Raw genomic sequence first — 72,089 nt, 5'->3', positions numbered from 1 at the left:
GCTGGTACAACTTCATCTTCATTAAGTTAACCCATTAATTGTAAATGAAAAAATACACTGTGATGTTTTTATCAAATGCAGTCACTTGCTGGAACTGGACGATTGGTAAAGGATGAAGTATGGCACATTCAACTTTCTGTTTCGTTTGTTGGTACAACACATTGTTCTAGGGCCTAGGCTATATAGTGACAGGTTTCATTGGAATCGTTATATTGGAAGCTTCAGGACAATTTGGAAATGGGTTCTTCTATTGTTTTGAGCCGTGTATCTTCTGTATTTTACAGCTCTCCTTTTACTAATGGTTTATTAGGACAGTGAACGAATGTAATTAAGAATGAAAGTGGATATTCCATGAAGGAGATCTTAATGTCCAGTTAGCTGACTTCTGTCTTTAATTGGTTGAGGAAACTGTAGAAAAAAAAGTCTCTATATGATAACAAGGTCAATCAGGATTCGAATCTGTGAAAAATCATAGCAGTGATTTCCTTATTACTATGTAAGTGTGTAGCATTAACTTTTCAAAGTTTGAACAAGACATACTCGCAGAGTCAGAACGAATAATGGCAAGTTAAGGGCCCTGCTATGGGGTGGAAATATTTGTAAAATAGTGAAGAGTTTTATTATTCTCTTATTTAAAGTGTCTTCATTTTAGCTGTAATGCACACAAACAAGAAAGTAAGTAAATAATTAAAAAATGCTACTGTTTTTATTTTTGGCTGTTTGTCGCCAAGCAGTAGCCAGGGAAAATGGAAGACAGCATCTTCCACATTTCAATCTCGTTACTTGCTTATTGTTATTTTTGTCACTTTGTCTTAATTTCAATTGTGATATAGGTCTACTCGCCCTTTCAATTTCTATTTTGCACAAAATGTCTTAATGAAAAAAAGAATTGTTTAAAATGCTTTGTAGTGTACTTAATTTTTTATTCTTTCTTGTATGAAGCAGGAACCCAAAGACTTACACTGCAGCCTGAGGCGAAGGAGGAACCCAAAGGCTTACACTGCAGCCTGAGGCAAAGGAGAACCCAAAGGGTTACGCTGCAGCTTGAGGCGAAGGAAGGGACCCAAAGGCTTACATTGCAGCTTGAGGCAAAGGAAGGGACCCAAAGGCTTACACTGCAGCTTGAGGCAAAGGAAGGGACCCAAAGGCTTACACTGCAGCCTGAGGCAAAGGAGGAACCCAAAGGCTTACACTGCAGCTTGAGGCAAAGGAAGGGACCCAAAGGCTTACACTGCAGCTTGAGGTGAAGGAAGGGACCCAAAGGCTTACACTGCAGCTTGAGGTGAAGGAAGGGACCCAAAGGCTTACACTGCAGCTTGAGGCAAAGGAAGGGACCCAAAGGCTTACACTGCAGCCTGAGGCAAAGGAGGAACCCAAAGGCTTACACTGCAGCTTGAGGCAAAGGAAGGGACCCAAAGGCTTACACTGCAGCTTGAGGTGAAGGAAGGGACCCAAAGGCTTACACTGCAGCTTGAGGTGAAGGAAGGGACCCAAAGGCTTACACTGCAGCTTGAGGCAAAGGAAGGGACCCAAAGGCTTACACTGCAGCTTGAGGTGAAGGAAGGGACCCAAAGGCTTACACTGCAGCTTGAGGTGAAGGAAGGGACCCAAAGGCTTACACTGCAGCTTGAGGCAAAGGAAGGGACCCAAAGGCTTACACTGCAGCTTGAGGTGAAGGAAGGGACCCAAAGGCTTACACTGCAGCTTGAGGCAAAGGAAGGGACCCAAAGGCTTACACTGCAGCTTGAGGCAAAGGAAGGGACCCAAAGGCTTACACTGCAGCCTGAGGCAAAGGAGGAACCCAAAGGCTTACACTGCAGCTTGAGGCGAAGGAGGAACCCAAAGGTTTATACTGCAGCCTGAGGCTTATTGTGCTTACCATTCCTATTCTGTGAATGATTGGGTAGCCGAATGGTCGTCCATGTTCTTGTACAAGTACAGCACTCTGCACTGTGAATTTAACCCAGACTATGGTATGGATGATGATGATGATATGCGAATTAATGATGGCAAAATGAGTCCACGGTCCAGTGCCGAAACTTACCCAGCAATTCTGCCTTAATTATAGTTGAGGGAAAATGCCGGAAAAAATCTCAACCAGGATTTGAAACCAGACCCACCCATTTTATGGTCAGACGTGCAAACCATTACTGCACAGCGGTGGACATCGTACTTAATTTACTATTTGGTTAAAAAAATCACTTAGTGACAAAAGGAGCAAAGACGATATGCAATGTTCCAGACCTCACCGTGTGTACCTCTTTTCCTTCATAGCCAAAGCTATCGAATTATTACTGTGCATACTCAAGGAATAGATTGTGTTCACAGCAGTGATTGTACAGTGTAGCCAAAAAAAAATGTATGCACTAACATTAAAATTATTATGAAGGATGGATAGAACAGAGAAAAATTCTCTCCAGTACCGGGACTCGACTGTTCTATCCTTCATCCTTCATCATATGGCAATGCAGAATTCCTGCACGGAAATATCATATGTACTTCGGTACATCATAATAAAATAATACTAAAATTATTATTCTAAAATCGTAACTACCAGTACTGTATTTATATGAAAAGCAAACTTGACATCAGAGTTGTCTTTAAATTTTGGAATCAATGATTGGTGTTCGAAGTGGCCACCATTATATTACAAACACTGTCAAAGCCGCCAAACTGCAGGAACTTTCAACAGCACGAGGTTTATAATACATTATTATGTATCAGTATGATAAATAAATAATGTTGTTCATATAGTGTTCTGTATTTCATTAAGATTAATAAATGATAAATGCAACTTGATAAAGATTATGTATAGTAAGTAGTATCCTGCTGAAGCTATTGATATTTTGTGTTGCAGTACTTTAAACATTGCTCGAAAGTGAAATAAGATCTTCAGCGACTACCTCTGTGGTGTAGAGGTCAGCATGTTGGTCTCTTACGCAGAGGGCCCGTGTTCGATTCCCGGTCGGGTTGAATTTCCTAGTTGAGGTTTTTTCAGGGTTTTCCCTCAACCATACGGCAAATGCCAGGCAATTCGGGCCACAACATCCCTGAATATCACTGGCCTCATTCATCACCGAAATCATATTCATAGCAAATTAGTAATACATATACAGTCGCCATCTAGTTCACAACAATAGAACAAGTCTCAATAATAGTACACAGGCCTTCGGATTTCACACAGAAGATTAACTCACAATATGACCAGATGTTAAAGCAAGTATAAATAACAGTGAGAAGAAAAAAGATCTTCAGCAGCAATAAGTTTCTTCAGTGAAGCTGTGATCTCAATGGATATGGTAATATGAAATAAAGTACAAGTCAAAGTTTCAATGCACCTGTAATCATAATATGTTTCGAAGTGTTTTCACCAACCCCAGGCCATAAGCTTGAAACAGTGGAACCAAAAAGGTGTACTAGTATGGCCATCAAATTACTCATTGTTCATCTCTTTTTCCGGTGTGTTTATCAGCTGTCTGGTTTATATTATTACGATTACAAATTGTTTCGTGTTGTGAATATTTCAAAAGTGTAGCCAACTTCAGCAGGTGTTATTTTTTTTATAAATAAGCTAATATTCTGTTCGGCTCAACTGTAGAACATGTCCGTTGATGTGTCCCCCTATGCTTTAACATATGAAGGAATGCCAACATCCTTCTTGATAAGAGAAAGAATGTGGAAATGAAGTGTTCAGTCCATGTCACAACTGTAACACTTTTAATAAATACATAGTGAAACATACATTGATATAATAATCTGCTAGTAGTCTGTTACCTCCAGGTCCATTCTAATCTGTTTATGTATGACCAAAACCGATAGTAGCAATTTAATATTTGACAATTGGCGGTATTTCGCGGTGGATTATGGGGCATAAAAGGTATAGTTTGACGTCATATCCGTCGCATCGATTTCATGCATATTTGGCTTGAAGTACTCCCGCCTTTCTTTTTATCCTCTCAGGTTTTCACCTTCAAGTCGGATTATATAAATACTATAAATATTGTCTCAGAATTACTGCCTATATACTTGATGTACTGTAGGTAAGGAATAAAAGTAATACTGAACCAAAGTACAAAAGTATAAATAATCCTTTCCTTTTCCTGAAGGTACTAGGCTGTCGAGGCAGAACAATTAGAAGGATAGAAAAACTTCACAATACTCCAGCATGGTATGTCATATATATATTTTTTTTATAATTCTTACACAACAGATCTCTTCTAAAATGTTACATTTAATGTGTTATTACAAGAGGGAGGTTGTGAAGTACTATCCTAATTTATTTACAATAGGAATTTTTAAATTACAGAAGGAGAAAATAAATTTTACATTGCCTATAAATAATACATATGAAGTCACTTGCAAAGAGGAGCTGGTAATCAAGTAATGCCAGGTTAATCAGGAAACTAAAACTGTAGTTACATAAACGCTTGAGCACCACAATGCTTCCCAAACATTACTCAACAACAGGAAGACATGAAAGCTTAATTGATTTACTGTAGCTTCGAATGTGTGTTATTTGACATGATATAAAGCTGTAACTCACACGTTTCTGAAAACTTACACAGTGACATTGAACAAATACAAAAAATAACTATTCTTAAAGAGTGGTCTATTATCGCATTGGAGTCGTGTATTTGTTTTATAGGCTATTCCCTTCTATCCGTTTGTGGATTCTGAGTGTACACATTGAAAGAACAACTATCAGAGAATAAGGTTTCATCTTACTTTTATTAATTTAAGCTTTCTGTTCGCCCTGTTTATAATCCTGCATGTAAGTGACATGATATTCTCTTATACCTGGACATGTTTTCAAATCAAAGATGTCTAAAAATATAACTGATTTTATGACAACTTTGATACGGTACATTGCACTTGGACAATCCTTGATTCCAAGAAACATGACCCATAATGCAAGACAGCAACAGAATTTAAATGTTATTATTGTAATGTAATACAAACTAATAAAAAATAAGACAAGTTTCAAAATGAAATTTGTGCACGTTTGTAATTTTAAATGTTACGAATTATGTGTAGTACAAATATTACTGCATTACAAAAAAGAAATATAAAAAAATGTGTACACAATGGGATTGTTAGATTTATTATGTGTGTTTCTTTCTCTTATCCCAATAAAAGTCCAGGATATTACATAATTATCATTAATGACAAGAATATGAATTACAATGTAAGGAAACGATACATTCAACAGGGATGAGGAATAAGGAACACTGGGATAGGGTTTGGAAGGAGCTGAATAAGTAATTTAGCATTCTTTGCATACTAACCTTCAATACTGATGGTCTAGTGCCTCAATATAGCTACAGTTGCATTTACTTTCTGTGTTCTGTATTTCAAAGCAAGAAAGAAATATAACAAAGAAAAGGCACAAGCAATTACACATTACATACAGGACGATCACATGAATTTCCACAAGAAGAATTACAGTACGATCATGTATATGTATCGTGAAACCAATGTGTGCTATCAAGAAAATATGTTTTGGTTCCACAAAACTCCCATGCAGTACTGAAATTCTTAAAATTTGAAGTATGGAGGAATGTTATTTTAAAAATAAAATTGTGACAGTGATAGAAAATGTTGAGTATTGTAATAAAATTGTGCAGGACTATGCCTATACAAAAAATTATACATAATGAAGACTGCGTGTCATTCATACACATGCTGTATATTAATTAAATGACATGGCATTAAACCATCAGTAAAAGTGATGAGGAAAACTAACATTTTAAAACAGTTTTTACACACAACTTTCATATAATGATGTCATATTCATCTTGGCGATTCAAACTTTCTCAAAAGAATAGGAACGACTTTGGTATTCAACTGATTTAAAAGTATTTTTCATTAAACAGGAAAATTAATTAATTTCTTGTGCGATTTTTGTTCTAACTCAAAATAAAATATTGCTCCATCATAGAGGAGTAAGCATGTTTCTATAGTGCAAAGCAGAATGTAACTATTACACAAGGGAGATTAAAAATCAGTTTTAATGGACTATATATTTAGCCAAATGTTGTTGAACAACTCTAACTTTTCGTCCTTTATCAGAATACACTAATAAAAGAACGTCACTGACAGTGATGACTTCTGAGTCGAGACTCGTTAATTTATAGTACGTCAGAGTAATGAAATCAAACTTTTATAACTTGTAACCATTATTATAGAATCAATAAAATAATTTTCTTTTGTCAAGTTCTTGCTAAAGTTTAGTAGCGACAAATTTAAACTTCATACCGACAACAGTTAGTTCTGATTCAGATATCTCATAACTTATACATTTGAAGACACAACCCCCAGTGAAATTAATATGAATGCTATGTGTAAAAACAACAATTCCCTGTGCTTTAATGCACACATGTTTACTTACATGCATTCAATTGAGTTATTTCTGATAACAGATATAATTATATTCCATTTTGTCTTGTATATTATATGGACGAAAACAACACATTCACACTATACATACACACGTAACCATTTGTTTCTAGATGGCAGTTCATGGCATAGAGATATATGTATATATAATATACTGTACTTCTTTTTTTTTTTTTTTAGAAATATTAAACATTGGACGACAGTGTTTCTTTTTCATACTGAAATACATAACTTTTATTGAATTTTATTTAATTTAGTTTCTAGCAAATATTCCTTGCAATTCCATATTTCTGTGGTCAAAATATATGCAAAAATATATCGCAAATAAATCCATATACAGAAATCATTTACATATATAGTGTTTTAAATACCCATGTTGAATGATCAAATAATAATGCATATGAAACCAGACATAACTATAAATATCATATTTCTGTATGGTCGATTTTTAAAGCTGCATGTTCGAAAAAGAAGGGGAGGGGGCAGAAAGAAAGCAGTTGAGGAATGACAAAGTTATCAGATATTGCTCCGCAACACACACAAATTGGAACAGTCACACAACTTATTATGAACACTCGTCTGCAGTCACTCACTCTGTCATTCATTTCGTATCTTCATTTAATCGTTTTCATGCAAATATATTGTTCTATAATTTACAAGTTTGCTTTGCATCTGCTGTAATAGATAAAACAACAGATACTTAAGAAAAACAAGTCAAATAGCTACAAATAAACTGTATCTTCAAATATCTACAGTAGACCAGCGTCTTTAAAGTCATACATTTTTCTAGACTTCACTTTTAAGTCCTGTGCTTCTTAGATGACAGTTTCGTTCAATCCAATGATAGTTCTGAACGGTTCAAAATAACTACTGCACTCCACCAAATCTGAGAAGATTGCCAATTCAGGCCTCATATATTTTTCATAAATGTTGATTCCTTCCTTTAGTCTATTCGAATGTGACAAATGTAGCAACCAATAATGAAATACAATGCGATCGAGTATATATAACACACAATTTCAACCAATTAATATAAAAGATAATATAGCCACCTTATAACTAATGGTATTGTTTGTTTGCCTATGTGCTAAATCTTGTTTGAAAGTATTATAATGCTTAAATATTCTATAAAATTTACACTCGAATTTAATTCTTTATTCACTTCATAATCCCGATACCAAGAAAATGAAAGTTCAATATAAAATTATTTAGACTCCAAACATAGATTGCATTTTGTAACATAGCTTACAGAATCACTTCAATACCCTTTTTTTCGGCTCTACCCAGAAAATATTAACGTTTTAGCACTATGAGTTACGTAACCAATGCATTTTGCAAATGCTGGTACATATTTTGTTCAGTGATTTTATAAACTAACAATAATACAGCAAAATTATTTACATAAAAAACAAACACACACCTACATAATATCCCTCCTAGATGAATATTACATACCAAAAATAATGAGTCTCTGCTGTCTTAACATTGCCAATTCTTAATAATTCAAATCTATAAATTTAATTATTTACCGGTATTATTTCTATTATGAGCCAAGGCTAGAAATTCGCCTGTACTTTCACAAATAAAACACCTTTGAATGCATATACAGTGAGGTTAGTTGGGGACACTCGGGTTTTCGTCCGGAGCCGGCCCGGCTATCAATGTGTTGGTTACTGTGAGGAACACCTTGCGTCTCTGGCACTTTTAGGCCTACAATCCCACTGTTACAATGCTTAAAAGTTACAGTACTTACCAAGCTCACATTCGTTGCTCAAAATGTCTTCCATTTACTGCAACACATATTTGACATCTTTTTATGAAATTTGCAGTCACTTTGCAGGACCTTAATTTAAGTAATTTTGTTGCTATACGAGTGGAACTTTTACTTATTCCAGTTTCCTGCGCTAGACGTCTGAGGGATTTTTGAGGGATGTGTTCCAATCTTTCACCAATCTCGACTAATTTATCTTCCAACAGGACACAGCATTCTCTTTTCGCTTTTTCCATTGTTTACTAAACCTGTCTGCATGAACTTCTTATAAAGTCTTCTTATTTTACTGGCAGGTGGAACAGGTCTCTCTGTAAACTTTTCCCGAAATTTGCGTTCTGTCACTGCATAAGATTTTCGTTTCTGTATGTATGTATTGTATAGATTAAATACATTCACGTAATGAATAAGTCATTACAACAGTAGCCTAAATGAAGAACTTCAAACTTAACTTGAACTTTTAAGATTACAACCACGTCTAGTATATACAGTCACGAAGCTTGAGTTGTGAGGTTGCTAGGAACAATAGACTGTGCTGGTACTATTTCAAATTGTCTGTAATGAGGCGATATTAGCAATCCTAGTGGTTAGCAACTATCTATGGATGCACATTTACTACATATTGAGCTTCGTGACTGTATATACTAGACTTTGTTACAACTTTCACTACCAACTTACTTCTCACAATACAACACAAAACTCCAGAAAAACTGGAGCATTCCCAACTAACCGCACTGTAGTTTGGTCAGTAACAATTTCTGAAAATAATGTAGTATCAATTATTTCAATCTTCATCTTTATTATCATCATCATCATCATCATCATCATCATCATCATCATCATCATCATCATCTTTATCTTTAACATATTTCCAAGGTTTTTAGTGTGTTAGAATTCCCAAGAAACGTGTATGCCTACTCCTGAAGCACTGATTGTTCTGTGGCTAGCTGAATCCTTCATTTAAATTACAGTTTTTAAGATGGCAAGATATGGTCAATAATTTATCTCCTTCCTCAGTCAATCATTCGTCTACATGCCAAAAACGTTATGTTCATTTTGTACGCTATAAACTATTTCATAGATTGTAAAGATAGCTCTAGAAAATAGTATGTCTTTGTTTTCTTATCATGTTACAAAGTTTACGAAACAGATCAACAAATATTCAGCATAACAAAGTACAGTACCGGTATGCCAAAACAAAGTTATGTGTAAAATATAATTTTATACTGTAGCAATTTGCTACTGTGCTTTCTTTTAATTAACTGTACAAACTCAGAAGCAAAGTCTTCTAGGAAATTGAGCTACTCATATTCGTTTTACAATTTGTATAATATATTCGTTTTAAAATTTGAATGCCGGTAATGTATAATGTATTTTATGTCCATGTTTGCAAAAGGTGCAACTAGAGCCATTTGTAACATGATGTAAATCTGAAAGCAAATAAAATGGTACTGGTACCCATTTAATTATATAGAAATTGAAAGTCGTAGTTACAGTATTTTAGGAAACACTGATATCTCATTGAGAGTGTGTTAATCATTACAGATAGTCTTTTGGAACCAATATAAATTTGGACTTCAAAATTCTAGTCAATATCTTAACATTAGTTATAATAGCAAAACTGCTAATTTTCGAATACAATAATAGTCCAGATAAAACTATTCACAACAAATTATTCTTTTCCTATTTTTTGAAATCATGCCAGTCTAGCAAAATCGGATTGCATTAAGTCAATAGAATCGAATTTTATTTAAATAAAGCAGACTTACTCTAATGCTAAAATCTCAAGTAATCAATATATTAAGGTGTCAGGAGGAAATTAATGTTGAAAATGTGGGGTTAGAGTTGGGATGTGAACAAATAAGTGCTGATGAAACAATAAGCAATGCTGTCAGAGTGTGCGATTAAATTCTTACGTGTTCTGGTCATATTAGTTAAGTAAATGTACTCAATTTTCTTACACACTGCGCAGGTAAAAATGCGAATTTCTCAGCTGTTATAACCCTTTTCTCCTTTGAAAATAGAATGAATCCTTTGCCTAGGAAGACGAGTAAAACCACTGTAATATCAATTTGAAAGCATTAATTTTAGATTGATCAGCTGAAAAAATGAGCTCCTATAAAATTCTGTGTGTAGCACAACACAAATGATGTAGTCAATTAAAGAGTTATTAAAATTGAAAATATGAACTGCAGATTACTATATCTTAACTTTCTAAATATAATTAGAGCAAAGAAAGAAAATTACCCACCATATGAATATAAATGCATGGTAACTTGCTTGCATTAGCTATTTCCGCCCCTCACATTTAATCATAAAAACGATATTGTAATATGTATAACGAGACACTTATAAAGTATATGTGTAAAATACTCTCACTTAAAAGGGCAGAAATACAGAAGCATGGAAAGCAATTGCGTGGATTCTTAATCCTGCTATTAGATGGAGATGGCCAATCAATAATCTGTCTTGGCTCCAAAGAAGTACTAAGTAATAAGATACAGTATGAATCAATACAAGAACTTAAACTGTAAGAAATTATTGAATAACTGCATTTTCCTCACAAATAATAGTAAAAGTGTCCCTTTTAATTGCCATGAAGGCGCAATGGGAACATGGAGGTAGGTTCATGCTTGAATGACCTCAGCACTAGAATAAGTGGCGTGGTCAGCACCACACACTGCCTGCCTTTTTTTCCCCTGGGAAGACCTGGTACTCAATTTGACAGGAGGCTGAGTGGACTCAGAAGCAGGTCTGAAAGTTGGCAACAAGAAAAATCCTACCACCATCCGGATTAAATCTGAATCATCCAGTCTGTTACTAGTTGCTCTAAACTGAGCTAATCAGCCGCCAGTTTCCTTGCAAGTAAACCATACAATTACTTTCCAAAACAGAGTAATTCAGTAAACTTTTTATTCTTGGTATCAAGCATAAAATGACCAAGTAATATTCAAGAACAATGAGCAGAAATTCTACCTTAATTTTGCTTTGACATTTAATCCATATGTTTTATTTCCATATGTGCCTATGAACAAAAAGTAAATTAGATTATTAAATCATATGTGGAAATAAAAAAAATAACACACAAAAAAATATGGTATATTTGGAATAACCTTCCTTTTTCCATGCTGAAAAATAGAAAAAGACAACAAAATTAAGTATAAATATATGTATTTTTCTAACAACGAATTTGACTTTATCTGCAATAAGTATGAATGGTTCACTGAAAATATTAGATTAATACATATACCGGTACTGAATTTATATTACTATGTTGAAGATATACCTGGAAGAAAAGAGACTTCAGACCTTTTTTTGTTATCATGGATTCTGAAATCACATACATAATTTTTACATTAATTAGTGGAATCTATAAGATAGATTAATTGATAATAGTTTGGAGTCAGAATAATTCTGGTATAAACTGCAAAAGAAAGTAAATTTCGAAGGCATAAGAATAAAAAAAAGGACATTAAACCAGATTAAATAAATATTTACAAACCAAATCTCATGCTGTGCCAGATATATCATTTGGTTTTAAGAAGCTGAACTTATGAATTAAAAAAAAAAATTGTAATATTCTCTAGCCTTGAACAAAATTAATAAGATGTCATGTTTATTCTTTACATAGAGTCTATTCATTCTCATTTAAAATGGACAATTACTGTACAAACTTTAATTATTTTTTAGAATGATAATATTTATTAAAGCAGCTAAATGTTGCCTAGATGGCTAGATATAGCATATTACTGCAATTCCATTGAAAAGTAATTCACTGATTTTACAGATAACTCAAACATAATATACTTAGGTTACAGAGTGAGGAATGGCAATACTCCTTATCATTTTTCATGTAGAACTCTCGAAACTAACAACAGTTGCTAATTTGTTTAACATTCTGAAAAGTGCGAGTAGACTAAGTAGGCATAAAAATTTCAAAACCTAAACTTACTGGACGTAATTTCCTTAGTATGAAAGAGAAAGAGAAAATTTTCAATGTGTCCTTCCATGAACGTTCACGAATTAACGTTTTCGAGCACCCTAGTGGTTACTTTTTTACGCTGATATAAACAAATGCATCTCTCTTTATCGTGGAAAATATCTTGAAAACAAATGTAAAATCCTGACATTATTATTATTTTCATTCTTCTTTTGAATAACATTAAATTATGTAATTGCACCTAGTTTAGTCTCAATTTAATGCTTTCAGGCTTGAGACACTTGAAATTAAATGTCTGTTTTATAATTTCTGAAGACGACTGCAATGAATAAAAGTTAAATACCACAGAAATATGAATATCTGATTTTTTTTTCATGCGTACTTATATTATTAAAAGAAATATTATATACAATGTTTGACCTTAATTGTAAAATTTAATACAATATTGTTAAAAGTATGTAAATAGACGTGTTAAAAACATTTGGTCCATGCATCTCATCTGAGAAATACATCAAGATGTACCACTTCTCATGTACCACATGGCTCAAATCAAGCTTCACAAAGTCATGATTAAATAAAAAGTGCAGTATATGTAAAACATTTTAAAGAAACAACGATCAATGCTGTTAAGTAGTTTGCATTATACTGCAAGAGGTGGAACTTTACATTCGGTAGATTTGAAACAAGAGACAAGTTGACACTTTTATCTTTATTTGTATCAATATACTCATTCAATCACAGATTATTTGTCCTTGCTGATATATTCAAGTATGAAAGATGAATCAAGAATCAAATTACCAAACTGTCCCCAATTCAAAACAGCAGTAACTGCTAACATCCTTCCTGACATAATTCAGCATAATGTTTCACTTCTCAGGTCATATAATAGTGCGGTATTTGATACTTTTTATTTTGCATGAATGATAAAACATGCCCTCTTTATGCAGTGTAGATCGGATTGGAGATGGAAATGAATTTACATGGATGAATTCAGGGAAAGAGAAAATGTATCACAATATTCGGCATCAGGGGTTTCCGACATAATATATATGAGGCTAATAATTCATCCTGAGAATGAATTTCAGACATCACTACCCAACAGAATACACATTATATAATTATCTGGTTACAAAACTCTGCTGAGGTCCACAGAGGTTTTGTTTAAAAATAACTCATTTCCACCATAAAGTATTTCCTCCTAAGGTGTCACAATATAATTATTTAGAAGTTAATTTTAGAGCCTGCCAGAAGAGCGGAAAACTATGAACTAGAAGGATCCAGGTTCAGCCTCAAATGGAAGCTGGTTTTCTCTACCTCATCTTAACTTCCAGATTGACTGTGGGGTTCATTGAGCCTTCTATAAAAATTGAGTACCGGTACTGAGTTTTTTTCTGGAAGTAAAAGGTGGTTAGATCTTAGTGCTGACCACATCACCTCCTTCTAGTACGGAGATCCAAAAAGCATGGGAGCTCTATCTCCATGTCTCATGTTCGTTTAAATGTCTTGGCTTCAGCTCTCAAGATTATTTACTTGTTTTGAGCGCCAATTATGTTGATGCTGATAACAAACGATATACTATAGCTTTTATTTCAGAGCTACTGAATATTATGACTGAACCAAAAAGGAATGGGATGATAACACAAATAAAAATTGCAATATATAATTTGATATCTCACGCTACACTGTATCTGTCACTAATTACTTGGTACAAAATAGGAAGGACAACGACTGAAATGATCCATGAATGGAGAAATGGTCGTTGAGATTGTGTAACCTCTCTGCTGAACTGTATTTTCTTCCCCCCCCCCCCCAGAATATACGATATCAATTATTTAATTAATCACATAGAATACATCGTACTACCATAATTTTTATTTTGAGCAAAATGTATTCTACATTATTTTAAACTCATAACAATAATTCATTGTAACACATGACATTTAAAAAAATTTAGTTCTTTGGTACGTTGTCTGTACTCTATATCCGATGAAATCCATGATTATTTACAGCCATTTGTTACATTCAATCAATCAGGAAATTCAGATTCATGAAGTAAAGTGAAATCTTCATACTAATCTTCAAACATTATGTTTTTCTACAAAAGTGAGAGATATTTCTTCGGAGATGGGAGCACACTGATATTTTGAAATAATATACTTATTAGATGACATTATTAAAACTAAATAAAAATATATACTACGTATATTACACTGATCCTAAAATATGAAAATAATTAGTGCTGCCATTTTAAATTTCATAGAAGCAAACCTAAAGTGAAGGGAGAAATGGCTTACACACGCCAGTGTTACAAAATAAAAATGTTTATTCATAAAATTTCTTTTCTTTACCTGCTTAAATTCATACGTTCATAATAACTGTAAAACTTAACATTCAGAACCATTTTAAGACCTAAGGGCTGGTATATTTATTTTGAAAAAACAAATTTGAGAAGTTCGGTTTCTGCAGCCATTTTTCTTTTTTTGCTAATAGAAAATCCATTATTTGGAATGCAGTGCAATCTATCCGGAAATGGAAGAATGCAAGCAAATATTTAATAATGTATACATATACAGACCTGGCTAAAATTGTACAAGAAACCATTCATCCTCCACTACCATTCATTCCAATCACCTAGACTGTTTTATGTTTCCTTTTTACATCTTGCAAGAAAATGAAAACTGTCACAGTCTGACACTTGTACATAATGCCTATTTTGTTTTAGGATACCATTTACATGTACAGAAAGAAAATTTTAAACTGTCCACTACATCAACACAGAAAAAGCTGTCAATGAAAGTAATATTAGCTTTCTAAGTGCTATTTTTTTTTTCACAGTAATGATAGCAACAATTTAAATCAGTTTACTTGGATAATAATTATTTAACTCTTCTGTTTTATTTCCTTTCTTACATAACCTTTAACAATCACGTGATTCAAGACAACCATCAACACATTTGGGAACAACCGACCATTCATACTTGTCACATCTGTATCAGACAAGAAGAAATTAAAAAAAAAAAAAAAAAAAAAACTACATAACTTACAATTATTATTTCATCAGTTACTGAAAAAAATCGTTCATCCTGCTTATCATTCATTTTATAATATATGGCCACATTCTAACGTTGAACTTATCCCATCATCCTATCCCTCCCTGATGCTTTGCCAGTGAAGTTTGTTCATTTATATACCGTAATTACACAAGTATCTACATAATTTCTATTATCCTCATATTATGGAGTAAAAGAAATATTTATAAAACACCACCTAACACTAAAAACACACAGGACTGTTAATTTCCATTTCAAATTTTCTCAACACCATATTATCACTACACTTTTCTTTCCTCACACAAATATTCCACCTTCCAGCCTTTCATCTCTGAAGACAGAAATAGTAAGAAGAATTTATCGATTGATTGACTGATTAAATGTAGTTTATCACTTCCTAATATCTGGTAGGAATTATAGACATTTAACCAACCATCAAAACTTACAAAGACTATGATAAAAAAATTACAAAAACTTTTAGTTTTGCTTGCAATTCATACTGAAAATTAAGCATTTCAATGATTTTTAAGAACACCAAAAATCATACTTATGTAAATACAATATATCACTTACACAAAATCTTTCATATCAGAGGGGAAAAATATCACTGGGCATAACAATAACAACAAAAAAAAAAACCTATCATTTTTCCCCTCCAACAATTCTGAACTAGGACACGGTCTTTCTTCGTATAAAAGCTTTGTGCATTTAAAATCTAATTTATATGAACTTCTCCATTTCAATGATGCTTCATCAGTGCTTCTAATTTGGCTGGAATCAGCTACAAAACACTTCAGATATTATTTCATCTTTGGACATACTTCTTGGGGAAAAAATTACTCATCTTCTAGATTCTCTTAGAGCCATCACATTGCTAGTCAGGAATAATTTATTTGTGTCAAGTTTTTTTAAGTTTGTACAACACATTTAAATTCATTTATGAGCAAGCAGAAGTTCCAGCACATACAAAACAATGATGAAACAATTCACTCATGCAGAAGAATCTACAAACAAGATTAGCACAGTTCAGATTATACCATAACTAAGGTGTTAAAGACAATATTAGAAAGCATGTGATGCCTTAGTACACAGCTCTAGACTGTTTCAATGTGGAAAAATTTACTATAATAGTGAGTAATACCAATTCGTTGAAGTGGTAATGCAGATGGTATTCATTACCAATAGTGAGGCTGTATTCAGCAAGTGTCAGGGGATGATCAGCAATATTGTTACAGCACAGATGATGGAGACTAAACAGCTGTGGAAGTCACAGTCCGAAGTCCACTTCAAATACAAACAGTCAATGTGTCTCTTGCCACTGGGATTTTATAAATAAAATTCACTGTATCATAGAGTTCTTCATTCCTTAAAACATACCAAATATTAAGTTTGACTCCAAGATCACTTTATCGATTTTACAATTTTGTATTTTCTGTTTAAAAACAAAGGCATTCAAGTTCCTACGGAAACCAATTTACTTCCCCAGGAAGATTGGAACTTGTTACATCTTCCTTTACTGTGTCATAGGTCCTTTCCTACATTAATATAAAATTCATTTAAATAAAAAAAAATCCTATTTGTAGTTCTCGGTCCCATTATACTTTCCTTCATCTTCTGGTAAACATCCTACACAATTTTCCTCTCCTATCATTGGTTCCTTTTCGCTTTGTAGTAGTTGCGACTTGCATTATTTTCAAAGAAAACTTTTTGTTTTGCTTTGCTATTCTATTTCATGATGTGCTTCATTTCTCCTGCCCTCTTCAGGCAAAGAATTCACGATTAGAATTTTTTGTGTACGAATTGACAGTTGGGGATCGTTTTGGTTCATCCAGAGCATATGAGCCTTCATCCTTCTTGCGCATTCGATATACAATGAACATCACAACCAAGATAGCACAGAGAAGACCAACCACTGCACCACCAATCACCGCTGCAACAAAAATACATGTAACATTACTCGATCAGCAGATGAATTATCAATTAAACTAGAGTGACATTTTCACTGATTAACTTTATAACTTCTTTACTGTGTTAACATTAGAAAATTACCTGGCTGACAAGCTTCGGACAATGAAGAATACCACTTCGAAACTAGTCAGCCAGGTAATTTTCTAACATTAACACAGTATATAAGTTATAAAGTTAGTCAACGATTATATAAGTGTTAAAAGTTTGTATCCAACAATGAAGATAACATTTTCAATTGTATATTTAAGTAAAAATTAATATACAGTAATTAATTTTCTAATGAGGAAATAGTCAACTGAAGAATATGAGAAATGTGTCACTCTCTTCTTAAGCATGCGTGAATATTTAAATATAAATACATTAGGAATAAGGAGTGTCACATTCTATGGAAGAAATCTTACAATTCTTATATTTCTTTCCATAAAACGAAATGTCATAAATTTTGTATGACCGGAGAAAGGGAACAGTGAGAGAGAAGACAAGGCTTCGAATAATATTGTATGTTATTATCTCCTTTCAGTTTAGTTGAGTCAAGCAACTGCAATATTCTTCCTTTAATATGATTCACAAAATATAAAGGTAGATACTGATACCAATATTAAGAAGAAAATTAACTGTTGTATATGATAAAATGAAAAGATAAAATTAACCAGTCACATTTTACATAACCTCTTCCAAGTACTTATGTCTTATATTTGCGAAATAGACTCACTTCTCTCTTTCAGCCCCATTTTCCTAAGTTAAAATGTCGGTAAATTATCATTAAGATATATGATATAACTACACTTCGGATACAGTATTACATATTTAATAAATAATATACCGGTACCAATGTGACTTCAAAATCTGTTAATGAAGAAGATAAGAGTGAATAAGGTCGTGTTACAGTACGATCTCTTCATGTCTACTGACAAGTAGTCTAAAAGATATAGTATTAAACAGCGAGTTAATGCATTATATCAGTACAGTGAAACCTCGTTTCATTTTGTCCACTGATAGATCTGGAGGGAAGGAAGGATACTGCAGCCTATATAAAATGAACAAAAATGATCACATACGCCTATAAATATGTATTTATTAAATAAAAGGTACACCAATAATGTCATTATTTCCATTGTCAAGTTCAATATGAATTTCTTCCTTTAAAAATTCATCTTAATTTATTTAGTGACACTTTTGTTAATTATGATCACTTCATCTCTTTCAGTGATGTCGTGAGCACATATGAATGCTTCCACTGTTTTCATGCTAAATGTTTAGAGCTTCTTAATGTTCTTAGTAACAACATTTTTATAAATTCTCCTCGGATTTTATTTATTAGTATATGCAATAGTCTCCCACAAATTTGTCTAATAATCATTCTTATATTTTGTTTTATCTGAATTCATCTCAAGTGTCGATAGTCTTATATGAAGTACTTGCTGTGTATTATAGGAGGTTGCTGATATAATTATGAAAGTAAAGGAAATGTGTAAAATTACTATAAATATCAGATATTTATCAACCTAAAACGAGCCCAAAAGCTTGTCCTTATTTTCTCATTTGGAGAGCGAATTGCAGAAGAATAATTTAATTTCTACAGTCTTTCTGTGAACTACAATGTCTTTTAGATTGCCATGGCAATTTATTATACTGTCAAATTTCCATCAACATTACATCAATTTGCCTAATATCACCTGATGTTATAAGAGCTTCCGTGAATCTCGACCTGGTTTGTGGTCGACTTAGTCATCACACCACATTGCAATGCCTCCATGCAACTTCCATTTCCCAACTCACCATGTATTTCTTCCACACAGAGCACACTACATGTCGCAAGCTTCTGATCTACAACACAGAGGTGTCAAGAGACTATGCTAGTGGTACCTAGAACCCAGTCTTCATCTTGTAAACCATTTTATCAATCCTTCTTCATTCTTCAAGTGGCCACACTTTCCTCTGCATAGGTGATTTCTGTACATTTGCTTGAAGCACTAGATCACACTCAAATCAAGAAGCTGTACGACATATTGTGGAGTTCGAGAGACATAAAACCAAATTTACATTTGTCAAGAAGAATATGTCTGGATAATGAGTTCACAATTGTCTTTAAAGAAAGGTTTTTTCCTACTTCATGCCAACAAACTGCCAGCCTCACACCCACTTACTTCAAGAAGTGGACTACCACTGGACCAGTATTGGGTAATGTGTGATCAGCAGATTGATGTCCCAACCTTCATTTTGGTTTAGTAGACAGGTTATGCTATTTTCTGAAGCTTCCCACTTTCCATACAATGCTGGGTGGGCACGCATCCCATACACTAGTCGAATTTTCATGAGAAAATCTCTTCTTCCATGAAGACTAGATCAAGTGTGCATTCTGTACCACCAGTCCAAAGTATGATGGCTTAGACCACAGAGCCATGATGCAGGACTTTACTCCATGGTAAATCTTTCCTTTCAATGCCATAGTTTGATCTGGCAGGCAGATGAGGAAAAAGCCTTGTACCCCTTGAGCAACCCCGGAAACCTTTGGAACCAGAGGTTCATGCCATTAGTAACTACAGAAGTACTCTCCCAGGACAATTTCTTAAATACTAGACCATGGCACTGATCCAGTCGTTTGAAGCTGATGGAGTTTGTTGTAGCTATTTTGAGGAATTTCTCCTGCAGAATTCTCCCGTCCATAGGGATGCCTGATGCTCAGGCATACTGCTTTGTTATAGTGTCGCTCCAGGGACACACATTGCCTCAGTCAGTACCAACTACCTATCACTGAATAAGCATTTGAACGGCTTTTGTCATTTCTTCTCTCAAGCACCATTGTCATGTTCCTGTTGGTCGTCCCCTTTCTTGGGCTCCTTGTGGGCATCCCTGCATAATTTTCCAGCATTCTTATGTGACATGTGTCCAAGACATCTCCATTTCCTCTCCCGAGATCCTTCAGACCCATAGATCGTTGGTGGCACCTTTGATGAAGTTGTGCATTATACATATCCAATTATTATGCCACCAAAAAGGCGGAATATTCCACAAACATTGGGTGGCAAAAGCCTGGAGCGTCCTCTTAATATCTGATGATAGCAACCATGTTTCACGCCTATAAAGCAGGCTGATTTAACATTAGTGGTGAAAATGAGTAATTTAATCTTAAAGCTCAGCTGATTGGGGCATCATAATGTAAAGACACACGCAAAGTTTCCTCTTGCCTTGTTATTCTTGTGGTCACATCTGTCTGGGACCCACCCTCAGGTGAAACTAGCCTGTCTGGGTACATAAAGGACTCTACTTCCTCGAGCTGCTCACTGACAATAGTAAAATCTGTTGGATACTCAATATTTATTCTCATAGTCTTGGTTTCACCAACACTGATAGCCAAATTAGGTGATTATGCATGTGCTCACAGGTCATCATGGGGGCATTTTCCAGTCCTTTGTAGGTCGACTCCTTGCTCATATTCTTCCTCTTGAGTGACATACCATACCTATTTACCTATTCTCTGATTTCTATTTTCTTCGTAATAACAGAATTTAGGGTTGATGGTTGCAGCTCTAGTTGCTTGGCTACAACAATATTCTTCTCTAATTGATTTCTCTCCACCTTTTCTACAATGTACAGTCATTTTCCTAAAGTCTAATCTAGTTTCACAGGAAATGTTACGTGGGACAAAATGTAATTAAAATCTACTGGTGAGGTCAACAATAATATGAATAACTATAAAGAATTGAAAACACGTGATGAACTAGGCAGACAGCAATTTTTCAAGCCTATTGTTTGGCAGATAAGATATGCACCTAACAATATAGTGTCGAAAATGCAACTTGCTATACCACATTCCAAAGACATCAACTCCTATAATTATTACTGGTTGTACTAAAGTTTATGGGTGTGGTGTTGCTCTTTTCCAAAGTCGATAAAACTGGAATTAATGTTCTTTGGAATAGAGCTAAAAATTCAGACAAACAGAAGGAGGAAATAAATTGAGGAACGACTGATGTTGGTTTTATTTCCATAGTTTAAATAGGCTTGTTCAGGAACCATAGAAAATTAACGATTAATGCGAGAAAATGATACATTTCGGAATGATGAATGCGGGAAAATGAAAGATTTGGGAATGAAAATCGAGGTTTCATTGTATAGGCCTACACTTTTGCACATTAAATGACGAAGGACGAAGTTTTTTCTTTGTCACTATTTCCAAACTAATCCAAGTTTTGGTAAGTGGTTGAAATTTAAGTACATTGAGAATTATTTTGTATCGAGGAATAATTGTTTTCCATACTCTTGACCTTTTTCACCATCTGGATAATCATCTAAACTAATATGCTATAACTGAACTAATTCATTCATTCATAGCGTTCTGCCCAAAGGGCAGGTCTTTCACTGCAAACATGACGGAAAATCCAAACCAAATCCATTATGTACAAAACTACAGAAATTACTAGTATATAAGGACAGGAAATAAAGGAATTAAACAAGCGTGACAGCTAAGACTCCTTACTCTTGAGATGGACTTTTGGTGGAACAGCGACAACCAAAATGAATCACATAAAAAAATTATGAAATTAAATTACGAAGCTCGAAAAAAATCGAAATGAAGCCGTATGATCATCTATTGAGGATAGAAGAATACAGATGGCTTTAGAGAATGTAAAGCAGGTATTAATAACAGTGAGGTATTTTTTCTTCTTTCTGAACATACAAAGTGTAAAAAGAAAGTATTGTGATGCTGTAAAAAATTCTGTTTCTTGTATTCATGTTTCCGCTATTGAAACAATCATTTACATTGCCAGCAACAATTTATTCAGAACTACCACACTAGGACAATTTTCTTTCAGAATCAATATTTATATATCAATTCAAACAGAAATAAAACAGAACAAAATTGGGAACGTCCTCAAAAAAAATTTTGAATTTCAAAGATACCCACACAAATTAATTTTCAAAAACTAACACAATCCAGGCCATTATGGAAAAAGATAAAAAAAATTAGAACTTCATGACACAAGAAGAAATCTGGAGTTCAAGAGATTGGCGAGAAGTACTATATATCGTATGTTAGCCATGTTAGTAGCTTAATAAGGCAGAGCGCTGATTTATGATGGCTGTAGACCAGGATTTAAATCCCAGTGACGGCATAGTGTATTCGTGGTGGACAAAGCCAAGGTTCCTGAGGGTATTTTTCGGAATTTTTCTGTTTCCCTCCATTATTCTAGTCTCGCTTTCCATTTTCAATATTCATTATTATCATTTTAATAGCATCTAACCAGAATGGTAGAGCTGTAAATTGTAATATTGTAACTGGCATACAGATGGTGTTAGTCTGAGAAGGCATAATACGCTCTCAGGGTGAAAGGATGCTCTACCTTTAGTAGGATTTCGCTGGACCTTGAGGCTAAGTGGCGAAATGGTACCATATAGCTGAGCAGGCCTGTTTTAGTAAGTATGCAGTGCATGCGTACATGCAGGTGGCCAATTTTCTAGGGCAGCCGAAAGAATAAATTTAATATATAATTTTAAAATAATTATTAATAATTTAGTGTTTTACGAATTTTACAAAGAAAAAACGTTAACTAATGTGCGCTAACTTGATATCAATTATTTCTGATTCCACTGTTGATGGAACAATAAATAAATGTTTATATTTAGCGCATTTGAATCACATTTTAGGGTTGCAAGGGATAGTGAAGTGCATTCTATAACCTCTTCTATCCAAATCCCATCCTCAACCTGCCCGTAGTGCAACCTGCTTTTACAGATGAGGTTCTGGGGACCGGGTATTGGCAATATAACCACATCATACATAGAGGAAATGCTGTATAGGTGGGAACCCCACCAATTCTAGGTTTTTGGGCAGCCAGCCCGTTGGGCAGTAATTTCATAATTGCTTTCAAATCTCACAATAAGAGAGATCTCTCGGTCGTCCAAAAAAGCGCTGGATTGAAAATTTAACTGTGAGATCGTAACAGGCCATATGGCTTAATACTTGAAGGGAAGAAGAAAAAGAAGAAGAAGAATCACATTTTAATTTGCTTTAAAACAGAAGTTGTGAAATGTGCACAGTTTGAATATTCACCCAACAACCAAATCTCTTGTCGTTCGTTTTCAACGTTTCAGCCATTACATAAAATTTGATAGTACCTCATAGTGAGTAGTGTGGAGAGAAACTTAACTGATTAAGAATAAAATATAACAGGTAAGTTATGTATTTAGTGTTTTCATTGATTTATAAATGTATTTATTTATTTTCATTTCATGTATGTTCATCGTAGATAACACTTCAAGTACAGAGAAATCCGCACAGAAAACCTTAAGATAAGTTTGTGTCATTACAAAATTTTATTTCATTCGAAAGGAGAAAAATATTTTGTGCAGTATAAGAAAATAATAATAATAATAATAATAATAATAATAATAATAATAATAATAATATATTATTATTATATATTATTATTATTATTAGTAATAAATATCAATAAATAAATAAATTATTATTATCATCATCATCATCATCATCATTATTATTATTATTATTATAGTTTTGAAGATGTCGGGCAGAAAAACTAATCGTCTCTCTGGTGCTTATTATCGAAAGAGGAAGAATTTTTTATTTATTTTAGTAGGTTATTTTATGACGCTTTCTCAACATCTTAGGTTATTTAGCATCTGTAGAGGATGAATGAAAGTGACAAGGAAAAGGAAAGTTTACGAGGTTCCATGCTGAAATTCGTAAAGTTAGATGCAGGTGATCCAACTGCATCAACATCAATTGGTTTGGAACTTTTTCCAGGCAGTAAGAACGAAATCGAAATGGAAGGTGAAAAATCAGATGGGAAGTTTGAAGTTTGTTTGAAATTGTGCCGGAAGGAAGGGTCAGTGTCGACATCAAGTTGTGAGAATAATTTACGAGTAATAGTAATAGTGCTGAATTGATGGCAGAATGTGATTTAGGGGATCCTAGCATCTGGCCACCTATTGTTAATAAACGTTTATTAGAACTCATAATTCAGAAGGGACCTGTAACACCTAAAAATATACTTTTCTAAAGATGACAATGAAAGATCATTTTCCATGTCTCAGTTTATGAGACTTTTACCTAATGGCGAAAAAGTTCAAAGAACTTGGTTAATCTATTCAGAAAAATTCAATAGTGTGTTTTGCTTTTGTTGCAAGCTGCTCACTTTGAAGAAAAACAAATTAACAGATAATCAGGGGTTTTCAGATTGGCGACATTTAGACACTCATTTGTCATGGCTTAAACAGATGCAGAACATATACAAAACTATAAAAAGTTGTATGAATTTTATTAAAAACACGCCTTGACAATAATTGTACAATTGATAAAGAATAACAACGCTATTTTGAATCTGAAAAAAGAAGATGGTGAGCCATCATTGAAAGAATCTTAGCACAGCAGTGTTTAACTTTCAGAGGTACAAATGTTAAATAATATGAAAAAAAAAATAATAATGGACATTTTTTAAAGGTTATAGAAATGTTGGCGAAATTTGATCACATTTTTTCACAGCATGTCATTGACATAGCTCATTCTCAAACTGCTAAAAGTCGTATGCCTAATTATTTAGGCCATGCTTTTCAAAATGAAATAATGTTTGTTTTAGCAAGTGGTATTAAATAAAAAATTAAGGAATGTTTAAGGAAAGTAAACTATTTTTCTGTAATCTCGACTGCATGCCAGATGCCAGTCACACTGAACAAATATCATTTGTAGTAAGAATTATAAATACTGGCACTTCTGATGTTGCAGTCTGAGAATTATTTCTTGGATTTTGTCCTGTTTCAGACACTTCAGGGTAAGGTTTATGCAACAATTATATCTTAAATGAACTCTTGCCAGATTTTGAGTTAGATATTTAAATTATGCCTGGACAAGGGTACGATAATGGGGCAAATATGCGTGGTAAGCACAATGGTCTGCAGAACAAAATTAAGAATATCAATCTAGATCACTTTTTGTGCCCTGTGTACCTCATACTTTGAATCTAGTTGTAAACGATGCTGCCAAAGCAACATTAGAAACAGTTCGTTTTTTCAACATTATCCAAGAATTGTATATATTTTTCTCTGCATCCCTCATAGGTGGGATATACTGTAAAGCAATATGACTAGGTTAACATTAAAGTCAGTAAGTGATACAAGATGGGAGAGCAGAATAAAAGCAGTGCGACCTCTCAGAATGCAATTAAATGAAATCTTGAAAAGTTTAAATGACTTAATAGTTCATAATTCCAGAGAAATGAAAACAAAGCACACAGCTCAGTGTTTATTAGATCAGGTTGCATCTTTCAAGTTCATTTGCTCAATTGTTATACGGAACAATATTCTGTCAAAAATTGATGTTGTAGACAAAATGTTAGTGTCCTAAATGAATCCCTTAAAGTTTTGAGCGAGCTTGTGAAGCCAGATTTAATGAAGCATTTAATACATATACGAGGTTCATCCAGGAAGTAAGTTCCAACCGTGCCCAGAGCTGGCATGACTAGTTGGATGGGAATGCACATGTGTAGCAGTAGAGAGAGGGTATGTGGGAATAATGCAGTGCAGTTTCAGTCTTGTGGTGGCAGTAGTTATTGCACAGTGCTAGGAGAATATGGCTGCACTGATATTGTCTCCCACTAACTGCGAGATTCGTGCAGTTATCTGATTTCTGCACACTCAGAAGCAATCTCCAGCAGAGATCCACCACCAATTGTGCAACGTGTATGGACCCGACATTATGAGTGACAGTATGGTCAGACGATGGTGCAGGAAATTCACTGAAGGCCAAACCAATGTGCACGACAAAGACCGTAGAGGCCGACCATCCCTGGTGATGTCAGAACTGATGGAAAGTGTGCGGCAAGCAGTTTTGCAGAACTGGCACTTAACAATTTCGGAACTCTCTGGTCAATTCTCCGAGATGTCTCGCTCACTGCTGCACAAAATCGTCTCCCAGTGACTTGGTTTTCGGAGTGTATGTGCAAGATGGGTGCCAAAGCAGCTGACAGATGAACACAAAATGAAATGCCTGGCCGCAGCATTGACATTCCTCCAGCGATACACAGAGAAAGGTGACGAGTTTCTCGACATTGTCACTGGGGATGAAACATGGGTGTCGCATGCCACACCAGAAACAAAACAACAATCCATGCATTGGCGGCATGGTGGTTCACCTGTGAGGATCAAATTCAAGCAGACAATCTCTGTCAAAAAATCATGTGCACTGTCTTCTGGGATCGACGTGTGTCCTCATGTGCGAGTTTTTACCGCGAGTGGAGACTGTTAATGCTGAGCGGTATTGTCAGACATTGCGAAATCTGAGGAGGGCGAACTAGAACAAGAGACGTGGAATGCTGACAAGAGGCATTACGCTTTTGCACGACAATGCACAACCCCATACAGCCAACACCACATGGAATCTGTTGCTTCAGTTTGGATGGGAGATCTTTGACCACCCACTCTACAGCCCTGATCGCGCATCAAGTGACCTTCATCTCTTCCATCTCATGAAGCACTTTCTGGCAGGAAAACGTTTCCACAACATTGCTGAGGTACAGACGGCAATGACTTCATGGCTCCAGATGTTGGCAGCAGACTCCTATGACACGGGCATACAAACATTGGTGCACCGGTACGATAAATGCCTCAATAATGGTGGTGACTATGTTGAGAAGTAGCCAGTGAATGTCTGTAAATAGTGCAATAAATATTTCTTCCTTATTGATGTTTTTGTTTTCTTTATCAGCCATTTGAACTTACTTCCTGGATGAACCTCGTATTAGTCATGCAGAAGTTTTAGCCAAAGAAGTTAATGTAGTATCCAAATTTCCAGTTGTAAAGAGCAGAACTGAAATTCATCATTTTGATTATGAAAGTCCTGATAAAGAAATAAAAAATCCAAAAGAATCGTTTAGAATACAATTTTATCTAATAACTGTTGACACTGCATTAAATTGCATCAAGAAAAGATTTGAAAATCTGAATGATTATAATAGTATATTAAAATTTCTTTGTGAATTAAGAGAAATGACAGAGGATGAAATTAAAAAATGTTATTCTGGTTTAGATGTTTCCCTTCAAATTAATAAAGAAGTGCAAATCTTAAAGATGTTGATGGTCCTGAGCTCTTCAATGAGTTGATAACATTCAGAACTCTGAGCAATGACAATGATGGCGTTTCAGAAACTGATCCATTAAAAAATTTGACCTACATTGCACAAAATAACTTGACATCATCATTTCCTAATCTGTTTATAGCTTTGAGAATTTGTCTCACATTACCTGCGATTGTAGCATCAGGTGAAAGAAGTTTTTCAAAACTCAAACTTATTAAAACATATTTAAGAACAACAATGACTCAAGAAAGATTTAATGATGTAGGATTGTTAGCTACAGAAAACGAATTGTGTGAAAAATTAGACTTATCGGATGTTACTGAAATCAATAAGAGCACTGTTTTAATATACTGATTACCAGTTGCTTCTGTTTGATACATTTTTATATTTCCTCTATGTTTATAAACTTCAAATAAATACTGTATGTAAAAATTTTTATGAATTTTTCTTTGTCAATTACATGGTTCTGTCACAAAAAACATACTAATAAGCTTCCATGGGTTGGGTTAAGCTGTAAATGTATTTACGATATGCACTGTTTAGGGTGGCCAATTATATCTAGCATGCAGGCATCTAATAACCCAGAACCGGCCCTGTAACTGAGTCACGGTATCTACAAGAAAAATGGTAATTTGGACTCAAAACAATGACTATTCTCCTACAAAGGAGTGGTAAGCACAACAAGTCTGTTTGAGGCTGTGGTGCTCATCTTCTGTAGAAAGGAAAAAGATCGAACTTTTGCATAGAATCTATAGCCTTAAGTAGCAAGAAATGGAGACAGAATTTCTTTCTCACCATAAATAATTTAAAAGCTAGGAAAAACTTGTTTGTAATTGCATTCTTTTCATACTCAGGCGTAAGGACCACATTTCAATTCGAATATAACTGTTCATAAATTATTTCCTCTTGAAAAGTTTCCTTTCACAATGATATTGGTCCCTTGCCAAATAAGAGAGTTCTAAACTCATAAACAACTAACACCTCTCCATATTTCTACAATTTCAAATACTGGTAAACTGCTTAGTAATCTGAGTACTGGTACTTGTTTTTACAACACATGTGGATACTAATTACACATACCCGTTTAAATTGTACGATTTATAACTGAAGTCAAGTATCTTAATCTCCCGCACCCCCCTTTTTTTTTATACAATGCAGTTTTTTCTCCTTAGTTGTAGTTACAATATACAGTGGCTCTATCTGGCTCTTGAACCATTTATGGCGAGAAAGTAATACGGATTATGATATATAATAAGATTATAACTTCGTCTACAGTAAATATATATATATATATATTTTATTTATTTATTTATTCGTACTTTCATAACAGCCATGGTTATTGAAATTTCTGTGTACAGAAATCTCAAATTGACCGCATATGTCGACACTATTTTTAAAAGAAAATTAGAATATCTCTCTCTTTCCTTAACAGCTAGGATTATATTAATTTTTGAAAGTAATTCGTAAAGATATTTTTTTGTTTGTTTCAAGAAGGTTTCAATTGAATGCATAACTAGGTAATAATGAACTTCTTCGGCTTAATATTGAATTTATCACAGGATCTCGTGTAAAGAATAAAATGTAATAATGAAAAAAATGTTACAGTTGATTTTGAGTGAATTTCCATTTAGCTCTTTTTTATTAAAGACTCAGTAACTATCTAGTAATTATTATATTACAGTAGAATTCTTCGTATCTGGCAACTTTCTTGAGTGACACACTGTACTGCACAAACATTTTTTTCCATGTTGCAATTTTGTAATTTTATATAGATAATTAAAAATAAAGTTTTGAAATACGTACAATGTTTATTTTTTGTACTGAATACGGTAATATACATTCACCAGTTCATAATTATTGTAATACAGTAATGCATAACAGCGTAAAAAAATACTAAAAGTTTTCGTAACCTTATGACAATTTTAAATGGTGGTCATGTGAGTCATGTGACATGAAGAGAAGTGTAGCCAAAGTCGCAACTATAAAGATTATGAAGTAGAGCTCAATCATTAAAACGTAAGAACATTTGGCTTGCGTTTTGCGGAATCCATTGTGCAACAGCAACACTCAGCGGTAATAGCCATGATACTACCCATCACTCGAATGAAATTTTTACGCTCTGCAGGAACAGAGAATTTCACACTTTCGTATTTAGATTCATCCAACACCTCTTCGAAACAGGTAAGTTCAAATGTTAAATCGAAAGATATCGTCTCTGCTCATCGTTTGCAAGATCCACATTTTCGTCAGACTCTTCTCTTCCACATGAATGACTATTTTTTTTTTTTTTGGCCTAGCCAAAAGTGCCACTGTTTTGATATTGCAGGCTATTTGGGTGTTGGATACAAGGGATTTTATTGTATTTAATAACAACATTCTCATACGAATTGATTCGTAGATAGTTAATATGAAGTAATTCCATCGAATAAGTTGAAGTTGCTCTACAAAGACACAGTATAAAAAACTTTCTTTGATAACAGGAATTTGGAAACATATTTTCGTAAAAAAATCTCGAAATACATTAATTGCAATATCAAATACTTTATTATAATGGGTGTATCACGCCAGGTCATTGGTTCCTAGTGTACGAAGGTTAAACTGCATCGCACACGTGTGGCATATTTTCAGTCAGCCTGAATCAGTCAACCACTATAATAAGGCCTGATGAGCCCCAGGAGCCCGGAGCTCCAAGCCCTTCCTATATCAGCGTTGGAAACTTGTACTACCCCAAGACTTCACCCCAGCCTAATTTCATTATTGCAGATAATAGATGAAATGAGAGGGGAGATGGAGAGCGTAGGTGGAATGATATAGGGAAACAGGAGTACCCTGAGAAAAATCCTCTGCAACATTTGCTTTGTACACCACAAATTCCACCACGACTTGGAAAGGGATGCTTGAATAAATGAAGCAAGTCAAGTATCCACTAGATCCACTATAGGGAGGTGGGGATAAGTAAATTGTTGTGTGATTTTTCTTCTACCCACCAAAGGAAAAATGGCAGACAATGCCTAGGCAATTGGTCATTGATTTATTTAACAACATCATCGCCTGTATCTTCATCCTTAATTTTAGGTACCTGGAATCAATATGAAGTCTTTGCGCACCAGGACCAACTCAATCCTAACTCAAACCAACATGTCAGGACTGGGCACTTCTCTGTTAGTTACAGTGAAGTGATGATAGAGAATGGTGAAATTATAGCAGAAAATGAAAGCATCCCAAGAAAAATGTTCCAATACTGACTTTATCTACCACAAATTCCACTTGAACTTACTGGGATTTGAACCCTGATCTTTAGTTTGGAAAGTCAGTGCTGTAGCCATTTGGATAAACATGTGTCTTAAAAAAATATGCATGTCAACAAGAACATGAAAACAAAGCCCAAAATATAATTACCAATCATTAAAATTAATTTATATTCTAATTCACAAAATATATACGAAATTTTGACATAAAAGACATACACTTGTGTACAGGACAAAGAAAATAACAACCAACCAACATATTATAAATAACAATACATGTGCTGCAACATGAACCATCACCATGGACAATTATTGCTCACACAAGCACAAGGAAGCAACCCATGAAAACTGCGCAATTTTCAGGTAGCACAGATTCACATCTTCTAACCACGTGCTTGTTTCATGTCTTCAGCATTTACGTTGATTGATGTTATTTTCATTGCTATAACATTTCTGATATATGAATTTATCACAATCTACTGCGTTTTATTAAATGATTTTTATATCAATAAAATCCTTTTTTGTCATTGTGTTTGTATACAAATAAGAGTAAAGTACCGGTATATAAAGTTAAAATTAGCCTACTTTCCTTATGAGAGAACCAAATGTAGAAAAATTAAATCGTCATATCATCTGTCCAAGTGTCTCCTTTAAACTTTGATTCTTCTAAAACTTGGCAGAATCATGTTACTATTGGATATTTCTAAGTAATGTTTTGTATTTCTCTATACAGGAGTGTATTCTCAATGTATGTGCAGCATACACACTAAATTAGATTAATGTAAAAAATAAACACATCATCTGGGCAAAATTTATAAACTGGCTGTATGAATTCTTGTAATATCATACATAACTGCAATGACCTTTCATAGATCTAAGAAGAACTGATAAATAATTAACCAGATTTATTGTAAACCAGCAGTAGATTTGTAGACTTGAAATATTATTCATACGAAAAGTTGTTTTCAATCTGAAATCGTTGCTCCATCTGAATTTACCACTGAAAAGAGAGCTGAATTTGAATAATTCAGACACCGGAAGGTAGGCCCTAATTATATCTCAACAAATAAAATAAGATATATTTATAGATAATTATATGGAATATAACATTTCCTAAGAATTATGTTGGGAAAGGCATTGGTGCGTGTCAGATTATATTTAACTTCAAGTTTATGTTTAGATACATATGGTAGATTGAGACTTTCCCAGAATTTGAAGTTTGACGAAATTAATTTCTGGCGAGGAGGCATCTGTAACACAAAATTCATAATTCCCGGTTTATATTATTATTATTATTATTATTATTATTATTATTGTTCTTAGGTGTGAAAATGAAAAAAACCTTGAGTCACAGGAAAAATGTTGGAGAAGATGGAGGAAAGGAGAAAATGGAAAAACATCAACAAGGAAGAAGGTAGAAGAAACTACAGGAAACTAAACAACGAATTAAGTAGAAATTGATAAGGCGAAGGAAGACTATATGAAAGAGAAATGTAAAAATATAGAGGATCTAGAGAGAAAAGGAAGATATGATTTAATATATCGAAAAGTAAAATCTTTGGACTTCGCAAATAAGAACAGGTACCGGTAATCCATGTGGTTGATAGGAAACGAAATCGGAAGTGAAATGAAATAAGAAATAAACAAGGAATACTGAACAGATGGATGAAATATGTATATGAGACAGGGAATCGTCCAGATGACTTAGCAATAGAAGACGAAGCAACCATATCAGAAGACGAAAAAGGATTTTCTATTTTAAGGGAAGAAATTTAATTAGTGCTTAGAAAAATGAAGAATGGGAAAGCAACAGGAGTTAATGGAATCCCCAATGAATTAGTGAAATGCTTGGGTGAAGACAAGAAGGAAATTCTATCATTATGCACGAAATATATGAGAAAGCATGGCTAACGAGAAAGACAGGCTACGGCAAGAATAGGAGTCACGTGATTATCATGGTCTAGTCATGGCCATCTTGACAATCGTCTAATATAAATACATGTTCAAAGTTCTAAAAAACAAAGGAATTGCTATATTAAATTCATATTAAACGTGCATTTGTATATAAACTTTTTCAATGTTGGCCATGTTAAGACTAAGAATGTGATGTCGCACCATAGCCTGTCTTTCCCGTTAGTCAAGTGAGAAAGGCGAATGGTCTGAAGATTTTACAGAGACAGTGTTGCTGTCAATACCGAAGAAATGTAATGAGTTCAGAACTATTAGCCTGATATCGCACTCGACGAAGATTCTCCTGTGAATACTGAATCGGCATTTATATTCTAAGATAGAAGAGCAGCTGGAAGAAGAGCTGTTTGGCTTCAGGAAGAGAAAAGATATGAGAGATGCAACTGGACTGCTGCAATCGATGAAAGATACCTAGAGAAGAATAACAAAATGTAGATAGTATTTGTGGACCTAGTAAAGACATTTGACCGTAGTGGATTGGAATAAACTGATGGAGATCCCGAAGAAAATTGGTGTGAATTGAAAAGAGAGGAGGCTGTTCAGTAATCTTTATATGAAACAACGAATCAAAGTCAGAATAGGAGAAAAAATGTCAGAAGGAAGTGAAATAAGGAGAAGGGTACCACAAGAATGCTATTTATTACCTACCCTGTTCAACATCTACTTGGAGGATTTAGTGAAGAAATGCTTTCAGAATATTGGAGGGGTGATAATAGGAGGAAGAAGAATAAAGTGCATAGGATTTGCTGATGATATGGCGCTGTTAGCAGAAAAGGAGACAATACTAGGGATATGTCACTGGAGATAAATGACAGCTGTGAGCAGTATGGAATGAAGATAAGTGCAAACAAGACGATGACCATAGTTATCAGAAGAAAAATAAAGAAGGTAAAAGTGCGAATTCGAAATGAGGCAGTAGAAAAAATGGACAGCTTCAATACTTGGAGTGCACTATAAACAGTAACATGAGCTGCTGCCAGGAAGTCAAAAGGAGGATAGTAATGGGAAAGGAAGCTTTTAGAAGAAAAAGCAGAATCTTCTGCGAACCTCTGGAGAAAGAACTAAGGAAAAGAATAGTGAAGTGCATTGGGTGGAGTGTGACACTGTACGGGACAGAAACATGGACTTTACGACGAAGTGAAGAGAAGCGACTATTTGAAATGTGAATGTGGAGAAGAATGGAGTGTGTGAAATGAATAGATAACATAAGAATTGAAATGGTGCTGAAAAGAGTGGTTGAAGAAAGAATGATGCTGAAACTGATCAGAAAGAGTAAAATAAATTGGTTTGGTCACTGGCTGAGAATAAACTGCCTACTGAAGGATGTACTGGAAGGAATAGTGAACGGGATAAGAGTTTGCGGCAGGAGAAGATATCAGAAAATAGGAAAGACTGGAGAATGCTGGGTTTGCAGTGAAATACCGACCTGCCCTTGGGCAGAAAACTATAAATTAATTTATTATTATTATTATTATTATTATTATTATTATTATTATTGCTGCTACAGAACACACTATATTACAAACTATTTCTACAAATGAGGTCATTTGAAGTTCACGTTTATATACATGAATTCTATGACGATTGTGAATTTAGTTTCCACTCTGCTTTTTGTAGGAAAGTAGGTTGTAAATTTGTCTCTGAACTTAGTTTGTTTTATGTACTATAATTTTATTTTTCAGTGTCTTGTCTGTGGATTGTATTATTTCATTTACAATAACTGTAACTTATTTATAATTTGTAGGTAATGCAATGTATTTTGATGAACCAGAAAAGTTCCTATTACATAATTATATTTTACGATCCCAATTATTAATGAGAAGTTGCATCATGGAAATGCTAACTCATGCTTAGTGGGCTTAGCATATAATTTGATTTTGTAAATTTATAACAAATTAAAAGTAAACATTTTTGTACAACCAAGATAAACAATAAAGAATAATAGTCACAGAATGCTCGTGCTGTTGTTTCAGTTGCATGCAAATTGTGCAGTGGTTATAATGATGTGGAGCTGTACTATACCTGCAAGTATTCCTGGTTGTGCAAAGAAAGACGTGGCCCTCTCTTCTGTTTTGGTGTTCATGATGTACACGTCGTTACCCTCACTTTTGTTATCTCCGTTCTCGTCTTCTGTTGGTGAAACCATATGACCAGAATCGTCACCTCCTCCTGGCTGTGATGGAGGGTTAGATTCCACAGGTGCCTGGCAGTGACCAATATGACAATATTAACTTAAAATGCATTTTTAAAGAATATACAAAGGTTAACAACTTCTTATAAGAACATATGATTCTTTTTTTTTTAACATCCTAGTTTCTATCGGAAAAGAGAAGTTATTTTTAATAACTTTTGCACATCCTCATGAAGTAAGACGAGGAAGATGTGTTCAGGATTACAAAATGTTACATATCACTGACGAAATAGAAATATATATCTGAATGCAAATAATTTGAGATACATAATCAATAAAATATTTTTAAAATGTTCTTTGAATGATGCTACATGTCAGAATCATGGAATTTCATTTTATTGTAATCAGATGAACAGAGAAAATATCAGTACCAATCAAGGCTCTAACAAGTACAGTATGTAAAATAATACAAACCTGCAAGTCACAGGGGTTAAGATATTAGATGTAAGACGTATTTTAAAACACTGCATTATATACAAATAAAAAAATTAAACAATTTACAAAGAATAAAACTAACTGATATAAAAATATTATCTACAATATAAGTCAGATCTCCATCTACCCACTATTAGCCTCAGCTGTTATATATAGCTAAACAAAGTTCATTTTTCCTGTACGTTTAAGTTTGCAATGCAGTGTCTACATTATCTTGAAGCTTTGAAGGACCAAGAGAAAAAGTTTACAACAAAATTAACAAAATTTCTTCATACTCACACCTTTCACTCAACTAATGAACTGTTTATGCTTGTAAATTAAATTAATATTCTTACTATGTATTAATAATTATGTACTGTATTAGATATTTTTATGTAACTTTTGACTTGTTCCACATCTCAAAACTACAATAATGATGTAAGATCAATTGAATATGATAAATGAAGTGAAATAATTAAGGACAGTCTGGATTTATGTGAAACTGTATAAAATTTTGAATTTACACCCTACTCACTTTTCAATTTCCTGAGAGCCCATACCATGTTCTTTGTTGTGAATCAACTTATTACCTGCATAATAAATATAGTGAAGAAATCTGCTAAATATAAAATCATTATAATTTTCATAATTCAATAAAACTACCATACGAAGTATAAGTTGGTAATTTACCTCCTCAATTTTATTAGGTGGTTCGACTACTGGCGGCTTCACCTTTGGAATAGGTTCTACAACTGAAACAAGAAAATATGTTTATTATTACTTTATAAATCAAAGTACTTACAAATGCAGACGATTCTAATCAATCATGCAATTCTTGATAAAATAGTAGTAATTCCCTTTAATCTTTCATTCATGTAATGTTTTCAAACAAAAAAAAAATTTACTTTATTGAAGGCAAATACTCTTAAATTAGGAATCCTAAAATAAGAATGAAAGAAAAAAAGGGACATTAAGGTTAAATTTTAAAAAATCATGGTATTTATCTAGTTACTTTCAAACAGTTTAACTTTCAACACAATAAAACTGAAACATATAAATGACTCAAGTTCAGAATTTACAGTATACTACTAATTCCACAATTTGGGACATCTGGCCCACATCTATGGCTGACCACTAGGATCCAGAACCACAAACAAAAGAAATAGCATAAACATACATAGTTTTCCTGCTTGCAAAACATTATACTCATACCATTATTTAAAAATTGGGAAATGCAACATTTAATATTTAACAGGGGTTGAAGCTATATGATAATATTTACAGCAGAATATATAAAATAGTGCCATTTACAGCAGTTAAGTTATATTTTAAATAATTAGTTACATTCATGCATTTTATATTAACTCTAATTATTATTATTTTTATTATTATTATTGTTTTTGTTGTTGTCGCCGTGATTATTTGACAATACTGGTGTAAGAAGACTTGTGATAGGTTACTCAGTGTTGGAAAAAAAAAATCCATGAGTGGCATCTTAGATGTGCTTGTTTTTCGCAATCACATAGCATATGGGAAGCAGATTCATCTGCCCTATTTACATCTCAGACAAGTTGGATCGAGTAATAAGTGTCTGTATATTAATTCTTTTTGGAATTTTCAAACAGGAGAAGAAAAAGGAGGAGGAGGAGGAGGAGAAGAAGGAGAAGAAGAAGAAGAAGAAGAAGAAGAAGAAGGAGAAGAAAAAGAAAAAGAAGAGGAAGCAGAAGTACATGTCCCGAAGTCTTTTTTCGAAACATGAGAACGAATTAACGAAAAACAGAACATTCTCGTATCTTACGGGGACATCTGTGAATCCTATCTTAAAAGTGACAAAATTTATCATTATACTATGTACTAGTAATGAGTGTTACAAAATCTAACCCATTACAAGCAGGCCTCATTGCTTCATAAAGGGAATTTTTTTGTTCAGATTTTGTTACATTCTGCCATGGTCTTTTTGGAGATGTTAATGAAGTGAAGTCCCGTGCCGTGGCATCGTGGTCTAAGGCATCCTGCCTAGGACTCACGTTACGGAATGCACGCTGGTTCGAGTCCTCATGGGGGAAGAAATTTTCTCATGAAATTTCGGCCAGTGTACGGGACCAGTGCCCACTCCGCATCGTGATGCACTTGGGGAGATACGTTAGGTAGCGAAAATCTGGTTTCAAAAACCAGCTATAACGGCTGGGAAGATCATCGTGTTAACCACACAGTATCTCCATTTTGGTTGGTTGATCGTCCACCTCTGCTTTGGCATGTGGACGTGAGGCCAGCAGTCAGCTGTAGCATCATGAATTTAATTTAATTTAATGAAGTAAAACTTGTAAGACTGGCTCTCTGTTTCAAATCAACATCATTTCTGAAGGAAAGTACAACAAAATGTTGATGAAAACGAGAATGAGAATTATGATGACGGTGATCATCGTGATGAAATGCTCACAATAAATTGTGCCTGGAGAGGAAAGTGACATTTTCCTACGAATAACAAGAATTATCGTTTATGTAATATAATGGGTCGAACGTCTTCTCCTTCAAATCCTTCTTGATACTTTAGGTGTGCTTTAATCCCCAAATGTTGTTTCTATAAGAACCACTTAATATAGTTTGCCATGTCTTAAAGGCCTCACATTTCAAATGAGATCAAGTTCAATTTCTAACAGACAAGGAATTTACAGTGGTACTCAGTCTTTCATGTCATCATTCGAAGGTGCCCTCCCCATAATTCATCATCATCCAGTGCAATGGAGACTCTTATTGCATAATGTTATTTACTGAGAAAATCAGGAGTGTCTATGTTGAAATAAAGTCACAGATATGATGTATACAGTACTTACAAAGAAAGCTCACCAAGTGATAATGGATTTTAACAACGATTTTTTCCCCCATACGTTCCATTTGAAATAAAGAATCTCCCTATAAATTTCTACATCCAGAGAAAGCCTAGTTTTCGAGATATGACTTTTTTAAATTCTTCAATCCAGAGCTATAACAGCTAATGCAAACAGTGCTATGTGCTAGACATATCAGGCAAAATTCTCATTCAGCTGCATACCGTACTGTCAAATCTCCTCAAATAATATAGGCTAAGTTATGAAAATGACATACCAGGTAAATAATATTCATGATATTGACTAAAGAATAGTCTATGAAGAAATGAGAAAGAAATGTAAGCATACCTGAAATTATTCACTGTATTGATCACAGTACTGGAAATCATTGTAAAAATGCTCAAAACACAGTGGAACTTTGCACCAAGAACATTTCAGAAAAATAAGTTCCTTGCAGTCAGTTTTAGAGCAGTTCTGTACATAAATGTGAAAAAAGAATTATACAGAAGTGACAAATTTATCGGGTTTCTTTTCAAGGTACCCATCTTTATGCCAGCCATATTTAAACATATTCATATGTCTAGGAGATGAAAGCCGATTATGTATTAAGGACTGCAATGTTATCACATTATCTCTCTGATGCAATATAATATTCGTGTCAAGTAACAAAACACTATCAGAAAACTTCCGAATGAAATTTTACCAAGGCCTAAAGCCATGAACATCACGAGGCTGATCAATCAAAGTCGTGTGCTTTGGAATTGTTAACACTTCCACCATTTTACCTTCTGAAGTTATTCTTTCTATAGCCTGTCTACCTCGGTAACTGGCCCACAAGTCTACCAAAAAATGCAATGATCACTGACAGATGGGAAGTATACTTCTTGAAATAACTTGAAGAGGTGAGTTTTCATAAGCTTCCCTGATTTTGAGGGTAATGCATAAGCATTTGTGGCCTTAAACATTTTCTTCTTCACTATGGCAATGGAGATATGACACTTAAATGAGTGTCAAGCGATTATTTTGAAAATTCATTCTCCAGATGTAGAAATTTATAGAGAGGTTTCTAATTTCAAATGGAACATTGTGAAAATCCATTATCACCTGGTCAGCAGCAGCAGCAGTAGTAAAAGTATCCTCATTACACATAATACATAAAGGCATATGAGGGGAATGAAAGTAGAGCACCATGCCATCATGACCACAGTTGGCACTAAAATGAGGTGGTATGGTCGACACCATGCTCGCACGCCTTTTGATTGTTATAAGTTTTACTACTAATACTACTACTATTGAAAGTGCATTTTGAATTGCTGGATCAAGGTCAAGCAATCGACTGCAATTGCTACGCATGCTTACCCCATTCCTCGTTCATTCTCAACTAAAGTCAGCTGGAACCAGGGTTGCCAGATGTCCCGATTTGGCAGGACATGTCCCAATTTTCATATAAAAATCCCGAGTCCCGCTTCGATTCAAGGCGGGACGCAAAAAGTCCCTCCTTTAGAAAATTAACATTACTTGTATGATCTTATGGTTACCTAGTAACTATTTTCTTCTAGGCCTAAATAATTAAATTACATTTAAAATTTTTGTTTTTTAACATTGGAAAAAAACGACTATTTTGGCAAATGTAAGGTTTGTAGCAGTGAATTCAGTGGTAAATATGATATTTCTAAACATTTAAAAAGAGACGTTCACCAGAAATGCGTGGCAGAGGGAATGGAAAAAAGCTTGTTGAAAATGTTAAACTCCAGTGATAAATGAGGCACTCAGAAGCAAAGTGATACAAGTGACATGTAGTAAGTTTTGAGATAAATGACTTTGAAGTTGAAAAGGAAATTAAAAAATCTGTTACAGGACTATGTTACTGTAAATTTACAGTTGTATATGTTGGTACCTATATTTTTTAACTTCTAAATAGAAATTATCTATTCTAAAACAGTTTAGATAAAATAGGGTCCTAAAGTCACTTGTATTATTTTTTCACGAAAATATTTTTGTGAAGAAGTAATATAAGTGCAACGGTTTTCAGTATTTGTATATTATTTAAAACAAGAACAAGAACATTGCTTACAACATTGAAATATTCCTGTCTTAACAGCATTTGAGCTTTCTGATTATCATATTATAACACAAAATGTGTCTGTATAACCGAAAGAATCACTCAATCAATCTTCTTAATGTATCCAGCCGTTTGCTGACAACATAAAGTCCACTATAGTCTATTCAGTTTTTGTTTTTCATGAGAGATGAGGGGTATTTTGATCGGTGTTCATTATAGATGCCTGTTGCTAGTAGCCAGAGTTGGGGTGTAGTCAACATACACTGCAGGGCTGTCTGTGTCTTCTGCAACTGGTACTGATGATTTTAATTTCTTTTGTGGTTTATGGATGGACAGTATAGAAGAATGTGTTCCAGATCTTCATCATGATTATTACACCACAAACAAGTAGGATTATCAGAAATGTGAAATTGGTGTAGGTACAATTGTGTGACAATGTGACCTGTTCTGGCTCTTGTTAAAAATATTTGAACATATCTGGGCAAGTTTTTGTACATTTCCAGGTCATTTGGTTTCTTTTGAACGGACTGTAAAATTTTTCCTTTTCAGAAGAGAACCAGTTGTTGATCCATAAGTTTATAAAATGAGACTTTACTGAAGCAAAGGCATTGGATAGAGATATCACTTGAAGAGGTCTTGGTTGCAAATATGTTGCCTATTTCACAAGGTTACTGACTTTCTCGTTTCCAGGTATACCACAGTGACTAGGTATCCATTGAAATGTTATTTCTTTTTGGAGTTTTTTAGTTTTACTTAGTTCTGAATTGGAATAATTCTATGTGTGTATAGATTTGGTACATGCTTGATTATATTAAATATAGCCCTTGGAGTTGGTAAGTATGCAAATAGACTTTTCAGAAATTTGAGTAACACACTGAAGAGCAGCATCAATAGTTAGCTGTTCAGTGTCAAGACTGGAGGAGGATGAACATGGTATGAAGTAACTTTCTTGATATTTTGGAATATAATACCCTGCTCCTGATGTCCCATCATCAAGATTTAGAGATCCATCTGTATCAATTTGAAGGTGATCCATATATGTGCTGCAGATTAGCTACATGGCATCTAACTTAAGACTGTATGGAGGATTATTTTTGGAATGATTTCCTGGAATTTGTATGCTATGTTCTGGAATTACCCATTTCCATAGAGAAATTTCGTTCACAACTGGAATTTTAACAATGAGTGTATCTGTGATATAGACTGATATTTCTTCTTTGTTTATTTTGTAGAAATTACACAGGATATTATCTGTCAGTTTGAAGAACATCTGAGATCTGGATGAGACATGCAATTTTAAATGTACTTTTAGATCCTTTTTAATACATAGTGTCTGATTGGTTGAATATTACATTCAATTTCTAGGGCAACAGTTGATGTGGTTTTTAGTAATCCGAAAGAAGAAGGTTAAGAAAATTTTTAATTTTAAATGAAATTCAGCCTTAGTCGCTGTCCATTACGTCACTAGCCTCATCTGAAGAAGTCACATCTCTCTCTGCTGCAACATCTATGTTTCTGTCATGAAGTGCATCTGTAGGACTCCTACCACGAGTATTCCTTGACCTTTATCTTCCATGCACTCTTCCACGTCCTGCAGTCCTTATTATAGGCGCATCCTCATACTTCATGTCATCAAATAAAGAGTAGTGTATGGGTGGGATGAATTTCTTTAGCTATTGCAAGTTGCTCCACTTAGTAAAAGTTATCCTTATTGTACAGTTGGTCCAGCTCAATGTGTGCAGGCCTTCCACAAAGATGTTTCGAATATGTAACATATTACCTCTCGCCATTATGGCAAATGAATTAGTCATAAACAAAAGAAACGCAACAACACTATGCAAACAACGCACTTGTATTAGTTTGCCTCTCAGTCAAAACTCTGTATGCATTGTAATATAAGAGTTAGGCCAACATGGAGCTGCACTGACTGGAACTGCACTTATATTACTTTTTCTCTGAACAGAAGTGACGTTAAAGATTTAGAATATACACTTATCTCACTTTTTTAAAAAATGTCACTTGTATCACTTTGCTTCCGAGTGCCTCAAATATGTAGGGCCTATATAAACTCTGTAAATGTATACTGTATGTTAAATGATGGGTTTTGAGCAGTAGTATGCCAAGGCACAAAATAAAATGTCAATTTAGATATCAATAAATTTTATGTCATTGTAATCAATTAATAAACACTGAAAATTAAATATTTTGTCACACGTGATCCATCTTTTGGAATTTGTGCTTTATTGTTAATAATAAACAGCTGGGGAAAACTATCAGACAGAACTACTATTAAACCATTAAGTTAATAATTTTGCATAACATATTATTGCCACAAGCCCTTCGGAAAGACGACAGAGAAACATAATGTAACTTACAGCCAGATAAATACTGTTTTGTACTTGGAAAACTGTACCTACAATTTGACTGTTATTAAAATTGCTATTCATACTAGTCACTAACTGCACATATGTAGAGGGATAATTTTTATTCTTTTTTTAAAAGATAAAATTAAGTGCTGTATTATGTGATGGATAAAAGATGTCCCTCTTTGGTATATCTAAAATCTGGCAACCCTGGCTGGAACAGCCGGGATTACCAGGGCTTCAGTTCACAGTTTTGAGTTCAGTCACTCATGCGTGGATTGTACGTTTATACGTGATCTTGATCCACCAGTTCGAAATGCGCTGAGTATAGTTCTCTATATTAGCATTAAAACTCACAGTTTGCAAACTACAAAGTCAATTAAATAAGTGAAGAATAATAATGAATGAAGAGGTCTAAAAATATTTATCTCAATGTACAAGAACAAAACGGCAGCCAGAATTTGAGCCACAATTCTTTGTGGACCAATCAGTATAAATTTCAGTAATACCTATCTGTGAGATCAGTAGTAACCAATTCTCTGTTAATTGATTTCGAGGTATTTACAGAGATAATAATAGTCTACAGAATGAACACATTCAAAAGAAATGAAATAGTTTTGTGCAACACAACATTTTACAAACACTTACTTATTATGAGATGCGAATAAACAATCATCCCAAGATACAACATTACAGTACAAGACAAACACCATGCTTCGAACGAGAATAGCACAGAAATCAGACTACATGCATTTGGAGATTCGAGATATCAATAATTTCAATTTACTTCCTTTTCTTTAGAGAAACAATGACAGTTCAATCCAAAGAGCATCAAACGCAATAGATATTGGAACTAAATACAAATTCGGTTTAATTCTATAGGGTCTATTGAAGATAATCACAACAAAGAAACATAAAAAATCGAATGCTTATATTGTATATAAAAAAGTATACATATATTATTTTATATATTCATAAATCACTTATAGTCAAACCACTTACTTACAATTCAAACAAAGGCATGCAACAAAATTAAGTGCATTTGACATATACTCTGTGCAACAAACAATTGCAACATTTGGTAAGATGACAGATACAATCTTAGGCTTTTATCTGTACAGGTACAGGGCCTATGTAGGAAAGCTGTGCATCAAATAATAATTATATGAAGAACGAAAATGTAGCATTCAATTACAGACATGAGATGTCATTGCTGGTGACGGAGGAAGGAGGGTTAGAACACAGACTTTGCACCGAACACTTCTAAAACCATAAAACTACTCTACTATTTATTCCCCAATATTTTTTTTATAGAAGTAGGATAGGTGCGACGAAAACAATAAAACACAGAAGTGAAGAGTCGCTTTTCCTTCATAATTAAACCTTCCATTCTTCCCTGAGTTCCTTACTTTCAATCATCATACATAAAAAGTGAAGGTGAAGATGGTCTGCTTTCAGTCTATCAAGTTAGAACTCCTTTCTTTGTGTGACCCCAACATGAGGATTAAGTGAGTGTCAGCATTTAATTCTCAGACATAAACCCCTAATACCGTACTTACTGGTACTGTATAAGAAGGCATGCGCTCTTCAAGGTAATTTTGGAAATTGCAACAAAAGAGAAACTGCTTAAACATAGCAGACAATCAACCTATCAAATCTCCCAGCCTGTAGCCAGGCACTCTACCATCTGAGCTATCCTAACCAGTTTCAAACATCATATGTGAGCAGCAGTCAATTAACCTTTAGGAGCCGTACATCCATTATAGTGGCCTGCTAGTATTATGGCCATGACGTGATATAATGTTATAAATTGTATGTTATATATAAAATACGTTGATATTATTTAATTTTATATAACATTAATGACATTGAACTTGATTAAAACAATACAATTTTTTTGTAATTTTTTTTTCTTTTCTTAAAAAGGAACAAAATCATTTCAACTGCAATCAACTGAAACCTCGTCAGCTTCCATGCGTACCACTACACTGATTGCTTTATATGGGCCCTCCCCATCCTTTACCACAGGCTCAATTGACTGCAGTGGCCAGGACGCGAACCTGCGATCTTAGGCATGATATGCTGGCTGAACATATCTTGTGCGCCTTAAACTACTCAGCTAATGGACCCAACACGAATTTATCCGATTATGCAGGTATACGAACCCCTGGTTAAGAGTTAGACATTTGCGTGCAATAGTGGCATAAGTCTTCCGGCTTCTAAGGGTTAACCACTAAGGGTAATGGTACACATGGAAGCTGACGGGGTTTCAGTTGACTGCAGTTGAAATGATTTTGCTCCTTTTTTAAGGAAAATAAAAAAACATTGCAAAAAAAAAAACTTTTTTATTGTTTTAATCAAGTACAATGTCCTTAATGTTATATAAAATTAAACAATAGCAACGTATTTTATATATAAGTTAACATACAATTTATAATATATGTCAGGTCATGACCACAATACTGGCTGGTCACTATATTGGACGCACAGCTCCTAAGGGTTAAAGGACCACGCAAGCACACACACTCCCTGTAAGAGGGAGATAAATGTCCACTTCTCTACCGTTAGAGAAACCCAGATGTCGATTAAATCATTATTTATTATATCACTGATGTATGTACAATATCATTTTCTTGCGTAATTATTGGTAGCACATATACATGTAGACAAATATTCTGAACTATTTTCAGATGGAATACATCGCAATGCCATGCAAACATCTTCTCTCCAAAAAATTCTCTGTTTACATTATGATTCCTTACATTAATATACGTTATTGCACGAAAATATGCAGAGAAAAAAAAGTGATAACAAGAATGAGTTTCAGAAATTTATTTTCTTAACCCTTCAGATAGTTGCTAAGAATTTAACATTGACTGTGTTAGAACACAAATATGGTCAAAGTTTCCCATTTTCATTATAATCCTTGTACACAAGACATTGAAAGTATGAAATGTGTTTAAGTGGCTTATACACAAGATTATATTAAATTAAATATTTTATTAGCCATTGAAATTATTATTCATGACATCGTCAGTACATTAATCTAACATTGATACAATGATTTTACAAGAATCTGTTATATCAACAGCATTTGAAAAAGTGATTTAGATGTAACTGGAGCTACGAAGTCTGTAATGTAATTGGAAGAATGGAAATAAGAATTACGGATTCCTTTTTTTTTTTTCTTTGTTACTCATAAGAGGTACTTGGATGTAGCCTATTGTGGTAACCAACATGCTACTGTGATCTAATTCTTCTGACCTCTGTATCACCAACAAGTAATATAAACATATATGCTTTAAGCGAGCCTACAGTAACATAACAAAAAATTACAACTAAATTACAACCAACTAAATAAGCGACAAGAGGTCAATTAATCTAAAGTGATGTAGGGAGAATTCATTTGAAGGAACAGAGGTCAATAAAATAGTTCTTTCTTTTACTTAACGCATTTGTTACTGAGGAATTCATCTCTCAGATTAACCTCTTTCGAAGTTTTATGCATTCATTGGATAAAGTACATTCACTGAATATTTTTACATATTATTCTGACAATACGTTTTTAATGTTCTACTTGAATTGTAGTTAACAAGACGATTATCTCAGTAAGTTTTCACATTTTATTTAAGTGAAATTCAGAAATATTCCACTTTTTTTTTGGGCGAGGAAAAAAGTAATGTATTTAAAAATGTTTACTTTATAGGGCTATATCAATACCCTTCTTATCCACTAAATTGCTTAATCTTTTTTACGTATGCATGTTTCACTAATGTCACATTGCAATTTTTAACAGTTTCTGTACTACTGCAGAAAATGTTCTGAGTATCATCTTGCGCTTTCTGAACTTTTCGATGGAACTTATCAATAATGAATATGACACATAACCAGTTTCGTCAAAATAACCAGTTTTATTACCTATATCAAAATGGCTTATATAACAAATAAACTGCATTAATTTTCAAACATTTTTTTTTTCATCTATGGAAATAAAAGGTACTATCAAGTATTATTTTTTATTCTGCAGGTTGTATTATGTTATCACATCTTCTTGCGCCTGTTTAGTTTATCTTCATCCTCCATTTCTCCCCCCCCCCCTCTCATCATTCCACCTTGTAACTAAGTAAGTTTGGGCCTGCCTCGTTTTCGTCTTTCTGGTGGATACAATTCCAGAACTTCTTTCGGTAACCTGCCCTCGTCCATCCTCTTGACAGGTCCATAACCAGTTGTTTTGTTTCAATGCCAACCAAAAGGAATCTAATTCGTTCATTTTTTGTTGCATTCTTAATTTCGTTCCTAGAAATCCCAGTAATCATCACCAAGTATCTGTTTATGTTTAATTTAATTTTGCTAAACATTTTTCCTTTATATTTCACGTTTCTGCTGCATATGAAAATTGTGTTTTTAATTATTGCACGATAAATATCAGTCTTCGTTTTAGAAGTCACAGCCTGATCCCCCAAAACACTGTTTAGTTTTGATATGCTGCTCGTCCTTCATTAATTCGCTCATTAATACCTGAGTCATGATTTCCATCTTGGGTTTATTATTTCCATTTAAACATATTCATTTACATGACCGATTTATTTCTTCTCCGTCTTCCAATTGTAAACCCCTTAACATGTTCCCTATGACCATGTACTTTTTTTTTTCTTTATATTTAATTTCAAACCCCATAACCCATATCCTTATAATAGTTTTCTGGTCATACACTAAATCGCCATACTTTTATACAATTAATAAATGATCATCTGCAAATAGCAGAGAATATGATATAGGCTATAGTGGTATAATGTATCTCCAATACCATTTTTGCACATTTTTCATCCAGTTTTATAAATATTTCTTTGAATATGTGGTATATCTTAAAATAACAAATCAAATCCTTGTTGCAGTCCCTATGTTACATATAATCCTGAAGAATACAGTTGCCATTGTTCTAGATATAAAAATACGGACATCTTTGTTTAAAAAAAAAATTGGGGATATTATTTGTATTAAAGAAGACTATCTTCACATTTCCTTTGGCCTTCTAACCGCAAGATTTACGAGCAGGATCTCATCAAAAGGATTGTCGAATTTGATACCAGCATTAGGATTAGAAACGAGTGAATTTATAAACTCAGCTGATTTCTCGATCCAATGTAGGCCTAATACATAACCTGAACCTACTTCAATCCAGGAAAACTTCTTAGCACCTTCAAAACTCCCCTTCCATAGTTAGAGGTATGAAATGCTCTGATCATAAAAGTTCAGAAAATTTTCTTCGAAATCCTCATTCCTTTCACCTACAGTAATCAGTAGGGCTAAGAATTGTGTGCTGTTACACTGTGCTTCATGCGCCTCTGACTTTAAGTACCAGTACGTAATTGCATTGCGGTGGGGGATTTCAGTGTGTTTCATTCAGCAGTGAACCTTAGTTGATCGGTTACATTACGACCGAATACTGCTATTCGTAACAAGCAACATTCAACATCTTGAATAATTTCTAGGGAAAAATTGTTCCAGGGCCGGGTATCGAACCCGGGGAACTAGAGTTCCAGGGTAGCTCAGTTGAGAGAGCGTTGGTACGTTTAACCAAAGGTCCCGGGTTCGATACCCGGCCCCGGAACAATTTTTCCCTCGAAATTATTTAAATTAACTTTACAGGGAGTTATACCTGAAAGCTTGATTTGCATTCAACATCTTGTAAAGAAGAATAATAGCAAGATGCCGAGGACGAAATTTGTCACTTAATTTCAAATGAGAAAATTTGTAATAATGATACAATAAATAATGCTTGTTTAAAATATTTCAAATATGTCCCCATTGTTTCTGCAGAAGTGGAACGAAGTTTCTCTAGATATGAGGCTGTGTTTTCTAGCAAGAGGCAATCATTCTCCTTTGAAAATTTAAAAATTTGGTTTGTTATTCACTGCAACAATATATAAAGTGATCAGCGTAATGCACTATCATGTTAACATAGTGAAATAATAATGCTAATACGTCTTGTCAATGTCATATTAGGTGTATTTTCTATAGACAGAAAATAACATCTAGTCAATGATATTATGACGAAACTGAATAGTTGGAACACAAAATAGGAAAAAAAATGTAGAAAACAAGATGAAAAAAATACTGGATAAACATTATGGATATTTAGCTCTGTGTAAAATTTGTAACAATTTAAAATGAGGAAATTTATTAATAATGATAAAGATTTTGAGATAGATAAGCTTGTGTAAAATATTTCACATATGTTCTCATTGTTTCTGCAGAAGTGGAACGAAGTTTTTCTAGATGTAAGGCTGTGTCTTCTAGCAACATGTAATCATTCTCCTATGAAAATTTAAAAATGTGGTTTGTTATTCACTGCAACAGGACATGAAATTAAAAATTATGTAAAACAAAAACGTAATACACCATCATATTAACATAGTAAAATGAAAAGGCTTATACTTGTGAATGTTATATTAGGTGTATTTTCTAGAGACAGACAATAAAATATATTTACAATAGTGCAATTTTTCTTTAACAAACAAAATAATGTCTTTAAATTTTTCTTTAGCAAACAGTTGTGTTTCGAATTCAAAGGAGTGGCTTTCAACCACCCAAATGCTGAGAACTAACTTACTGCTATGATAAGCATTAGTTCAAACGAACGAAAGACACTGTGTTAACTCATCCCAACTCTGAGAAGTACTCAAAATCAGAGGCGCATGAAGCACACTGGTAATATGACGGCATATATTTCTCAGGCCTAGTGATCAGTATTGCCAGTGCCTGTTTAGCTGTCTAGGGGAAAAATTTGTGTTTTCTCCTGGAAATGAGATCTGTAATCTGTAAAAATGCAGTACTCTGGTATCTTTATGTACGGTATCTTGATCGTATCTTTGAATCCAAAGTGTACAAAACAGTGGCTATTACTGTTAGTTGCTATTTAATAAGTAGATGCAATCTCTTGAAGGATGTAGCAACTAATGGATCTTAAAATATAAATTGTCCATACAAAATACGGACGTATGGCAACCCTACTGAAGAGAGTTATTTGCCTACTTTAATTGAGCTGAAATAAAAAAACGGGACTTATCATCAATTTTGGGGTATCCGAGTTAAGAGTGCTCCCATATTATATGAACAACCCTTCATTCTTTACTGTAAAAATGGAAGTTGTCACTTGCATGGAACATTGTAGAATTCTAGCGTTAAGTTGAAAAACGGGACTTGTCAAGTGACTAGTCAGTCCCCTTCTTCTAACAAAGTGTTTCATGCACTTCGAGATAGTGTTAAACAAAATGATCCAGCATTCCAAGATTCTGAAGTGAGTTGTGAGACAGTGAAGGTTACCCAATTGGATAGTGTTTTACTGAGGTGTCAACTTGTTTATAAACATAATTTTGTGCTTTAATGTTTATATAACAATAGTAATATAATATCAAAAAATATTACCCTATTTAACATTTATTTACTATTTTTTAGATCAAAAAGGGGACATGTCAACAGTTCTCAAAACTATTTTCTACATGTTACGTTTCCTAAAAAAATTAACTCCTTGTGGGGCAAGTATATCTGGCCAAATGCAAAGCAACAATACCAAAAACAAGGGGTTAAAGCAAGTATAATGCAGTCTGTGAAGTTTTTGTTTTCTTCTCAAAATGATCTTTGCATGACTAGTCCCGTTTTTTATCTCAGTGCCTCAATTTTTTTAAAATAATTTTGACACAATCTTTTGATTGCATTATAATATTCTTACTAATACTGTATTGTTCTAAAGCTTTCCATAAATGGTATATCACGTCACTATTTAGCTCTTAGTTTCACAATATTCTCTTTTCACAAATTTATACCAGTATTTAATGACAGTGATATAATTATGATGAAGTAAGCATTGAAACAATACACTATGATGAATTGTGACAAAAATATATTTCCACAATATGTTACCTTACATATGAGAAATATAAGGCTAGTAGAAAATCTTCAAAATGCCTTCAAGTTTCAATACATTTTTCATTATTGATATATCACTTGTGTTATAATTGATAAACTAACAGGGAGTCTGGAGTGCCATAACTGTAGAGCTATATGCCAGCAGTAACTGAAAGGGCAACTTTTTCATATGAAATGCTTAACATATTTAGGCTATACAACAATTTGGGATATCTTATTGCTTCCATTCTCATCACATGGTTGTGCTATATCGAATCACAATTGATTTTATCCTATAAATTAAGAATATTTAAATTGGCTGTAACATTCTGATTTCTGACATGGTCAGTTCTCCTACAGTTGCTAATTCCTCGGAGAAAGTGTATTTCTGGACCTTCTGTTCGTTTTATGCATTCTTCTGACCTTTATATCACCAACAAGTAGGCTTCTTAACATAAATGCCGTTTTCAGTATTTTGGGCATTCTACTCCATGCAGCTGTGTCAATACAGCTACTACTTTATAACATTTCAGGAGTGTGTCAAATCTTGTTTTAATTGTGTCACACATTATTTGAAACTATTCAGTTTCATAACTGAATTAGATATGATATCCCAAAGAAGAAATTTCTTGAATTAGTATATTATTTATCATAATTTTACATTCTATAACATTTTTCTTGTCCCACTATCCAAGTTATAACGAATGAGTGATCAATTCATTCTCATTATATACGACTCTTGTCAGTAAATTGGTCTACACTTCTACACTACTGGCTTCATATGGGTGAATGATGAACAGCCAAGTACTCGCCATTAGATAAAAAAAAATATATATATAATTCATTTGAATGCATCCAGAAAGCTATGGCTTAACCCTATTTCACTTCATTTCTAGTATTGACAGTTTCATGAATTATTTAATAATTACATACTGTAATAGAAGGAGTTGTTAGAAGTCTCTTTGCTGTTCTCATTGCAAAGTCAGCTTTAGTTTGTAATACAGAATCTCATCTATTATTGAATTAAATGATTATGTCATGTGTAATGTTACTGAATTGCCAAAGAAAGGTTTCCTTCCTTAGCAACGATAAGATTCGAATGTGAAAATTTGAATGGGTGCAAACTAGGGTTGCCAACTTTTTTTTGAAGAAAATACGGGAGACTAAGGAATCGACAAAATTTCACATAGAAAAATTGACAAATTATTCAGCTTACTTAGCCTATCAAAAACTACACTTTGTCAGCTAGGTTTAAATTAAGAGTGTTTTGATACATTGTCTTGCGTAATAGTTGAAGTCGATTACAGTTTGCAGTTCTGTTCGATTAAATGTGTCGTGCTCCTGTTTCGAACATATTCTGTCCAATTATTGTTATGAAATGAAACACCCTCTTTCTATGAGTATTACTACTTGGTATGCTTAGAACAAAACTCACTACGTTCTTCAAAATTTATAACATTAACATGGTTTGACTTTAAGCAGGTGAGCACTAAAACCCATTTCTGGCAAGCATACCTTCTACAAAGACTGCACATTTTAATGCATCTCTTGGAATAACAAAATTCATCATATAATTTATCATCATTCACAGCAAAATAAAATGTTTAGAATAACGATTTTTACATTATGGAAAAATAAGAGAGAAAATTGTGTCATTTCTTTGGTACCGGTATTTCTCCTATATTACTTTCATTCATACAAATCAGGACTCTATTTAATAATATAATTTCATTTCTGCAGACTGTTTGTTTAAATGTCTATTTGCGTAAATGTTTCACAATCAGGAAGTAGAATTAATGGCTATGTTAGCTATGATTTTACAAAACCACTTCGATCGTGTTTCTTTTTTTAATTCCACTTTCGGGCATTTATTTTTATTACCACACAAGTTTTGAAATCTCTGTAATCCAATACAATATCTATATCAACCACTGCCTGCTCTAACATATTCATGCATCCGATGGCTGCTTATACTGCCAGTTCATTCAATGGTCAAACATGTAACATGAATAGAAAAAAAACTGTCACTAGATGGCAGCTCCTACTGGCAAGTGAAGTTGCTTGTGGATACAGATCCTATGCTTTATATTTGTAGTATGTGATTAAAATATTACTTTGTTTCGCAACTGTAATAACTTCTTATTCCTCTTCGTTAATCTATTATATTCTTTACTCTTGAAAGAACAAGAAAACCGGAAAACTTATTTTGTGTGGAACTTCCTTACATTGTTAAGTAGAGGTTTCACGAATTTATCCACAAGAGTTTCTGACACAAGTTTCTAATGATTATTATTCTTAACACACTTCAATATGTCACACTGGCACAAAATAGATAGAATAACTTTTTTATAGTTTGGAGCAGATATATGGATGAACTAAGGTTGCCAACTTTTTTTGAAGAAAATATGGGAGGCTAAGAAATAGACAAAATTTCACAGAGAAAATTGAAAAATTGTTAATTCAGTTACTAAACATTTTAATTCTACACTGCGACAGCTAGATCTGAATTAAGAGTATTTTGAGACAGATTTTGTTTTGCATAATAACTTAAGTTGACTGCAGTTTACAGTTCTCTGGTTGGATTAGATGTTTCGTGCTCCTGTTGCGCATATATGTCCAATTATTGTTCATGAGATGGAACACCCTCTTTGTATGAGCATTACTACTTGATATGCTTAAAATAAAACTCGCAGTTTGTATTTTTTCTTCAAATTTATAATATTAATATGGTTTGATTTTAAACAGGTGAAGACCAAAACCCATTTCTGGCAAGTATTACTTTCTAAAGAGACTGCACATTTTAAGGGATCTCTTGAACAACAGAATTCATCATATAAATTAACATAATTCACGTTAAAATCAAGTGTTTAAAATAAAGATTTGTACAGTATGCAAAAATAAGGGATAAAAATGCTCAAAGAGAAGGAAAATACGGGAGCTGGGAGACTATTAAAAGTACGGGAGATCCCGGGAAATACGGAAGGGTTGGCAACCCTAGGATGAACAGAGAATATTTGGTGCTGCCACCTACCATTTCAGAGAAAGCATTGTTAGAATGGTCTTATGAGAAGGCAGTATAAGCAGCCATCAGATACTTTCAAGCAGGCGATATCAACATAGCTGTATGCAACATTATTTTATAGACAGCATATTTAAACAATGTCCTATCATAAATTGGGTATATCTATCTGTCTTGTTTTATCTCCTCCTTTTGTGCCGATTTATAAATTAATGTGGGGTAGGGAAGGGTATATCTTTAGTCCAACACTAGAATCTTATAATACTGTGGGTCTGCCAGACATCACAATATAATATTTAAAATGTGTTCCTTAATACTGATGTTATACCTCCAAAGTGCCATAACTTGGCTATCCATCGTCAGTATTTTAAAATCATATTGTTTTCACATTCTGTTATAGTGAGACCAGGAACTGAGTGGTGTTGCATGCAGGTAAAATACTGTGCAGGCAAGACAACAGTCCATGCCTAGAATTTAGACTCACCACCACCTGAACCAGAATAGCCGTCTTCGTCATCGGGGCCAAAACCTGACCCACTTGACTCGAGGTCGTCCTTCACCTCCCGCTGACCTCCACCCGAACCCTCCAGGTTGCCATCATCATCGATGTATATGTCATCCCGCGACCAGAATGTACTGCTCGTCTGAAATCACACAAAGTAACATTATAAATAACTGTTCAATACCGGTATATATTTATGTACGCCATTATATCCTTTCATATACGTAGCTATAAAGCAATAGGAGTTTCGAAATATTCTAGTACTCGAATAAGCAAGTGGCATTTTGTATCTCCAAATACTAATATCAAAATTGAAAGCTTGACATTCAATACTCGTGCTCAACTTACTTAAGTCCCTTAATTAAAAGAAATTCAGGACTGTCAAGACTCTAGTCTGCAATGATATCATTAATACGACTGTTAAAGACAACCAAATTATTAATTAAACTTCGAAATTATTCAACAGTAAAAGAGAAGTTTCTTAATTAGAGAGTCAATCAAACACTTACGGAATCACTTATGCATTCTAACTCACTGGATTGAAAAAAACTGATGTGCCATTATAATTTTCCTTGTTGGCTATCATTGTATGTTTGTTCCCTAATTTCTTTTGTATGCTTTGTCTAATGATAGGCTCTGATAGATAAATAAATAAATAAATAAATAAATAAATAAAAGCATTTTTATATAATTTATTTTATTATTTTTATTCTTTTAACAATTAAGTCATATCATGACCACAATACATAAATTAACAATGAAATGGTGAATTATACAACATAAAAAACAATAAATAGATTAAATGATAATATGTCTAAATAATAAACGGCATTATTATAATAATATGACCGATACTGATACACATAAAATAGAATTAACCACATTTTAAATTTGACAGCAGATTTTTATATTCTTCAAAAATATAGTAGTATAATCTGCTGACAAATGCTGGATAATGTTATAGCGCACTTTGAATCCGATCTGGAATACTACGTTGTATATTTCCGTCTACAAGATTGATATCTTTGGCAGTCGACAATTTGGTGTTTTATAGGAAGAAAATTATTACAGGTTTCGCATTTTGGTTGTGCTTGTTTAGAGAGAAGATATGAATGAGTAATTTTTTAATGACCAATTCTCAAGTTATGCATAATGACTCGATTTTTTCTAATCAGTGTTCAGTGGGATACATAATTAGCTTAAATCATTTTCTATTATTTGTTTTAATTTGCTATTAGATGAATAATAATAATAATAATAATAATAATAATAATAATAATAATAATAATAATAATAATAATAAATTTATTGCTAGAACAAAGATACGTATTTTTTTTATAAAAAATCTCTTTAGTAACCCCAGAAAGAGAACATACTGGTACTCGTGCTCAGGGCAGCAACTTCCATTTTTCCTGATATTTTTAGTAAAGTACGGTACTTAGTAATATGAATAGGCATTATGAGAATTATTGCGTATTTCCGTGATAACGAAGTAGCTGCTTTAGTTTCCTTGGGGCAATTTCATTTCCTGATGTTTCTTTATGATATGGTATGTACGGTATCCATTTAGATATGATTTCTTTTCCTTTATTAATAATTTGGTTATAGGTTACTTCAATTCTTTGAATACATTTATTGAATGAGTAACTGTTAGGAAGAGCTAAAAGAGCACTCATGAAATCTGAGAAAATAATACATTTGTTATGGATTTCTTTTTTTTTAAATTTGTATGATATCCTGTTTTATTGTATAAAACTCACATGAATAGATTGTGAAACTATCAGGGAATTTATATGAAAGTGTGTAATTTGAGGAGACTACTATAGCGCATTCATACCATTATGAATTTTTTATCCAGCAATATACATAGAGAGAATATCATCGAAATGATAGCCGTCCAAATCGTGGATTTAAAATCTCGGCATCCTAATCAATTCAAATGAACAAAAAAGAAAATGTAAATTAATGTTAAAAAAATACATAATGAAATTTAAAAAAAGAATATTCTGTGACAAGATGTGGTAGCTATCAAAACGATAAAAATTTATTGAAAATAAATAATATACATTGAATATTATAAAGATGAATAGAGATGGTGATTGATGATGTTCAATGAAGATTTTAAAATGGTTGATGCAATAAGAGTAATTGTGAAGATATTAATTACTGTATAATTGAAATATATGATTATCTGATTCATGTTTTGGTAATTCATTTAATGTTAAGTTTACCATGGGCATTATTAACAGTCATAGAGGAAAGATGTAATATTCTTTAATTTATGTTTTAGAAATTATATATTAATTAATGGACACTGTGCAATGAAGTTACATAAATTAACCTCAAAATAAAGACTTTCGAGTGTTTATTGGTTACATTAATATCTAACTATTTTAAAATTGAAAATTATAAACATTTCTGTTTATTATTACTTAGAAATAAAGAGAGAACAAAAAACCATAAACTGTATTGTAATGTAAAAGAGAATGGAAAAGCAATCGCACTACTGATATAATTATTATGGACCTAATTTCTAGTTAAATGAGGGCAACTGCAGAAAGGGGGAAGACAACAGTATTTTTTTTTTTTATTGACGATGCTTAATAAAATAAAATAAAAATAGCAAGAGTATTGCTAACCTATTCTACAGTGTTTATAAATGCATAGTGCAAATCGTTTTCCACATCACTGACGCCTGTCATCAACTCAGAAACCTGTGGGAAGCCATGATATTGTTTAAACAATGTATACAAGGTTTGGTCGTGTTTTCTACTCCTCTCTCTGTTCAGTATTTTCAGAGTAAATAAAACTAAGGGCCAATTACTTCCACCACATTGTTTTCAGCGACTGTTTTCATTTTAACATAATATTTTCGTTGTGATAATATGCACTAGTGCAGCTTTGGTGGAGGTAAGCATAAATGTTGCTTCATAAAAGCTGGAGCTAAGAATTTCATTATGTATGAAGTTTCCGATAAGCAAGTTATAATCTTAAGTATATTGAATAAATTAAACAATCTATGCTTATCTAGTAGATATCTACTAGATAAGCACAGACTGATTAATTTATTCAATATACTTAAGATTGGAGCTAAGAAGCTTTACTGAGTGAACTATTTTAAACTAATTGTGTAGAAATCTGAGGACAATCAGCTCCACTTTGCATTTAGCAGGGATAAATATTCAAGTACGCATTCTAACCATTACATTCTTCATTTGAGTTTGAGAAAGAGGAAAACTGTAGAAAATAAAAAATAATTTACAGACTGACACATAAGTTGAAAAAAGAACTGAAGAATTTGCTTGATGATGTTTGATTTACTGTTACAGTATGAGAGAGAACATAACATTAAATCGATGGTGTTTAGGTATTTTCAGAAACAACAAAAATTAAATTTTAACACATTATTATTAGTAACTTTAAATTGAAGGAATGTGGATATAACTGTCAAAAAACATCTTCACGATTTGTAGTTAAATTTTAACTAATTACAGCAAAAAAGTCACTTTTAAAAAATGAGGGTTAAGTCCTTTTACCTAAACACCACCGAAATCATTCTATGTATAGACCATGAAGATGGTAGAAAAACAAATACCTGTAATATTGTGTAACTCTTACTCTGAGCAAAAATACACCAACTGTAGATGTAGTTTTAACTGTTATTTAAAGTTTTCCTAGTCAGTCTACTAAAAAAGATATATATTGACTTATAAAAACTAACACTGTATTCCATTTCTTAAGGTGCACTTTAAGCATACAGAAATGTGCATATGAAGTGTGAGAAACTGTATATATGCCATTCTATTTATGTTTAACAAAAAAAATTATCTGCACAGTATTAATGATTTAGATGCAAATATAATTTTTAACGACATTCTTTGCTTCTTTCACATCAACTTTTTGACATGAAAGCAAGCAATTCACAAATCAAACAATTTCGCTCACTGTATAACTGAACATTACATAATCCTTTCTCTTTTTACTAAGAAATGCTTATAGTAATCAATAATTTGTTGTTTATAATTCACATTAAAATATAATTATAAATATAGAACAATAATTTTTCTCCTTCTGGATGTGTGTGTGTGTGTGTTATTTCACCACATGCTGTCACTTCACATGTTGCAACTGTCAAAACACTCAAATACAAATTATACAAGCTGACGATAAAACCAAATTATACTACTTATTGTAAGTAAAAGGTTTTAACACTACTTAATTTTTCACTTTACCTAATTACAATTTGACTGAAAGATACACAATTACTTCGCAGCTATTTACGTTTGTACCGCTGGTTGTCTTGCAAATACAAACAACAGAAAACAAACATTTTGATACCAGGTTCTCTTCGTACACCTGAAAGAATTTTAAAAACCTTTGGAGGTGTGGTGGCTGCGGTGACGTGTAAATTCTCAGTTTTATGACCTACTTGGGGAGGGAGCAGACTCCAAGTCAGACGGTACAGTACAGTATGAAGGGGGAGGCTGGGAGAGACTCTGAATGGGGAGCGAGTAAGAGAGACTGTGTAAGCGAGTAGGTGAATCAATCAATAATGCTGACTGGTGCTGCAGTCTAGCCACAGGGATACCAAACTTATTACTGCATATCATTGCACATAATCAACACTTCTTTAATGCACACCTGATTCAACAGGAGTGCCAACAGATTTTTTCTTCTTCTTTTAAGAAACAAGCATAATAAAACGAATATTCTTTCCTTCAGAAAAAAGAATGCAAACGAAAGAAAAAAACGTATTTATGTACAATGGAGGATTTAAATATTCTATGTGACTGTTTAAAATATAATTTTGAAAATGAAGTATGTCTGGCCAGCAAGTATGCTCTACAAAATAAATTATTAAAAAAGGAGTAGAAAGAGTTTAACAATAGGAGAATGATTTCTTATCATTCTGAAAACTAGAAAAATTCGTCAATTTTGGTTCTCCTGTCTCCTGTATGTAATATAGCCAAGGAACAAATCGATGCTTTAATTCTACATCTCTCCCATCCATGATGGTGCAAAATATTTCAAGATAAAATCCTTCATCCTACACATAGGATAACGACACTTATAGTCATTCTTTCTGAAATATCAGTATTACACTATTTACTGTAAAATAATAAAAGATTTTTTATAAATTGTCTTATATCTCAGTGAAGCCAAAATTGATGTGTAAGTGTTCTTGGCAACCATTTTACTTATTCATTACAAGATATACAAAGAGGAAGTATAGTAAAATTATATATATATATATATATATATATATATATATATATATATATATATGACAAGGCATGTTTTCAACAGCCCTGTTAACTTAAAAATAGTAATGGTAAGGTCACATGTCTGTCTTTGTGCATTGCCTTTTCACTGGTTTCCAATTAAATATTTTCATTCATAATCTGTATTTACGAATCAGTTACATAATATGAAACATTTTTATTTGTAAACATTAATGATTCTTATTAAAATAAGCAACACAAAATGATAATTTATTCCAATCAGACAATTTTCTTCGTGATTTTTTGTATTACATAGAATAGATATATAAATGAATAAAATGTATAGTATAAAGTAGTATAAGTAAAGTATAACAGAGAACAATTCTTCTTCTTCTTCTTCTTCTTCTTCTTCACTTCATGGCATAGGCAATCAAATGCCTGTTCCGTCTTCAAAGTCCTCCAGCCATCGTTTCCTAGGTCTGGCCACCGATCTTCTTCCTTTAGGATGATATTGCATTATTTGTTTAGTAAGTCTGGTATCTGGCATTCTATCGACAAGTTCTTTCCAATTTTGTTTAAAATCTTTTAATCTTTCATTTATATTAAAAATTTCTAACTCTTCTCTTGTTTTCATTTGTTATTAAGTCTCTCTTCATACATCCCTTCACATTTCTTAGAAATTTCATTTCTGTCGTCTGTATTTTGCTTTGTTGCTTCTTGGTTAATGTCCAAGTCTCACTTCCGTATGCCAGCGTAGGTACAGCCATGACTTTATAAAATTTTAATTTTGTTTCTTTACGTATTTTGTTTCTAAATGTTCTATTAATTGTTCCACATACTCTTTGAAAATTAGATATTTTATTGTCCACGTCATAGTCTTTATCTAAGCCAATATCACTTCCCAAATAATTAAAATGGCTTACCTGTTCTATGCAGCAGTTATTTATAGCTATTTTTGTTCTAATCGGTTCCTTCCCTATAAATGCCATTACCTTTGTCTTTATTAGAGGAATTTTCATATTATATTGTTCTCCAATTTCATTAAGTTTAAAAATAGATTTTTGTAGGGCAGACTCACTATTCTGAATAACAACTAAATCATCGGCAAATAACAGTATATTTAAAAAGTTATTCTTTGACATTTGAAAACCTATATTCACTAGTTGTTTCCACTTTCTCACTAGATCGTCTATATAAATACTAAAAAGCGTAGGTTATAAAACAATAATTCCTAAGACAAATTAATTATACAGGCTACAGAATTGTTTATATTTTTCGTTGCGACTTCAAAGTTTTTACCCCTTTCTGGTACAGAAGACTATGCAGATATGAAAGGGGTCCGGGGTCCCTCTTCTTAAAGGATCAGCAGTCATTGCAAACCTATTCCTTTGTACACCATTATAAACAATCGAGTGAAAATCGTTCACAATATGCTACATTATTGTGCCACTGCGGAAAAATATTACCATTCCAACTAAAACATAATGACTTCTATTAAGATGGCATAACTTGTGCCATAAAGTTAATATTATGAAACGACCTTACTTACAAATGGCTTTTAAGGAACCCAGAGGTTCATTGCCACCCTCACATAAGCCCGTCATTGGTCCCTATACTGTGCAAGATTAATCCAGTCACTATCATCATATCCCACCTCCCTCAAGTCAATTTTATTTCCTCGAAATAGTTATCTTTTGTCCTAACAGCAGCATAACCAATAATGTCAATCTGTTGCAATAATTGTCTCTTCATTCAGTATAATTCTATCAAAAGAAGGGCTGATATCGTCGTTTTTATTTCTTGAGTTTTAAAAAAGGTTATTCTGAATGCCACTGTCTGAAAAAAAATCTGTTGAATATGATAATTCAATATCAATATCTCTAAACTTTTAATAATCCATACAATTTCCACTACCAGAAAAAAAAAATTGGGTTCATTATGGCCTAGATCATATATACCCAGATTGCTCCCCGTTATATGCTTTGACGGTAACAACTTTTGTCAGATGTATTATGCTGCCATCTAGTTGTTACATAAGGAGTTACGTCATACCTCCCATTTGAATTGCATTAGCGACTGTACTGCCATCTCGTGTTCGTTTACAGTGGAAGGGTGGCGATCTTGGCGGTTGTTCTCTTCAAAGTGCTACCGATTTTAACATAGGGATGATCAATCTGTTATATATGTGATCTGGGATTATGGTCATCAAAAGGCAAGCCCTTGATAGAAAAGCTAGTTTTTAATTTATTTTCTTATCGGTACTGTTATGTTTTTACTGAAAGTTAAAAGTCTCGCTTAAACGCAACTCATCCTCCCGAATTATATCAATTGCATGGGGCATGCAATTTTCTTCTTCTTCTTCTTCTTCTTCTTCTTCTTCTTCTTCTTCTTCTTCGAGTTTATAACTCACACATACAACAATGTCACATTTCGTAAGAGCTATCAGACCCACTGCTATGGCTACAGTGTCCGTGACACTGCAATTCACATAGCTTTCCTTGGCTAATACAACTGCCATTTAGACCTTAAATAATCACATGACACACAATAATTACAATCAATACACATGTAATCACGATAATTCATTTATAATTTACGAAATAATAATCCTCAAGTTATATTGCAATGAACACATTATAAAAGAAATCTTAAAACTGTAACAATATCAAATTAAATACGGAAAAAAAAATACCTACCAGAACACGTCCTGATTGGTTATTTTCCATACCCAAATTCTCCCTATCGTTTTGACACACTACAATAATTTTAAAATAAAGTTTAAAAAAATGTTGATATTATACACTAACGCTCGCTTCTAATTCATTACTGTTAACGAATTTTAGGGCAAGTGATTGTCAAATAATATTGTTAGTCTAAAAATCTAATGGAAGCCGCCTTTCCAGAGCTTTTCAAGATGCTTCGTCACTGTATTTTATCGAGCGCAATTGCTAATGCTTTCATGCAGATAATGCGAAAAATGGCATCAAGATTCTGCAGGAAGCTTTTCTGTATACAAGTCATACAAACAAATAACTCGAACACGGTCGTATTTGCATGCAAATTTAATAATGTGTTCGCTCAATTAAGTAGAAGTGGAGAAGTGCTTGATGAAACATAGAAATAATGTTTAGTTATCATTTAGAATATCGTAGATTCCTATTTAAAATCCAATCCGCGCAAGATTCGGCTAATTGTTTCTCATCCCATCAAGAAATATCGGTATCATCAGTATTTCTTTTATAGAGAAAAATGTGATGGAACCTCTGTGTAAAATTTATTGGAATGGCCGGGGAGATGATTACTGCCCAGTGCACCGGAATTCAAGGCTTAAACAAAGTTCAGAAAAAATTTATGTTAAAACAAAATTAACCCTTATTTATTTTCACATCTTAATGCATCTTTTAGAAGAAATACAAATTAAATCAATATTAGTATAAAGCGAATGAATTTGGGTTAACAAATTAGTAAATTGGTTTGTAACAAACGCATTTACTAAACTACATACCGGTACCCAAAGTATTAGAAGATTTTGTACAACATAGCCATTTCTTTAATATTTTCTCATTTCCTGTTATGGTCTGTCCATGTGACGTCTGTTGCAGCATGCCGGCCTCTTAGCAAACAAAATTTAACATATTTGTCAGGGTTGAAGTTGATGAAAGGAGACCCAACAATTCTAATAAGAAGCAAGCTCCTCATGGTGTTAATAGCAGGGATAATATCAGTGGAGAGACAATGAAGTTGAGGTGGGAAAAGCCTCACAATATATTGGCAGCTAAATTCGAACATTTCTCGCAGTGTCATGAAAAATATAACAAAAAGGTGCTGGAACAGAGTACCGTAAGAAAAAAAAACACTGGGTATCGTTATACAATAGAATATCTCTAGTGCTTTTTTTTTCACTCATGCGACCATTATCGTGTATTTATAGTATTGAAATGATTGTAGGCTTGTAAATTTGTGGACAGAAATAAATATTTTAGACCAATGGTATTCATCCTTTTGTACACAAAGGACTAAATTAAAATCATACAGATGCAATTGGGCTACATAATAATTCTTGTGAAAGCTAATCTGAACGTGTGAAGTATTTATAATTTCTTTCGGTTAATAAGCAAACAGCAAAATGATGAAGACGCTATGATAATGTATTGCTGTGTATTTGGAATGACCATACAAATGAACCCGGTTGAAGACCACTGTGTTAGTGGATGCGTACAATTCATTTGATACAAGGTAACATAAAATAACAGTATCATTAGTTACTGTGTAAAACGTATGATAAGAAAATTACATGACACGGCTTTTTCTGTACTACTTGTATGCATTTATATAGGATGAACCGTAAGTAATGTAATTTCTGAGGATTATTCTTTGAGATATTTCAAACAAAAAAACGTAATACAGTTTTGCTTGCTTTTGCTTCCTTTTCGAAATAATTTTTTATATAAAAAACTTCATAGCGTGTTTTGGGAAAGCCATTGATTGAATTCCGAATATGGTAAGTCATTCTAAGAGAGAAATGTATTTATGATAACAAATTATTGAAAGGATTTTAGTTTTGTCCTTTAAATGTGCAGAAATTTGATTCGAACAAATCTAACATTGTGAAATTCCTTTGCAGAACAAAAATTTACATTTGTTTGGATCAAATTTCTGCACATTTAAAGGACAAAACTAAAATTGTTTCAATAACTTATTATCATAATACATTGTTCTCTTAAACTGACTGAGCATATTGGAAATTGAATCAATGGCTTTCCAAAAATACGCTATGAAATGCTTCATATAAAACAATTTCTATCTCGAAAATGAGGCTAAAACAAGCAAAATTGTATATTAAACTTTTTTGTTTGAAATATCTCGAAGAATAACTTGAAATTAATGACATTACTTACGGACTTACGGTTCACCGTCATCACATGTAGTTCAAAATAATATAGCTTACGTACCTTAAAATTGGTTATTTTTTTAACATTTCACTTTTCAAATTTCCTAAGGCGTTTTTTTTAATGGAAATTAAGTCTTTACAGATTGTTAAGTCTCGAGAAAATTTTACGTTAGGGATAAAAACTGTAGCCACCGAGTTCCACGAAAATCTACCAAGAGTGAGTGAGTGATTGAATGAATGCGTAAAGAAGGAAAAAAAAAAACACATTTTTGGGTTTATATGTTTGTATGCACGCACATTTATGATTTCACTTAGATATATATAAAGATGAAACATATTATATTACCATTAAGATGTTTATAGTGAAGCTTGTGAAAAAGAACTGTAATGACTTTCCTATGAAATGCAGTCATATGACAAACTTGAATCATCAGACGACTGTAAATCTGAAAGAAGGCCATTTCAGTCAAGCAACACGCACTGCTCCATGTAATTACATTCAGTATTACTATCTTAATGAGTAATTTGTAAGAAGTAATGGCTTAAACAGCTCAATGAAAAGAACTCAATGTACATACAATAATTTTTCTTGTTGGCATGCCATTCTCGGGTTATCTGTGCAAGTCAAGGTTACATGACATGATGTAGAGATGGTATGCGACTGCTAACAAAAAGTTTGATGTTTTACATTACAGAATAATAGGTCAGCCGACAAAGAAACTTCAGCCAATCACAACAGTTTTTCAATCTCACGAAGATGATACACCAATCACACAAGATAATTGACCTCACGTCATGATTTTATTTATTTAATACAAATCTAAGAAATTATATTATTTATACAAGTCATCTAATATTTTAAATTGTTGTACCCATATAATACCATCTCATAAGAAATGTCTACCAATTAGCGAAACATTTCACAAACCTTAACGTGCATGTTATAACAATACTAACGTGCCACCGGCGTGGTTCAGTCAGTTGAGGCGCTTGCCTGCCGATCTGAAGTTGCGCTCGGACGCGGGTTCGATCCCCGCTTGGGCTGATTACCTGGTTGGGTTTTTTCCGAGGTTTTCCTCAACAGGTGAATGCCAGGTAATCTATGGCAAATCCTCGGCTTCATCTCGCCAAATACCATCTCGATATCACCAATCTCATCGACGCTAAATAACCTAGTAGTTGATACAATATCGTTAAACAACCAACAAAAAAAAAAAAAATACTAACGTACACAATATCTCTAAATCTGTAAGTTTAAAGTTCAGAAAACTGGAACAAATGCCGTTAATGTAATTATTCCTTATTTATAATTCTGCATTAAAACTTTCATATTTCTTAAAAATTTTATATATATATATATATATATATATATATATATATATATAATTGCAACCATATTTTATTACTAAACACTTAAAGGGAACCCAGTCCAAAGGTTATACATATGGACACGTGAAACAGATGGGAGATGAAAGGTTATCAAAGCGAATACTGGAATGAATTGCACATGAAATAAGAGCAAGGCAAGAGAAGATGAAGGAAATCAAGAAAGCAATGTGTGAAAAGGGGTTACAAGAACGAGAAAATATAGAAAGTTGGAGAAAGAAGATAAGAGTGTAGATTTTGTGCACAGAAAGATACTGCTATTAACATTACAAACCTGTGAGAGAAAAGTTCGGGGCAGAAGATGATAGCAGATGATAGACAACATTAAGATAATATACACAGTGTTTCCGAGCTGTGTTACAAACTTTCAGGGATGATGGGGAAGGGCACATGTATCAATTTAAGATAAGGAACCCTGGTTCGGAAATGACTGAGTCGAAAGTTATAAGCAAAAATAGTTGTGTGGAAATGGAATTGTAATTTGGCATCACGTGCCCTCCTTCCCTTAACCTTTGGAAAAGTCGTGGAAAGATGGTATGGGCCGGATGTCTCCTACGTGGGTACTTGTTCCGATATAATCTGAGAGCTTGTCTACTGTTCCCATTGGCTCATCCGTATTCGAAAGTCAGGTCTGCATATTCCGCTCTCGTATACTCCTCCGTTTCACTAGGACTGATCGACTGGACACTGCAACTTGTACACATACACTGCTGTCTACAGACGTGCATATCAGGACCGACCATGTCCGTTACACATTACGCTATCTGCATTGCTTTAGTGTAATTTCCTGTCCCCACCCCTCAGACAGCGCACTGAATGAAATACTGTAAGTAGACAACGTAAACAACGTCAGATGACCAAGTATGTGTAAGACGTACAAATAAATACACATAAATAAGGTGTACAGAGGAATAAAATTATTTCATTTCCACACAACTATTTTTGCTTATAACTTTCGACGTCATTTCCGGACCAGGGTTCCTTATCTCAAATTGATACATGTGCCCTTCCCCATCATCCCTAAAAGTTTGTAACACTAGCCCGGAAACACTCTGTATATCGGATGCGGAGACAAAGAGGAAGATGGAAATAGGGAAGATTGGAGAATGCTCGGTTTGCAGTGAAGAACCTGCCTTTGGGGAGAAAACTACGAAGTTTGTTCGAGGAGTTAATGGCCTGACATAGAAATTAAACTATGATTATTCTGAAACAATCTTTATTTCTCATCATAATCCCCCACGACATTCACGCACTTGGTCCACCAGTGCTGCTATACACTCCTTGTACACAGATTCGTCGAGGTCTGCAAAAAATCTTCTGCTACTGCGATAACCTCTTCATTCGATGAAATTTTTTTCCAAACCAAGTGAGTTTTGAGCAATGGGGAAAAAAGAAGTCTGAGATTGTGAGATTTAGTAAGTAGGTGGGGAGTGCAACAACAATTCGAACCGTAGTTCGTGTAGTTCAGCAACCGCGATTGCAGGCGTGTGAGTAGGTGCACTACACTTTCTTCTTGGCTACACCCGGCTTCTTCTCGAGAACTTCCCTTCCAGTTGCTGCAAGAGATTTTAATAATATTCTCCGGTTATTTTTCTCCCCTTTGCTAGATAGTCAAACATGATTATCTCCTTAGAATTGCAGAACACGGACGCCATGACTTTCCCAGCCGAATGAATAGCTTTTGTTTGCTTTGGAGGCGGAGAATTACAGTGCTTCCATTGTTTCGACTGCTGTTTTGTCTCTTGTATGTAGTAGTGGATCCAGATTTCATCAGTGGTCACAAACGGCCTAAAAAATCGGCCGTATTTTGCTCGAATCGAGCCAACAAATCCCTCGAAATTTGACATCGGACGTGCTTCAGTTCCGGTGTTAACAAACGCGGAACCTACCTTACGGAGATCTTTGACATGCCCAAGGCACTGACTATGTGGCACACCTGTTCAGTTCAGATAAGCATAATCTCGCTAATTTCCCGCACATTCAGTAGACGGTCATTCAACATCATGTCGCGGATTTTTTTCTACGATTTCTTCATTTGCTGCTGTTACTGAACGTCCACTAAGGTAGTCGTCTTCCACTCACTCACTCACTCACTCACTCACTCACTCACTCACACTCTCTCTCTCTCTCTCTCGACTATGTTTAAATAGTGTCGACCATTTTTTCACAGTCGAAAACGCTGGAGTGTGTTTCCCTAGCGTAGCACCCATGTCTGCTTTAAATTCTGTTGGACTCATACCCTTTTTACGAAATACTTAAATCACAGCACGAAGCTCGGTATTTTCCATTTTTGCGAATCTGTTCGGCGCACTAACTTCTAAATTAAACTATACAAAATGTAGTCAACAGAAAATTATCATCTTTCGTGCTTGAACTAATGTAAAATGGCCGCTAACAATCGCGGCTTGTTGACACGTTTACAATGCCATGTAAGTATGTGTCAGGCCATGGACTTTTCAAACGCACCTCAGAAGTATGAATGAGTGAATTATAATTATTAATATCCTTATCACCATCATCATCATCTCTCACAGGGTTTTGTTAAAGGGGGAACGAACATCAGGTTCGATTCTGTGTTAGCACATGATATTTATTCAATCGTACCGTGCAAATTCTACATTTCCACCTGGGGAAATCGAGGGAACCATCTAAGGCCGCATCCTGTTAATCAAGTTATTTTCATCGATTAGGCTATTTAACAACGCTATATAAACTGCAATTTTACATAGCGTCAGTGTAATTGATGATAGTGAAATTGTATTTTCACGAAATGAGCCAGAGCATTCGTAATAACTCATGAGATTAACTGACATTCGCCTTACATTGAAGAAACCTAACGAGGTAATACACCTAATCGAATTCGAACCCTCGTCCAAGCGCAGCCTCGAAGCACGAGTTTTGCTCGTTAACACATGCCGGTGACCTATTCAAGTTTTGCTGTTTTCAAGACACAACATAGAAACAATGTTATCACAGATTTTCTAGCCAGGACTCGTATTCAGAGTGGGAGTGGGGTTGGTGGGTGATCAGGATTCCTCTTTTTATTCGACTAATTCCTTAGAATAAGATGTACATATCAACTAGAACTTCAATCAGAGATATCTCACATATTAACAAAAAGAAACTATTATATTAGTCGTCGTCGTCTTTCTAACAAGTATTAGGGCGAGTGGCCTGTTACGATCTCAAACTAGAATTTTCAGTCCATCTCTTCTTCGAACGACCCAGAAATCTTTTGCCATGCGGATGGTAATGAAACAGTGCTTTTGGAATTCTGCATCGATCCATTCGTCCGAGATGACCCTTCCACTGAAAAAAGTTGATATTTGCTGATGAACTGCATAATGGGTTCTATTTGAAGTTCTTGCATTATGTCCTCATTTTTTTATGATCCCAGCGAGTATATACAGCTGTTGCTCTCATGAACCTCATCTCACTTGCTGTTATTCTACTGACATCTTTATTCTTCACAGTCCACGCTTCACTACCATAGCTTAATACTGGCTGTGCTAAGGTTTTATACAAACCTATTCTTGTGTGTCTTTGTACTAGTGAAGGTTTCATGATTTTATTAATGATCCCCATTGTTGTATTATATTTACATATTTTTTCAGCAATATCTACTTCCTCATAAGGTGATAGTGTATAGGCAAGGTAAGTGAAAGTATTTACTCTTTCTATTATTTTATTATTCAAACAGATTTTACTTGGTACAGGGAATTTCCCACAAAATGACATCATTTTCATTTTTTCAATATTAATTTCCATGTTATATTTTCCGCTGACCATATTTAAATTGTGTACTGAATATTGTAAATCACCTTCAGTTGATGCTACGAGAACTAGATCATCAGCGAAAAGTAAAGCATAAAGCTGCAAATTTCGATTAATTGGAATAAATCCATGGCGTGTCTGTCGCCAATCTTGAACGATTCTGTTTATATACTATTATATTAGTAAATAATCAAAATATTTAGTAATAATAATAATAATAATAATATTTTTTATCCTTTACGGAGGAGGGGCCCGAACGCTTGCACCTCAGCCTGAGATTATCGTGGTCACCACTCATGTTCTGTGAATATATCTGTCGCCAAACGGTCGCGCACTTGGACGTATACATCACGGTGCACCGTAAACTTAACCTGGGCTATGGTAATGAGGATAATGGTACTTGAAGAAATTATGGCGAAATGAGTCCGAGGTCCAATATATATTTAATTTTTTAACAACGCTTTATCAACTACGAAGTTGTCTAGTGTCGGTGAAATTGGTAATTTTTAGTCAGTTATTTAATGACGCTGTAACGATCACTAGGATATTTAGAGTCGATGAAATTGGTGATAGCCAGATGGTATTTGGCGAGATGAGGCAGAGGATTAGCCTTATAGTTTGAAAAAGCGTTGGAGGAAAAGGAAAGAGGGAGGGAAGAATCGGACCAGTATTATACAAGCGGGATTCGAACTTACGCCAGAGCAGTCTCAGATTTTGAATCTCACTTGTACCGTCCGAGCTATGCCGGTGGCCTTAATATTTAAACATGATACTCTTTAAAGCTGCTCATATGGTCACTTCTCATAAAATCGTTTTAAATATGTTTAAGGATAAGTAAACAAGTATGGAATAATAATTATCTGTGGCTACAGCTAGAATATGTAATACAAGTATTACCCCGTATTGCTTATTATAAGATGAAAGTATAGCAGTTGTTACAAAATAACAAGAAGCTCATTTTCTTCCATGTTAATTAGTGAGAATTTGATCTGCAAGCACAAGGCCCCTACAACCATCAGCCAGGTCCCCATCTCCATCAAATCCTCCTAAAATCTACCCTTGGGGAAAACATCCTCAGCTCATGCATGTATTTGATTCTCCTCCCAGACTGTCCCTTCTGAGCTATGCTATCGTCTTGTTCCCAGATGACAGTTGCCATAGCAACCCCCAACTGTTAGGCCCAAAGTTATCGTTTGCCACAACTTGGCTCTGTTCTGCTTCAACACAATAACATTAGCCTGCAGTCTGTAAGTCCGCTCTCCATATATCAATTAACAACCTATTGGACATAAAGCACTGTTAATTACTGCCGATAATTTAACAGATAATAAAAGTCCCTATGAAACAGGTGATTTGCTATTCGTCTGAAATCGATAACTGAGATATAAATCACTGCCCACAATGATTGAATGTCAGTAAAATGAACACACTTATTTCAGATGTTATTAATATTTACAGTATAAGAGTATGGAAAGATCCGAAAAAAAAAACACACGCATAATATGCGGAATATATAATAGCTAGTGTTACCTTACATTAAATCATATTCTATACTTCCATATTTACTTCATTTTACGTAGACTATTTCATGACTTCATAATCTTCAGTTTACTAAGAATATAGCAACTTGTTAGACCTCAATTATTTTACTCTTCTTCTCTTCTTCTTCAGTCCCTTCTGCTGTTAAGCGTCGAGTTCGCCTCTCTCCGTCCATCAATTATTTTACTTTTGTTGATAAATAATTGAAGCAATGATATCAATAATCATTCAAGTCCATTTTTGAGAAAAATCCATAAACTATTTTTTGCTTACCCAATATTATTTTTTCATGTAGTGTTTTCTGCTTAAATTAGAGATCAAAATACAGTAGTATACCAATTTTCAAACCCGTGACACCTCTGGAAATATCCAAAAATTAATTTCAAAGTTGCAAAAAAAGAAAAAACTGTTATTGATCTCATTCGAAGGAAAATAACCTTTGAGGAGGCCGAGACGTAGATGGGAAGATAATATTAAAATGGATTTGAGGGAGGTGGGATATGGTGATAAGAGACTGGATTAATCTTGCACAGGATAGGGACCGATGGCGGGGTTATGTGAGGGTGGCAATGGACTTGCGGGTTCCTTAAAAGCCATAAGTAAGTAAGTACATAAGTAAGTCTTCTTGCTCTTCTTATCACGTATTAAGTCTGGTGGCCTGTGATGATCTCACTCCATCGCTGCTGGTAATAGTAATTCTGATAATATAACACCGTAATAGTATATTAATAAAAAGGGTATTTGAACGCCTTCCAAATTAATTATAAAGGTAATTGATTCTCGGAATTACTGATAACACAGCGATACTGCACGTGCAGCGAGAGCTGGCCTGCATTGTTGTTTTTAAATTAATACAGTTTATTCAAAGGCTTCCAGTTGGCGGTGCTAAACAATAACAACGTTTGACTCTGGGTCTGCGAGATTATACTGTGTGGGGGATTCTAATATGACAACACCGCTCGGACCTTCATTACGATGTAACAATCCTCGCTGATCAGTAGACATCGGATTTTTAGGCACTAAAAATTGCAGTTTTAGGCGCCTAAAATAAGCTCAAACTTTGTAAAATTAGGCTCTATTTTAATGAAAATAGGCATTTTAGGCACATAAAGGTATCATACTTATTTCTTTCACTGAAATTTTTAGTTATACACTAAAATACGCACAAAAAAGTATGTTTAAACATTAAAAAAAGAATACTATATTATATTTATAAACAGAGCTGCACAAATTTAATATATTGAAACTAATGAAATAATGATTATTGATATCAAGATTACTCATTTTAAGTTATTGAAATTCAGTTCCATGCTCAGACTTTATTATAATTATCTGCACAGTACACCACCAGAATTTTTTCTAAATTCTCCACAGTTAACCTTTGCCTTTTGTCACTGAGAATCATTTTGAAAGCAGAAAAACTTCTTTCAACCGAAACTGATGTGAGAGGCGCAAATTTTAAATTAGGTACAATAGAAACATCAATACTTACTGGAACATTTACACTTCACCCGATATCACTCTTGATACTTTTTCCAACAATGAAAATCCTACATTC

At 33.8% G+C, this 72,089-nt stretch overlaps 1 protein-coding gene across 2 annotated transcripts; it reads right to left on the bottom strand.

The window, feature by feature from the left end:
• Window positions 1–13,907: 13,907 nt before the first annotated feature.
• Sdc (Syndecan) lies at window positions 13,908–58,088 on the bottom strand. 2 transcript variants are annotated; one of them, XM_069848048.1, is made up of 5 exons: window positions 57,952–58,088; window positions 53,708–53,861; window positions 35,728–35,789; window positions 34,455–34,635; window positions 13,908–17,084 (listed from the first exon to the last, which is right to left on the bottom strand). In XM_069848048.1, the coding sequence occupies exons 4-5, from the start codon at window positions 34,576–34,578 to the stop codon at window positions 16,915–16,917; spliced, it is 294 nt and encodes a 97-aa protein (XP_069704149.1). In that variant the 5' UTR covers window positions 34,579–34,635; window positions 35,728–35,789; window positions 53,708–53,861; window positions 57,952–58,088; the 3' UTR covers window positions 13,908–16,914. The 2 variants fall into 2 exon arrangements, with proteins under 2 accessions (XP_069704149.1, XP_069704148.1); XM_069848047.1 differs by having other exon boundaries at window positions 53,702–53,861; window positions 57,952–58,087.
• Between the last annotated feature and the right edge of the window lie 14,001 nt (window positions 58,089–72,089).

This window comes from Periplaneta americana, chromosome 15 (assembly GCF_040183065.1).
Source record: "Periplaneta americana isolate PAMFEO1 chromosome 15, P.americana_PAMFEO1_priV1, whole genome shotgun sequence".
NCBI classification, from domain to species: domain Eukaryota; kingdom Metazoa; phylum Arthropoda; class Insecta; order Blattodea; family Blattidae; genus Periplaneta; species Periplaneta americana.
This window is presented reverse-complemented; position numbering and strand designations above follow the sequence as displayed.

Bases quoted from the DNA above. Each gene is read 5' to 3' on its own strand.
- Sdc (XM_069848048.1), bottom strand. From the start codon at position 34,578: ATGGTTTCACCAACAGAAGACGAGAACGGAGATAACAAAAGTGAGGGT. The intron at 17,085-34,454 runs GTATAGTACAGC...TTTTTGTTGCAG, and splicing joins ACAACCAGGAATACTTGCAG to CGGTGATTGGTGGTGCAGTG.